Below are 72,089 nucleotides of genomic sequence, written 5' to 3'. Positions count from 1 at the left end.
TGCTCTTGCTCCTCAAATGCTCTCGCCTGGTTTATTCTGGGTCATCCTTGACATCAGACATGGGAATCAGATGGGCCACCAGTCTGAGGCAGGGTTTGATGTTGGCCCAGAAGTGATCAGCCAGGATTTGGCATTGGCACCAGCACCGTCGACCACTGACATCACTGTCAGCATAGATGGTTTGGGGCAGAGAGCAGTCACTTATCTCCATGAGGAGCAAGTTGGGAGTGACTGAGTCTGGTCAGGCAGGAGGATGATGAAGGGGAGTGCTACTGCTGCCGCATGGAGCACCAAGGGCAGTTGAAGGAACGAAGTATGTTTTGCCATCTGTCGTTACTCTATGATGATCTGACCCCCCTGTCACTGGAGGATAAGGTGGGGTTGGCTTGTAAACTCTGTAAATGACCCTCAAGGTTAGTACCTCTTCTCTGTGGACAGTTTGATGTTTGTAGCCAAGGGTGTCTGGCTAACAACTCAGGCCCAGAGTTGGTTATTGTGGATGGTGGTCTGGGAGAGCCATAGATCACTGCTCTTTGACCTCCCTTCTGGAGGAAGGTGTTCCCCAGAGGTAATGTTACTGGCCAATTCAACCCCACGGCCAAGAGGCAGCTTTGCAGCCTCTCCACCAACAAATTTGCTTTAGTCCCCAAGGGTAGCCTTTGGAGACCATTGTCAACATAGAAGGTTGGCTCGACTGACTCCTTAACATCCGTGTTGCCATCATGGTGGTCCTGAGAATGTTTCTGGAGGGCATAGATGGCACAGCAGGGACTACACATCGTTACGAAGGGTAAGACCTGCCATTCATAGGTGCTCGGCACTGATTTTCAGGCAAAATTAAGATCCACAACATTTATTCCACAGGACTAAACTAGGTCCAAAACTAGGACTGTGGCAGTGCTGATTTGCGCTTGTGACCGAGTGCTCGCCCTTCATTGTTTTACCTTTCTATTGAATACGCTATTGTCCGGTTGAAATATGATCGATTACTTAGACAATTGACAACCTGAGGATTAATTATAAACATCGTTTGACATGTTTCGACGAACTTTACTGGTACTATTAGGATGTATTCATCTGCATGTTTTGACCGCCTTTGAGCCAGTGGATTTCTGAACAAAACGCGCCAACAAACAGAGTTTTTGGGATATGAGGGACTTTATCGAACAAAACAAACATTTATTGTGTAGCTGGGACTCTGAAGAGATTCATACGGTCGCAAAAGGTGTTTAATTTTATCGCTATTTCTGACTTTTGTAATTCCTTTACTTGGTTGTAAAATGTTTGTATGCTTTTGTAAGCGGGGCGCTGTCCTTAGATAATCGCATCGTATGCTTTCGCCGTAAAGCCTTTTTTGAGATCTGACAAAGTTATCTGGATTAACAAGACATTGATTTTTAAGCCGATGCATAACACTTGTATTTTTTATGAATGTTTATTATGACTATTTCTGTATTTTGAATTTGGCGCTCTGCATTTTCACCAGATGTTGTCGTGGTGGGTCACTAGCGGAACGCCTGCGCCAGAAAGGTGAAAAGACCAAAGTCTCTGAAAAGCCTAATCTTAGCGTGTCTAACATCATGTCTAATTCTACCCTTCAGAAAAGGCATGGCTTAGGGGTAGTCCCACGAGGGAGGTAAATAGATCCTCGGAGACAGTCCTGGGCCGTTTCATGGAATGCAATGGGGGAGGGCCCTCTAACTCAGCTGGTGCAGGGCAGCTGGGCCCCATCCTTATACGCTGAGTGCAGTGCCAGAGGTTGGACACGGCTGAAGCTGAAGCTGGTGGCTCGCCTACTGAGGCGAACAAATTTGGCATGCCGGCCACAACTGTTATTGGCAGCTCACTGGCTGCGGCTGAGGCTGTTGACTCTTTCACCACTGCTGAAAGTGCTAACTCCCATGGTGGAGCATGTGGGGAACCCTGGGCGAGGATCATCAGGGATCTGGAGGCAGCTACAGACATCAGGCCCACCAGGTCAGGAAATGGTCGTTCCCCGATGTCAGGGAGCTGAGGGCCTAGCAGGGCAGGGGACTTGGAACCCACTACTAAATCTGAGGACTGCAAGCAAGGTATAGTGGGAGGCCGCAAATCTAGCCAAGCAGGGAACGTATATAGCCAAGTCCTAGAATAGGTGACTGGTTGCAGCCTGAGGGCTGTGAACTGTCTAAATGCACACCAAGAGTAGTCTAGCGGGACGGGAGACCCAGGGCCTAGAACTAGGGCAGGTGGTTTGGCATGTAGCACTGAGAGAGCTGACTGGCTTGCCGACAGAGGCTGGAGGCTGCCGACCAACTGAGGGCAGATGTTGCAAACCTAGTGGGACAGAGAACCTATAGCTTGGTAGGGCAGTGGACTGAGGGCCGACTAGAGCTGGTCACAGTGAGAACACTCTGAACCTGACAGGGAGAACAACTCTGAACCTGACAGGGAGAACAACTCTGAACCTGACAGGGAGAACGACTCTGAACCTGACAGGGAGAATGACTCTGAACCTGACAGGAGAACGACTCTGAACCTGACAGGGAGAACGACTCTGAACCTGACAGGGAGAATGATTCTGAACCTGACGGGGAGAATGACTCTGGACCTGCAAGGGACATTGATGCTAGACTTGTAGAATAGTAGAGCACTGTCACTAGTGCAACTGGTACCTTTGAACCTAGGACTGCAAAAGCCTGATGGCCCAAATGGGCAAGGGACAAGGGACGACTAACTCCTGAGACAACAGACATTGTCCAGCTGGAGACCAATGACCTAGTTTAGATAGAGATCAATGACCTAGTGCAGCTGGAGACCAAAGACCGAGTGCAGCTGGAGACCAATGCCCTAGTGTAGCTGTAGACCAATGACATAGTGTAGCTGGACACCAATGACCTACTGAAGCTTTTAAGTAGCTGTTGGATGACTATGCCTGGAGACTGCGAGCCTAGTACAACAAATTTTGGGACTAGTAAGGCAAGATGCTGTAACCCTGTTGGGATTGGCAACTGCCTAACATCTAAGGTAGATGTTCTGCAATCTGGGCAGGGCAGGAGACTGCAGACCTGCAAATGGAGAAGCTAACTTATGGCCTAGCATGGCAGGGGGCTCAAAGCCTGTTGGGATAGGGAACTGCCAAACAACTAAGGTAAGGGGCTGCGATCTGAGCTGGGTAGGAGACTGCAGACCTGCAAACGAGGCAGCTAATTTATGGCCTAGCATGGCAGGATACACTAGACCTACTTGAGGGTCAGAACATACTTTGCCTACTTGGATGGCATGGGACTATATGCCTGACTCTACCGGGAAGGAAGGGAACCAGGAAGGAGGGGAACTCTCACCCATCAAGGAAGGAAGCGAACTCAGACCCTACAGGGAAGGAAGGGATCCGTAAACCTACCCAGAAGTGACAGAACTCTAAACCTAACATGGATGCAGGATACACTGGACCTACTTGAGGGGCAGGACACTCAAAGCCTGGTCACATTACACCTTCCAGGAATGTCCGAAACTGTAACTCTAATCTGGAGCGGGAGTCTCCTTAACTCTGGCTAGTTGAGGAGCTGGCTGAGAAGGGTGCAGACCTTGGTGTTGAGGACTGGGCTCTCTGGATTTCATATACTTTGTAGCTAGGATGCTCTGGGGAGCAGAAGTGGACCTGACGCTCCTGTACTCTGGCCGGGGGGGCCTGGAGGGACGTCCATCGGGAGAGTGGCTGGATCACCTCGGAGGGAGGTGGCACTGCCGATGTTCTGGCAGACACGACTTAGACTCCAGCCGGGGGGGCCTGCAGCGACGAAGATCTGTTAAATTACTGGGCCATCGGGATGTAGTGGGGGTCCCAATGGTCACGTGGAGATGGTGAGCACTCAGGCTGGGAGGTCCTGGAGTAGCGTCTCTTGGGAGTAGCCCTGCCGACTCGGGGAGTACCAGTGATGGTGCTCTTATGATAGTGAATTTTGCTCCAGTCGGGGAGGCCTAGAGCTGTGGTGGTCAGGAGAGTAGCGGCGGTATCAGAGCTCCAGCGGCGGTGACTCAGGCTCATCTCTTGCTGCTCATGATGTTGGAACTCATATTCCTTCTTCAGCTCCCAACAGGTGAGGGTCTGGTCACTCCCTGAGCACTGAGGAGGCCTGAAGCAGAGCTGGTAGACCCTTAGATGAGAGAGGTGTGTAGGCAACTCATCTTCCTCAGGTGAATGATGGCTTCTTGTGGCGGTGTGGGCTGAGTTGGGTGGTGACAGCAGCCTCAAAACAACAAACTGCAAATGCATCCAGCAAGTTTGTAGAGTCACGAGCTTGATGTAGTCATTGCGTGCTAGCAATATGGGACAAAATAGTGACCTTTTGAATACTTTATTTGTAAGAATCTTTAAAAGGTGTCAATAATTTTTACCCTTACCTTTTTGGGAGAAATCAAAATTCACTGAGCAATTGCATGAGTATAAAATAATATAATTACAAAAAAATTGTAATTACTTATTTTATACAGTCATTATTTATCTGTGTCAATGCTGTCAATCCCTTCAGGCCCCACTGTATCTACTACTGTAAATATGTATGAACATAAAATATATATTCATTGATTTCTTGTTTTGATTATGTGTGTAGAGACATTCTACTGCACTGTTGGATCTAGTAACACAATCATTTTGCTGCACATCCCATAACACCTGCAGATCTGTGTATGTGACCAATAAACTTGATTCCATTTTTGTATATTTTTTATCTAGTTTGTTGTTTTTCTGTCAGATTCCAGAGGGTTCTTCTAGCACTATAATCTCATATACTTTATTGTCCATTTACATGGAAATTAATTTAGAGACATAAGCATACAAATACACAAACACAACACAGTAGATTACATGTTGTACGGAAAACTGTAATTCTAGTATACAAGTCACACATTTACATATTCACATATTATTCAAAACATGCAGGGCTCTGTCATAAGGACACTTATATCACTCTACCAATTAAAGGTGTTACACACAACACATCTAATACATTGTGAACTTTTTAAAATGTTTTCATACAGGGTGGGTCACCATTGAGACCAAGGTCTCATTTATAAGGAAGCCTTGTGAACATGAACATACAATATATACAAGATTAATCAAAGCAAACTCTTAATCTGGTGCCAGGTAGCCTAGCTGTTTAAATGTTGGGCCAGTAAAAGAGAGGTAGCAGTGTTTCAAATCCCAGAGCCGACTAGGTGAAAAATCTGGCGAAGTGCCCTTGAGCAAGGCTGTCATGTATTGTCATATTATGTCTTGTTCCTGTTCTTTCTCTTCACTCCGTCTCCCTCTGCTGGTCATATTAGGTTACCTTCTCTTCCTCTCTTTCCCCCAGCTGCTCCTCATCTTCTCTAACTACCTCGTTCACCCTTTTCCCACCTGTTCCCTTTTTTCCCTCTGATTAGGTCTCTATTTCTCTCTCTGTTCCTGCTTCTGTCTTTGTCAGATTCTCGTTTGAGTTTCTCATGCCAGAACCAAACTATCGTCTCGTTTGCTTCACCCTTGTCCTGTCCTGTCCTGTCCTGTCGGACTCTGCCTGTTCATCTGATGCTACGTGTGATCAGGTACCTCTGTCCTCTACGACCCGCGCCTACCCAGAGAGACCAGCAGTCTGTCGCCGCTAACCCAGCTATTCTCCTCTGCTGCTAGAAGGGGACTCTAACCCAGCTATTCTCCTCTGCTGCTAGAAGGGGAACTCTTCTGTGATATTCAGAAGGACTTTATGTTTCATTTGTCGCCCTCTCTGCGGGTTGTTTATTTTGCCATCATATACATTTGAAGAGGATCTATGTCTTACCTGTGTTTTGACATTAAAGGACTCTGTTTTTGTTAAACCGCTTTTGGGTCCTCACTCACGTGCATAACAAAGGCACTTGACCCTAATTGTTCTTGTAAGTCGCTCTGGATAAGAGCCACTACTAAATGACAGACAAAAAATACATATTTCACCTCTGAATGATTCTTAGAGAGCATATTACATCAGCAAAACTCAACCTGTGCTCTGTGACTGATGTCATATGGACTATACTGTCTCTACTGTGTAACTCCTTAATGGTGTTAGTTTGACTTGGTTAAGTTTCTGACAACAGAGGGTCCTGTTATCACCTGTATGCAAGGTTCTGGAACAATGATGTCCAAAACTCCAAGGAATTCTACTAATTAAAGGTGTTGGCGACACACACATTCCTCCAGGGCCCTAATAAGGCCCCAATACAGCATAAACATTCAAACCTGTAGTGAACCTAAGTACAGCTCTATTGTCTTTTGTGTGAGTACAACTTCCATTAGGCCTCAGCCTCAGTTACAACCCTCACCCCTAAACTAGTCTTCCCTGCACAGGTTAAGAACCCCACCTCTGAATTGAGACTCTGTCACAGGTGGGATCTGAACTGTGGTATCCTGAGTGGAAAACCAACATCTTAACCAATAGTCCAAGAGAAAAGCCCTTCCTGGACTGAGTGTGACACTGATTTTAAAGTACCAGTCAGGGCTACCTCATCATGAGAGCATGAGTCTAACTCACCTCTGCTACACATTTTCCATCTAAGTCATTTAGCAGATAGGGGGGTGGCATTAATCAAGAGACTCATTAAGAGGTAGGTTTTCAGACTTAACCTACCCCTAACCTCACTCAAGTCTCAATCCTACACCCTTTCTATAGTGTTTTTGAAAGATAACAAGACATTTTCACAAGTACAGAACTGAAATTAAATGTTTTATACATGGCCTCTCTGAGTTGGCACATCCTGATTTCATGGGGCATGGTCCAGGATCAACACATATATAATATGATCCAGGGTCAATATAGACATATCTAACATGCCAAAAGACAGGTGTGACCTCTGACCTGGCAGCAGTGATGTAGTGAGAGTAGTGGTAGTGAGAGTAGTGGTAGTGTTCATGACCAATATGTTGAGGTTGAAGTGTCTGCTGTGGTCTCCTGCTCTGGTGTGTTTCCATCGTTCAGCCAGGTGATAACAGGAAGAGGGATGTCACAGGTTAGAGACACAGGGTTGTTCACCACCACAATCACATGTTCTGGGACCTGGTTCTGACCACAGATAATGGGGAAACTGGAGGGACAAAACACACATACTGTGTATTAAAACACACACACACACATACACACACACACACACACACACACACACACACACACACACACACACACACACACCTACATGTTGTAGTATTCTGAGGTTGTTGTTTACATATACCTCCAGGCTCTTCTCCTTGGCTGCGTTGCTGACGTCTGTGTAGATGGCTGTGTTAACTTCTTTAGAGCACGTACGTGATGCAGCCCGGGGTGGTGCTGCATCACTGACCCTGGGTTGTGGCTAATAGTGTGGAGTGGCCTAGATTTTAGCAATTATGCCTTTAAAGGGAAATTACACTCAAAAACTATCTTTAGTTTTTTTTTTTTCTAGTCCACTGTTGATACAGTCCCAAAATGATTTGAGTGTCTCATGTCAACTTTTCAAGATATTTGACTTTCAAGAATCAAAGTCTCACCGACCACATCATCATACAGTTTGATGATTCCTTTTGCATCATACAATATTTTGCCGTTTAGGCCTGACTTGCAGTCGGCGTTCCAATTCATCCCAAAGGTTTTCGATGTGGTCGAGGTCAGGGCTCTGTGCAGGCCAGTCAGGTTCTTCCACACCTATCTCGACAAACCTATTGCTGAATGGACCTCACTTTGTGCACAGGAGCATTTTCATGCTGTTACAGGAAATGGCTTTCCCTAAACTGTTGAAACAAAGTCTAGAATGTCATTGTATGCTGTAGTGTTAAGATTTCCCTTCACTGGATCTAAGGGGTCATGCTCAAACCATGAAAAACAGCCCCAGATCATTTTCCTTCCTCCACCAAACTATACAGTTGCCACTACCTATTGGGGCAGGAAGCGTTCTCATGGCATCAGCCAGGTTTCCTCCAAACGTGAAGCTTGGCATTCAGAGCAAGAGTTCAATCTTGGTATCATCAGACCAGAGAATCTTGTTTCTCATGGTCTAAGAGTACTTAAGGTGCCTTTTGGCAAACTCCAAAGCTGTCATGTGCCAAATCCAGATTTGTTACTCCAGAGAATTCATTTTCCACTGCTCCAAAGTCCAATGGTGGCGTGCTTTACACCACACGAGCCAAAACTAGGCATTGTGCATGGTGATTTTAGGCCTGTGTGGTGCTGCACGACAATGGAAACCCTTTCATGAAGCTCCTGACGAACAGTTCTTTTGCTGACGTTGCTTCCAGAGGCAGTCTGGAACTCGGTAGTGAGTGTTGCAGCCGAGGACAGAGGATTCCTGCCTTCCCAGTTCTGTGAGCTTGTGTGGCCTACCACTTCGTGGCTGTGACATTGTTGCTCCTAGATGTTTCCATTGAACAATAACAGCACTTACAGTTGAACGGGGTAGCTCTAGCAGGGCAGAAATTTGACGAACTGACTTGTTGGAAAGGTGGCATCCTATGACGTTGCCACGTTGAAAGTCACTTCTCTCTTCAGTAAGCCCATTCTACTGCCAATGTTTGTCTATGGAGATCGCATGGCTGTGTGATCGAGTTCATACAACTATCAGCAACGGGTGTGGATGAAATAGCCAGATCCACTCATTTGAAGGGGTGTCCCTATACTTTTGTATGTCTTTGACCAACATATATATATTTGTATTCCCAATCATGTGAAGTCCATAGGCCTAATGAATTAGTTTCAATTGACTGATTTTCATATGACTGTAACTCTGTATGTCACGCCCTGACCATAGAGAGCTGTTTATTCTCTGTTGGTTGGGGCGTGATAGTGACTAGGGTGGGCCATCTAGGTGATTAATGGTTTATGTTGGCCTGGTATGGTTCCCAATCAGAGACAGCTGTTTATCGTTGTCTCTGAAGGGGGATAATATTTAGGCAGCCATTTCCTCATTTGTGATTTGTGGGATCTTGTCTATGGATAGTTGCATGTTAGAACTATTATTAGTTTCGTTTGTGTTTTATTGTTTTGTTTGGTGAGTTTCGATTTATTAAAATACGTGGAACTCTACGCACGATGCGCCTTGGTCCAATCATTATGACGATCATGACACTGTAACCTTCTGTTTTATATTTTTGTTCAGTATAGAATCAGTCAAGTTATCCCTCTGTCACAGATTGTGAATTATACTGCCTTACTCCGGCCACTGTACATACTGAAAGTAATGCCTGTCCTCTGTTTTTTTCTGCAGGAAAATGTCTAAAACATGAAGCTCTTTACTCCAGCACTTTGGATATGAGTTCAAATGTTTTATATGAGGCGACATTTTAGAAATGTCACCTTTCATTTGAGGGTATTTTCATACATACATTGCATTTGGAAAGTGTTCATACCCCTTGACTTTTTCCACATTTTGTTTTGTTACTGCCTATTTGACAATGAATTAACTTATTTTTATTTCTCATCAATCTACACACATTACCCCATAAACCGTTTTCTTTTTGTCAATTTGCAAAGGTATTACAAATAAAAACAGAAATAATTACATAAGTATTCAGACCCTTTGGTATGAGACACCAAATTGAGCTAAGGTGCATCCTGTTTCCGTTGATGATCCTTGATGTTTCTACGAGACAGGATTGTGTCGAGGCACAGATCTGCGGAAAACCACAAAGACTCTTCCTATAGCTGGCCGCCCGGCCAAACTGAGCAATTGGGGGAGAAGGGCCTTGATCAGGGAGGTGACTAAGAACCTGATGCTCACTCTGAGAGAGCTCCAGAGTTCGTCTTTGGAGATGGGAGAACTTTCCAGAAGGACAACCATCTCTGCAGCAGTCCACCAACCAGGTCATTATTGTAGAGTGGCCAGACGGAAGCAACACCACAATAAAAGGAACATGACAGCCTTGGAGTTTGCCAAAGGGCACCTTAAGTACTCGTACACCATGAGAAACAAGATACTCTGGTCTGATGATACCAAGATTGAACTCTTTGCTCTGAATGCCAAGTGTCACGTTTGGAGGAAACCTGGCACCATCCCTGTGGTGAATTATGGTGTTGGAAGAATCATGCTGTGGGGATGTTTTTCAGTGACAAGGACTGGGAGACTAGTCAGGACTGAGGGAAAGATGAATGGAGCAAATTAAAGAGAGATCTTTGATTAAACCTGCTCCAGAGCGCTCAGGACCTCAGACTGGGGCGATAGTTCACCTAACATCAGGACAATGACCCTAAGCACACAGCCAAGACAACACAAGAGTGGCTTCGGGACAGGTCCCTGAATGTCCTTAACTTGCCCTGCCAGAGCTCGGGCTTAAAGCCGATAGAACATCTACGGAGAATCCTGAAAATTGCTGTGCAGCGACGATGCCCATTCAAACTGAATGAGGTTGGGAGGATCTGCAGAGCAAAATGGGATAAACACCCCTAATACAGGTGTGCCAAGCATGTAGCGTCATACCCTGTAATCGCTGCCAAAGGTGCCTCGACAAGGTACTGAGTAAAGGATCTGAATACTTATGTAAATTACAGTTTTAAATGTTTTATAAATTTGCCAAAAAAATAAAACCTGTTTTGTCTTCGTCAGGTTAGAAGTTGATGTTACTCTTCAATAACACAGACCACAAAACAAATCAAGAGGAGGAAATAGGTTTATTCAAAGAGGACAAATCATAGATGTTATGCTGAGAGGTAGATGTTCATTCTCCCATGTCCTCAGTGATTCTCTCCACAGAACAAAGAGAGGATGTTGTTTTATAACCCAACCCTAACCTGTGGTTGACCAATTAGAATGTCTTGCAATAAAACTGGGCCAATAGCCACATAACAGGTATCCTGTTTCAGGCTCAACGCCAAGACAAAATCCTTCCATGTCTCTGACCCAATGATCATTAATTCCCTGTTACAGAAAAACACTATTTCCATTGATCGTTGATTTCCTCTTGACCGTTAGTCCTCTGCGTTGGGTATTATCTTAAAACATTCTTACAGTCATTATGGTGTATTGTGAGTAGATTGATTAAGGATAAGGATAAGGATAAGGATTAAGGATAATTCAACATTTTTTAGAATAGGGCTTTAAGTAAATGTAAGAACATTTGGACTCTGAATAATTTCTGAATGCACTGTATCTGTTTTACAGTTTAGAAACAACTTATGTATCCACTCCTGACCCCTCCTGTCTCAGCCTCCGGTATTTATGCTGCAGTAGTTTATGTGTTGGGAGGCTAGGGTCAGTCTGTTAAACCTGGAGTATTTCTCCTGTCTTATCTGGTGTCCTGTGTGAATTTAAGTATGCTCTCTCTAATGCTATCTTTCTTTCTCTCTCTCTGAGGACCTGAGCCCTATAACCAGGCCTCAGGACTACCTGGCATGATGACTCCTTGCTGTCCCCAGTCCACCTGCCGTGCTGCTGCTCCAGTTTCAACTGTTCTGCCTGCGGCTATGGAACCCTGACCTGTTGACTGGACGTGCTACCTGTCCCAGACCTGCTGTTTTCAACACTCCAGAAACAGCAGGAGCGGTAGAGATACTCTCGATGATCGGCTATGAAAAGCCAACTGATATTTACTCTTGAGGTGCTAACTTGTTGCACCCTCGACAACTACAGTGATTATTATTATTTGACCATGCTGGTCATTTATGAACATTTGAACATCATGGCCATGTACTGTTATAATCTCCACCCGGCCCAGCCAGAAGAGGACTGGCCACCCCTCATAGCCTGGTTCCTCTCTAGGTTTCTTCCTATGTTTTGGCATTTCTAGGGAGTTTTTCCTAGCCACCGTGCTTCTACACCTGCATTGCTTGCTGTTTGGGGTTTTAGGCTGGGTTTCTGTACAGCACTTTGTGGCATCAGCTGATGTAAGAAGGGCTTTATAAATAAATACATTTCATTTGAACAAACAAGACGAACTGGCACAGACAGACAGGAAACACAGGTATAAATACACAGGGGATAATGAGGAAGAAGGGTGACACCTGGAGGGGGTGGACACAATCACAAAGACAGGTGAAACAGATCAGGGTGTGACACAAACAGGCTCAATGTCAGTAGAGAGACAAAGTGGAGTCGCAATTCAGCGGCTCAGACACGGGATTTATTAATAATTCATTTCAGATCGACATTTTTATGGTCTATGGAATGCCACTATTTTGATTGTATTTGCTATTAGCATGTACACCATAAACTTATACTGTCTCATCAACTATCCTACTGTCATCTTTCCTACACACTGACCAGCTGACATGTGGTGGGCCATCATGTGTCCTGAGCTTGTGGCTTATGGTCCAAAATGAGTCTTACACAGTTTCCAATGTAAAATAGCCTTTGAGTGACCAAAACATCACCCATGATATATTTTCCACATTAAAATGCTCAATTAAGTAACTGTACCTTTTCTATCATCTCGGACTATCAGTAAGGCTGAAGGACAGGCTAGGTGGGCACAGGCACATCCAATCCTGTCATACATTAGATCATGTTTTCACAAATTATTTGTTTATCTAACCGTTTGTTAGTGTGTGTGTGTGTATGTGCACAGAGAGGCTCCTGGGAGGGGAGTGTCAGTAGCTCAGGGATAAATATAGAGGCAGAGCTCAGAGTTTGTCAGAAGGCGGACCTGACAAGGTCACACACAGAACCAAGCAGGAGCAGCAGGACCTCAGCATTTGTTACAAATGGAGAAATATGAAGATGTTCAATACTGTTTTCAGGACAGAAACTCTTCTTGCAGAAAGGCTTTGCTATCGACATCTACCTACATAACACTGTACATCTTCTTCTCATTGATTTCAGCAGTTACCGTATTTTTGAACCTACTGGTGATCATCTCCATCTCTCACTTCAAGCAGCTCCACACTCCAACAAACCTGCTCATCCTCTCTCTGGCTGTGTCAGATCTACTGGTGGGACTGATTGTGATACCAGTAATGACTGTAGCAATAATGGAACCATGCTGGGGTTTTGGGAAATATTTCTGTGTGTTTCCGATCTACATTGCTTGTTTATGTACTTCTTTATCTCTGGGCAATTTGGTCTTGATATCTATTGACCGCTATGTTGCTGTGTGTGATCCCTTATTGTACCACTCTAAAATAACAATAACAAGAATCATGTGTTGTATTTCCATTACCTGGTGTTATTGTATCATATACCGTGCTGCTAATATCAATTATTTTGTAAATGTACAGGTACCAAGTAGGTGTTTGAAAGAATGTACTACTGTTGAAGGGTCAATCTGGGTTAATTTCACTGATCTTGTAATTACAATGGTTGTCCCATGCTCTATTATTATAACACTTTACATGAAAATCTTTGTGGTGGCCAGATCACAGGCCAGAAAGGTATTTTCAAAAGAGGCTGCTAGTGTCTCTGGTGTTAAAACTTTACAGGCAAATAAGTCTGAGAGAAAAGCATCAAAAACTCTAGCTATTGTCATTTTCAACTATCTCATTTGTTGGATTCCATCTCTATTTGTTTTCTATTTTTTTTCTTTTTTAAGAGATTATTTATTATCATATTTCATCAGTTTTCTGTCATTTGTTAATTCCTTAATTAATCCAATCATTTATGCTTTCTTTTATCCATGGTTTAAAGTGACAGCTAAACTTATTTTAACTTTGAAGATAAGAGGTTCATAGTTCCTATAATATGATTCCCTAGTTCGGCAAACATCGGTTTGATATGGTTTTGTTCTACAATTGTTGTAATTATTTCATGTAACAATATATCGACATTTCTCATCTCAGTGTTGTCATGATAGATACATGTGGTGTTGATACAGAATGATTTGTCTGGATTGTATTGGAATGACTTGGAGAAGGCATAAGAAGGAGCATAAACTTGTTTTATTAAAATACGTTGTAGTCATTGTGGATTGTGTGTCCAAATACCTAAGGCTGTGGTTGTTCTGTGTTACATAATGATAAATAGTAAGTATTCTATAAGTGCATTCCCAGGACATAATGAGTTGTTCTATTTGTTGTTAAACATCTCCCTCTAGTGGCTCAATTGTGTCTTCATCAAGTGTAGAAAAATTGAAATGTACAATATGCTATAGATAACGTCCAGGTCTAAATAACTTCTGTATTGTGTAAGTAGTTGATGGTAAAATGTAAGAACATGCAATTATGGTTAACACTTTATAATAACATTCAGTAATAAACCATTTGTAAGGAATGTACAGTCTGCTCACCTTTTAATATTAAGCCCCCTTTGTGTAATGTTATTCAGCTAGGTGTTCTCACATTTGTAAATAACTACTACAGTATATAGATTAATTATTCAACATAACAGTGCAGGAGACCACAGCAGACACTTCGAACTCAACATACTGGGTATGAACAGTACCACTACTCTCACGCCATCACTGCTGCCAGGTCAGGGGTCACACCAGAGCAGAACTCTGAGATGCTGTTTACGCTGAATGAATATATAGAGTGGGTGTCACACAAAATAATTTATAATGGATTAGTATATAGTTTATTCATTTGTTTCTTGGCAGTGATGGATTGCAGTGACACAGTAGAAATAAAATAACATGTTATTGGTCAAAAACATTTGTTTATTTGATGTTATTGCGGGTGTTACGAAATGTTTATGCACCTAGTTCCGACAGTGCAGCAATATCTAACAATCTCACAACAAATACCTAATACACACAAATCTAAGTAAACAACTGGAATTAAGAATATATGAATATATGGATGAGCAATGTCAGAGTGACACAGACTAAGAGCAGTTCATAGACTATTTACAGGGTAATTAAACCAATATCTAAATACATAATTCAACTGAACATTACATTTAAAGGGTTACTACATTTAATACATTTACAAGTGAAGGTGTCCAAATACTTATGACTTCTTTAAATGGGGAGAATAGATACATAAGGTGTTTTCATTTCTAAATGGGAAAACAGATATATATGGAAATTCCCTAAAATGAAAAAGTTGCATTCAGAGTTTTACACCCACTGTGCAAATACTGGTTGAATCAACGTTGTTTATTTTTCAACCAACATGGTGTAGACATTGAATTAACGTCTGTGCCCAGTTGGCAGGGACTGCTTTCAGTATGTGCGTTGGCCATAGGATGGTACTGTAGTATACAATCTGTGTCTGAGAAGGATGCCTTGACTCATTCTATATGAAAGATTATTATTTATGTTCTATTAAAACAACATATATCTGATATTTACGTGTTAGCTGAAATGGTCTCTGACAAACTGAGAAGAGACCATCTGTCTGAATAATACCAAAGCCTTTCTTTACAGGAACCTCCCTGAATACAGAGTATTCAGAAAATATTCATAACACTTCACTTATTCCACATGTTATCGTCTTACAGCCTGAATTCAAAATGTATGAAAACACTTTTTTTTCTCATCATCTACATGCAACACCTCATAATGACAAAGTGAAAACAATGTGAAAGCACATTAAATACAGAAATATCTCATTTACATAAGGGTCCTATTTTATATCACAAGCATCTTATAAATGTTTCATAAAGACTTCATAAAGCCTTTATAAACACTACATCAATGTGTCACAAATCATCTATAACCAGTGTCATCCTCTATAAAGGGTTCACTGTATGTATGAAAATACCTTAAAATAAAAGCTGACATTCTATAACATCAACTCAAATGAAAAAAGTGAAAATGGGACCCTTATGTAAATTACATATTTCTGTATTTAATTTGCAATACATTTGCAAAAATGTCTAAAAACAAGTTTTCACGTACATGTGGCTTAACTGTGTGACATGAGCATTAATGTCAAATGTGACATAACCGACTATGTCAAATATGACATAAACCTGTGCTTTATAAAGGGTGTCATAACCAATGCTTAATAAAGGATTTAAGAATCATATTTCATGGAGGCATCACAAAGCATGTATTACCTTCAATGCCAGGATAGATGGTTTGATTGCCGGGACCACCCATACGTAAAAATTATTTGCACGAGTGACTTTAAGTCACTTTCGATAAAAGCATCTGCTAAATTGTATGTATTATATTACTCTAAAACATTTCTAGGATGACCCAACCTCTTTCCCTCTTGGGGGCATAGACAATATTGGGACCTGACCTCAACTTTCTCCAAAACTCTGTGCAGCAGGAAGACACAAACTTTCAGTTTTATTGCCTAATTCTGTTAAAATTGTATGCAAAATTGTATGTCTGATTTACCCTGTTTTTAAAACACCTTTTTATTTATTTATTTATAGAAAAACAACTACATTTGATTATCTGTGTTCACAACAATGCTTAAACCACTTCAGGGGATGACTTTTCAGTTCTGGTATAAATCTGAGAAATGTTTGTTTTTTAGTGTAGTTAGTAGTTAGTGTAGTGTAGTTAACCTTTAATCCAGTGTGCATGCCCTGCACACTGAATGTTTGGTTAGCATTGCTTCTGTAGTACAGTAAGCCACATGTGATGAGTTGCAAATCAAATGCCTACTTGTGGTGCCACTGAACAGCAAAGAACGAGTAAGTTAAACTTTATTTGTTGTAATTTAAATTAATTTGTAATAGTTAAATGTTGAGTTAGATTTCATAGCTGCCTCAATCGTTTTTTGAAATTATTTCGAAGGCTCTGAGGCACTGGTTGGAGGGGTCCAAACACCCTTTCCTGGTGTGGACGGATCACCGCAACCTGGAGTACATCAGGGGAGCGAAGAGGCTAAACCCGAGACAGGCCAGATGGGCTCTATTCTTCGCCAGGTTCCAATTCACGCTTTCATATAGGCCAGGCTCGAAGAACAAGAAGGCGGACGCCCTGCCTCGACTCTATGACGCAGAGGAGAGGCAGGGAGAGGAGACCCCCATCATCCCTCCATCCCGTATAATCATGCCAGTGGTGTGGGACATGGGCGTCGACATACGGCAGGTCCTGCTTATGGAAACAGCACCTGCACATTGCCTGGAGGACTGCGACAACGTGTCCACGGGTGTGCGGGACCGACTCCTTACCTGGGCACACACGGTGCCTGTGTTGTTGGGTCATCGTGGGATAGGCCATACCATCGCCTTCCTAACTGAGATGTACTGGTGGTCCACCTTGGCTAGAGACGTCCGGGTTTACGTCTCTTCCTGCTCCATCTGTCCCCAGTGTAAGACACCCAGACACCTCCCTTATGGAAAGTGCCTTCCCCTGCCGGTTCCACAATGAAACTGGTCTCACCGCTTGGTGGACTTTGTCACTGACCGTCCCCCCTCCCTGGGGAACACCACCATTCTCGTCATTGTGGACCGGTTTCCCAAAGCTTGTTGCCTCCTTCCTCTGCCTGAGCTCCCGTCGGCCATGCAAACCACAGAGGCTCTTTTTACTCACGATCTTCCGGCACTACTGGATCCCAGAGGACATTGTGTCAGACCATGGCCCTCAGTTGACCTCACACGTATGGAAGGCGTTCATGGAACGCCTGGGGGTCACGGTCAGTCTCACCTCCGGGTACCGTCCTCAAGCAAATGGGCAGGTGGAGAGGGTCAATCAGGAAGTGGGCATGTTCCTGAGGTGTTACTCAGGACCGGCCAGGGGAGTGGTTCAGATTTTCTACCTTGAGCTGAGTATGCGCAGAATTCCCTTCGTCACTTGTCCACTAACCTCAATCCTTTCTGATGCCTGTTGGGGTATCAGCCGGCCCTGGCACCTTGGCATCCAAGGCAGACCGAGGCCACTGCAGTGGACGAGTGGTTTTGACATGCTGAGGAGATCTGGAACGCTGCATACACTCATCTCCAGCGGGCCGTGTGTCGGCACAAGGAACAGGCCGACCGCCATCGCAGTGAGGCGCCTGTTTTCTCGCCTGGTGACCGGGTCTGGCTCTCCACCGGTACTGCTGCTCATTCCGTTCACCAGTTCCGGTGATCTACATCACCAGCTTTCTAGGCTTCACTGAAATGGATCATTACCACCAACCCCGGACTGTCTTGTCTCATTACTCACACCTGGTTCCCATTCCCCCTGATAAGTACAGTATGTGTACATTTGTGCCCTCTGTTCCACATTGTCCTTGTCGATTATTGTTCCATTTCTGTTGGTCTTGTGAGGACCTGTGCTCTGTTGTATCGGCTTGCATGTTGCCGTGTTAGTGTGCACTTGTTATTATGAGTCTAGTCTTGTGTATTGCTATTACGGGTCTCGACCGTGTATTTATTCGATTTTTACACCTCGCTCTTTGTTTGGGTTACAACACTGTGTTTAATATACAGTTGAAGTTGGATGTTTACATACATTTAGGTTGGAGTCATTAAAACTCGGTTTTCAACCACTCCAGAAATGTCTTGTTAACTTGTTTTAACAAGTTGTTTAGGACATCTACTTTGTGCATGACACAAGTCATTTTTTCAACAATTGTTGACAGATTATTTCACTTATAATTCACATTATCACAATTCCAGTGGGTCATAAATTTACATACACTAAGTTGACTGAGCCTTTAAACAGCTTGGATAATTCCAGAAAATTATATCATGGATTTTAAAGCTTCTGATGGGCTAATTGACATCATCTGAGGTGTACCTGTGGATGTATTTCAAGGTCTACCTTCAAACTCAGTGCCTCTTTGCTTGACATCATGGGAAAATAAAAAGAAATCATCCAAGACCTCAGAAAAATAATTGTAGACCACGTTCATCTGTACAAACAATAGTATGCAAGTATAAACACCATGGGACCACGCAGCAATCATACCGCTCAGGAAGGAGATGCGTTCTGTCTCCTAGAGATGAACATACTTTGGTGGCAAAAGTGCAAATCAATCCCAGAACAACAGTAATTGACAAATTCTCACGTTTCATCCGTTTCCTGCCACTTCTATTCCTCAATAAATCCAATAATTTATGCTTTCTTTTATCCATGGTTCAAAGTGACAGCTAATCCCATTTTAACTCTGAAGATGCTATAATTTTATTCCCTGGTTTCACAAACATAGGTTTGACATCGTTATAATATACAATTGTTGTAATTGCTTCTTTCACGTAACAATACACTGACATGACTTATCTCATTGTTCTCGTCAAAGATACATGTGGTGTTGATACAGAATAATTTGGATGGATTGGATTTGAATGATTTGGAGAAGGCATAAGAAGGCATAAACTTGTTTTATAAAAGACATTGTAGTCATTGTGGATTGTGTACTCCAAATACCTAAGTCTGTGGTTGTTCCGTGATACTTAATGATAAATAGTAAGTATTCTGATAGTACATTCTGAGGACGTCATGAGTCATTCTATACGTTGTTTAGCATCTCCCTCTAGTGGCTCAATAGTGACACAACTTCTTCATCAAGTGTAGTAAAGTTCAAATGTACAATACTGCATGATATAAGATAACGTCCAGGTCTAAATAAATTCTGTATTGTATAAGTAGTTGATGGTAAAATGCAAGAATTTGCAATTATGGGTAACACTTTATAAATTCAGTAATAACCCATTTGTGAGTAATTTCCAGTTTGCTCACCATGTATTAATCATTACTCCACCTTTAATTAAATGTTAATAAACTAGGTATTCTCAAATGTTTAAATAACTACAATATGTGTTAATGTTTAAGCACAACAGCGCAGGAGACCACAGCAGACACTACCACCACTCTCACTACATCACTGCTGCCAGGTCATGGGTCACACAATAGCAGCTCTCTCAGAGGTTGTGTAGTCAGAATGAATATAGAGATTGGTAACACTTTATAATAACACTTTGTAACAAAGGATTTATAATGGATAAGTAAATAGTTTATTCATCATTCATGTATCATTACTCCCACATTTGTTTTAGAAAGCTAGTTTCACACATTTTATAGTCTGCAATATTGATTCATAAGATAATTCATAAGATGTTAATGAATCAACTTTTAAACCATTTACTGATCATTAGTAAAGTCGTTTTGCAGTCCCTAATATAAAGGGAGGACTATTCCATCTTTCTTAATACTTTATAAATGACCCGTGTGCAAAACAGTGACCAGTGTAATTTATCACAAAAAAATGGACATGCCATTTGTAGACATTCCAATACTACCTGATTCTACTTAAGGTCTCAAAATAATCTAGAACATATCAATGGTTAAACAATAAGCACACAGCACAGAGGATGTTAAAGGAAATATATTGAACATTTTATTCCAAAACAGTCACACTTGTAGTAGTGTGCTGAACGAAGTAATTCTTTTTTGTTGGCAGTGACTACCAAAAGTAAAGTGTGGATTGCAGTCACTCATTAGAGCAGTTTATAGACTGCTTACAGGGTAATGGAACCAATATGTAAATACTTCATTTCATTAAACATTAAGTTTAAGGGGTTACAACCTTTAACCATACTTCTTCAAGTTGAGGTAGGCTTTGTCTCAGTTACATCATGGGGACAAATACTATTTGTCAGACATTTGAACAACCACACTGCTCTCTGACCCAATTATCCCTTGATGTTGTTTTCCATTTCTGTGGTGTTGTTTTCTCAGAAGAAAATGTGACTGAGAAAATGTGATTTCTAGTTCAGTTGTATCAATCAATGGTTTCAAAATCATCTCAAATTATTAAGGAAAGTTAACAATTTACTCTGAATATTTTCACCACCCTCCCTTTGTACTTAAAAAATGTATCCAAAATAATGTGTACGACCACAAATAACAATAACTGTAGCGACCCTAAAAATATGGGTATAGACTTTGCCACTTCAGGATGCTTTTGTGGCACAGACGATGCCACTCAGGGCTACGGGCCAGAAGTTTGAGGGTTCCACTAAGAACCAGCTCACTCTCTCTGTCTGTTTCATGAGGCCTACACTACGATCAGAGCTGGCCAGAGACAATGATCAGCTAGGGGGATATCAGATTTCCAACATTTTGATGTCAATTTCATAACATCTATGCAACGCGTTTTCCACCAACAGGTGTCTCTGCCAATGCACCCCACAACCAATTTACAAACCATACCGACTTCAGGTATTTCAATATCATGACAATCGTGACAAATTTAAAGACTATGCTCTTTCTCCACAAATGCTCTCGCCTGGTTTATTCTGGGTCATCCTTGACATCAGACATGGGAATCAGATGGGCCACCAGTCTGAGGCAGGGTTTGATGTTGGCCCAGAAGTGATCAGCCAGGATTTGGCATTGGCACCAGCACCGTCGACCACTGACATCACTGTGGTGCTGAGAATGTTTCTGGAGGGCATATATGGCACAGCAGGGCCTACACATCATTACGAAGGGTAAGACCTGCCATTCATAGGTGCTCGGCACTGCTTTTCAGTCTAAATTAGGATCCACAACATTTATTCCACGGGACAAAACTAGGTCCAGAGTGTGACTATGGCAGTGAGTAGTTCCGGAGACATGTTGGACAAAACCCACTGAGTCGATGATGACTCCGAAATACTTTTGGAGTTGGTCTGGGGATTATTCCATGTGAACATTAAAGTCACCAAAAATTTGAATATTATCTGCCATGACTAAAAGGTCCGATAGGAATTCAGGGAACTCAGCGAGGAACGCTATATATGTAAACAGTAGCTATAAAAAGTGATTGAGTAGGCTGCATAGAGTTCATGACTAGAACATCAAAAGACTACATTTTTTTGTAAATTGAAATTTACCATCATAAATGTTAGCAACACCTCCGCTCTTGCGGGATGTGCGGGGGATATGGTCACTAGTGTAACCAGAAGGTGAGGCCTCATTTAACACAGTAAATTCGTCAGGCTAAAGCCATGTTTCAGTCAGGCCAATCACATCAATATTATGATCAGTGATAAGTTATTTGACTATAACTGCCTTGGAAGTGAGGGATCGAACATAAAGTCGCCCTATTTTGAGATGTAAGGTATCACAATCTCTTTCAATAATGGCAGGAATGGAGGAGGTCTTTATTCCAGAGAGATTGTTCACACATTGATAAACACATTTTATGGTATGTAAAAATGTTTTAGAAGATCATTCAAAAGATGTTTAATGAATGGACGTATAAATCGTTAACTGATCATTAGTAAAGTCATTTTGCAGAATCTAAAGGGAGGACTATTCACACTTTCTAATACTTTATAAATGTTTTGAACAGTGACCAGTTTAATTTATCACAAAATGATGGATATGCCATTGGTAGACATTCCAATACTACCTGATTCTACTTAAGGTCTCAAAATAATCTAGAACAAACCAATGGTAAACGATAAGAACATGTCAATGGTTAAACGATAAGCACACAACACAGAGGATGTTAAAGGAAATATATTGAACATTTTATTCCAATACAGTCACACTTGTAGTAGTGTGCTGAAGGATGTAATGTGTTTTGTCTGAAAATGATAACATTCTGGTTAGTTGGCAGTGACTACCAAAAACAAAAGTGTGGATTGCAGTCACTCATTAGAGCAGACTTTGTCTCAGTTACATCATGGGGACAAATACTATTTGTCAGACATCAGAACAACCACACTGTAATCTGACCCAATTATCCCTTGTTGTTGTTTCCCATTTCCGAGGTGTTGTTTTCTCAGAAGAAAATGTGACTGAGAAAATGTGATTTCTAGTTCAGTTGTATCAATCAATGATCTCAAAAGCACCTCAAGTAATTAGGGTCAGTTCACAATTTCTCAATCACAATTATCCAAAATAATGTGTACGACCACAAACAACAATAACTCTAGCGACCCTAAAAATGTGGAAATCGACTTTGCCACTTCAGGCTGCTTTTGTGGTGCATACGACGTCATGTAGGGCTACGGGCCAGAAGGGCCAGAGGGTTCGCCGACCACTAAGAACCAGCTCACTCTCCCTGTCTGTATCATGAGGCCTACACTACGGTCAGAGTTGGATCCAGACAATGATCAGCTAGGGCGATATCACATTTCCAACATTTTCCAGCAACAGGTTTCTCTGCCAATGCACCCCACAACCAATAAACAAAGCATTCCGACTTCAGGTGTTTCAATATCATGACATTCGTGACAATTTCAAAGACTATGCTCTTGCTCCACAAATGATCTCGCCTGGTTTAATTGGGTCATCTTTGACATCAGACAAGGGAATCAGATAGGCCACCAGTCTGAGGTAGGGTTTGATGTTGGCCCAGAAGTGATCAGCCAGGATTTGGCTATGGCACCAGCACTGTCGACCACTGACATCACTGTCAGCATAGATGGTTTGGGGCAGAGAGCAGTCACTTATCTCCATGAGGAGCAAGTTGTGAGCGACTGAGTCAAACAAATTTGGCATGCCGGCCACAACTGTTATTGGCAGCTCACTGGCTGCGGCTGAGGCTGTTGACTCTTTCACCACTGCTGAAAGTGCTAACTCCCATGGTGGAGCATGTGGGGAACCCTGGGCGAGGATCATCAGGGATCTGGAGGCAGCTACAGACATCAGGCCCACCAGGTCAGGAAATGGTCGTTCCCCGATGTCAGGGAGCTGAGGGCCTAGCAGGGCAGGGGACTTGGAACCCACTACTAAATCTGAGGACTGCAAAAAAGGTATAGTGGGAGGCCGCAAATCTAGCCAAGCAGGGAACGTATATAGCCAAGTCCTAGAATAGGTGACTGGTTGCAGCCTGAGGGCTGTGAACTGTCTAAATGCACACCAAGAGTAGTCTAGCGGGACGGGAGACCCAGGGCCTAGAACTAGGGCAGGTGGTTTGGCATGTAGCACTGAGGGAGCTGACTGGCTTGCCGACAGAGGCTGGAGGCTGCCGACCAACTGAGGGCAGATGTTGCAAACCTAGTGGGACAGAGAACCTATAGCTTGGTAGGGCAGTGGACTGAGGGCCGACTAGAGCTGGTCACAGTGAGAACACTCTGAACCTGACAGGGAGAACAACTCTGAACCTGACAGGGAGAACAACTCTGAACCTGACAGGGAGAACGACTCTGAACCTGACAGGGAGAATGACTCTGAACCTGACAGGAGAACGACTCTGAACCTGACAGGGAGAACGACTCTGAACCTGACAGGGAGAATGATTCTGAACCTGACGGGGAGAATGACTCTGGACCTGCAAGGGACATTGATGCTAGACTTGTAGAATAGTAGAGCACTGTCCCTACTAGTGCAACTGGTACCTTTGAACCTACCGGGGCAAAAGCCTGATGGCCCAAATGGGCAAGGGACAAGGGACGACTAACTCCTGAGACAACAGACATTGTCCAGCTGGAGACCAATGACCTAGTTTAGATATAGATCAATGACCTAGTGCAGCTGGAGCCCAAAGACCGAGTGTAGCTGGAGACCAATGACATAGTGTAGCTGGACACCAATGACCTACTGAAGCTTTTAAGTAGCTGTTGGATGACTATGCCTGGAGACTGCGAGCCTAGTACAACAAATTTTGGGACTAGTAAGGCAAGATGCTGTAACCCTGTAGGGATTGGCAACTGCCTAACATCTAAGGTAGATGTTCTGCAATCTGGGCAGGGCAGGAGACTGCAGACCTGCAAATGGAGAAGCTAACTTATGGCCTAGCATGGCAGGGGGCTCAAAGCCTGTTGGGATAGGGAACTGCCAAACAACTAAGGTAAGGGGCTGCGATCTGAGCTGGGTAGGAGACTGCAGACCTGCAAACGAGGCAGCTAATTTATGGCCTAGCATGGCAGGATACACTAGACCTACTTGAGGGTCAGAACATACTTTGCCTACTTGGATGGCATGGGACTATATGCCTGACTCTACCGGGAAGGAAGGGAACCAGGAAGGAGGGGAACTCTCACCCATCAAGGAAGGAAGCGAACTCTGACCCTACAGGGAAGGAAGGGATCCGTAAACCTACCCAGAAGTGACAGAACTCTAAACCTAACATGGATGCAGGATACACTGGACCTACTTGAGGGGCAGGACACTCAAAGCCTGGTCACATTACACCTTCCAGGAATGTCCGAAACTGTAACTCTAATCTGGAGCGGGAGTCTCCTTAACTCTGGCTAGTTGAGGAGCTGGCTGAGAAGGGTGCAGACCTTGGTGTTGAGGACTGGGCTCTCTGGATTTCATATACTTTGTAGCTAGGATGCTCTGGGGAGCAGAAGTGGACCTGACGCTCCTGTACTCTGGCCGGGGGGGCCTGGAGGGACGTCCGTCGGGAGAGTGGCTGGATCACCTCGGAGGGAGGTGGCACTGCCGATGTTCTGGCAGACACGACTTAGACTCCAGCCGGGGGGGCCTGCAGCGACGAAGATCTGTTAAATTACTGGGCCATCGGGATGTAGTGGGGGTCCCAATGGTCACGTGGAGATGGTGAGCACTCAGGCTGGGAGGTCCTGGAGTAGCGTCTCTTGGGAGTAGCCTGGCCGACTCGGGGAGTACCAGTGATGGTGCTCTTATGATAGTGAATTTCGATCCAGTCGGGGAGGCCTAGAGCTGTGGTGGTCAGGAGAGTAGCGGCGGTATCAGAGCTCCAGCGGCGGTGACTCAGGCTCATCTCTTGCTGCTCATGATGTTGGAACTCATATTCCTTCTTCAGCTCCCAACAGGTGAGGGTCTGGTCACTCCCTGAGCACTGAGGAGGCCTGAAGCAGAGCTGGTAGTCCCTTAGATGAGAGAGGTGTGTAGGCAACTCATCTTCCTCAGGTGAATGATGGCTTCTTGTGGCGGTGTGGGCTGAGTTGGGTGGTGACAGCAGCCTCAAAACAACAAACTGCAAATGCATCCAGCAAGTTTGTAGAGTCACGAGCTTGATGTAGTCATTGCGTGCTAGTAATATGGGACAAAATAGTGACCTTTTGACTACTTTATTTGTAAGAATCTTTAAAAGGTGTCAATAATTTTTACCCTTACCTTTTTGGGAGAAATCAAAATTCACTGAGCAATTGCATGAGTATAAAATAATATAATTACAAAAAAATGAATTACTTATTTTATACAGTCATTATTTATCTGTGTCAATGCTGTCAATCCCTTCAGGCCCCACTGTATCTACTACTGTAAATATGTATGAACATAAAATATATATTCATTGATTTCTTGTTTTGATTATGTGTGTAGAGACATTCTACTGCACTGTTGGATCTAGTAACACAATCATTTTGCTGCACATCCCATAACACCTGCAGATCTGTGTATGTGACCAATAAACTTGATTCCATTTTTGTATATTTTTTATCTAGTTTGTTGTTTTTCTGTCAGATTCCAGAGGGTTCTTCTAGCACTATAATCTCATATACTTTATTGTCCATTTACATGGAAATTAATTTAGAGACATAAGCATACAAATACACAAACACAACACAGTAGATTACATGTTGTACGGAAAACTGTAATGCTAGTACACAAGTCACACATTTACATATTCACATATTATTCAAAACATGCAGGGCTCTGTCATAAGGACACTTATATCACTCTACCAATTAAAGGTGTTACACACAACACATCTAATACATTGTGAACTTTTTAAAATGTATTCATACAGGGTGGGTCACCATTGAGACCAAGGTCTCATTTATAAGGAAGCCTTGTGAACATGAACATACAATATATACAAGATTAATCAAAGCAAACTCTTAATCTGGTGCCAGGTAGCCTAGCTGTTTAAATGTTGGGCCAGTAAGAGAGAGGTCAGTGTTTCAAATCCCAGAGCCGACTAGGTGAAAAATCTGGCGAAGTGCCCTTGAGCAAGGCTGTCATGTATTGTCATATTATGTCTTGTTCCTGTTCTTTCTCTTCACTCCGTCTCCCTCTGCTGGTCGTATTAGATTACCTTCTCTTCCTCTCTTTCCCCCAGCTGCTCCTCATCTTCTCTAACTACCTCGTTCACCCTTTTCCCACCTGTTCCCTTTTTTCCCTCTGATTAGGTCTCTATTTCTCTCTCTGTTCCTGCTTCTGTCTTTGTCAGATTCTCGTTTGAGTTTCACATGCCAGAACCAAACTATCGTCTCGTTTGCTTCACCCTTGTCCTGTCCTGTCGGAATCTAACTGTTCATCTGATGCTACGTGTGATCAGGTACTTCTGTCCTCTACGACCCGCGCCTACCCAGAGAGACCAGCAGTCTGTCGCCGCTAACCCAGCTATTCTCCTCTGCTGCTAGAAGGGGACTCTAACCCAGCTATTCTCCTCTGCTGCTAGAAGGGGAACTCTTCTGTGATATTCAGAAGGACTTTATGTTTCATTTGTCGCCCTCTCTGCGGGTTGTTTATTTTGCCATCATATACATTTGAAGAGGATCTATGTCTTACCTGTGTTTTGACATTAAAGGACTCTGTTTTTGTTAAACCGCTTTTGGGTCCTCACTCACGTGCATAACAGAAGAATCTGACCAAGAATGGACCCAGCGACTTCGGATCCTCTCCACTCAGCCGTCGAGATCCAGGGAGCGATGCTAGGCAGACACGAGCAGGAATTGTCTGCTGCTCGACATGCCTTTGAGACCCTGGCCGCCCAAGTCTCCAACCTCACAGAACAGATTCACCATCTCCGCCTCGATCCACCGGCCACTTCCAGGGCTTTCGAATCTCCGGAGCCCAGAATCAATAACCCGCCGTGTTACTCTGGGGAGCCCACTGAATGCCGCTCGTTCCTCACCCAGTGTGATATTGTGTTTTCTCTCCAGCCCAACACTTACTCCAGGAGCACAGCTCGTATCGCCTACGTCATATCTCTCCTTACTGGACGGGCTCGTGAGTGGGGCACGGCAATCTGGGAGGCGAGGGCTGAGTGTACTAACCAGTATCAGGACTTTAAGGAGGAGATGATACGGGTTTTTGATCGTTCTGTTTTTGGGGAGGAAGCTTCCAGGGTCCTGTCTTCCCTATGTCAAGGAAATCGATCCATAACAGATTGCTCTATTGAGTTTCGCACTCTTGCTGCCTCCAGTGACTGGAACGAGCCGGCTTTGCTCGCTCATTTTCTGGAGGGTCTCCGCGGAGGTAAAGGATGAGATTCTCTCCCGGGAGGTTCCTTCCAGCGTGGATTCCTTGATTGAACTCGCTATTCGCATAGAGCGACGGGTTGATCTTCGTCACGTTCTCCGTTGCCCCCCTCTCCGCATCACTACCATCTTCCTCCGCCGGCTCGGGTGCTGAGCCTATGCAGCTGGGGGGTATCCGCATCTCGACTAAGGAGAGGGAACGGAGAATCACCAACCGCCTCTGTCTCTATTGCGGTTCCGCTGGTCATTTTGTCACTTCATGTCCAGTAAAAGCCAGAGCTCATCAGTAAGCGGAGGGCTACTGGTGAGCGCTACTACTCCTGTCTCTCCTTCAAGATCCTGCACTACCTTGTCGGTCCATCTACGCTGGACCGGTTCGTCAGCTTCCTGCAGTGCCTTGATAGACTCTGGGGCGGAGGGCTGTTTTATGGACGAGACCTGGGCTCGGGAACATGACATTCCTCTCAGACAGTTAAGGGAGCCCACCGCCTTGTTCACTTTGGATGGTAGTCCTCTCCCCAGGATTCAGCGTGAGACGCTACCTTTAACCCTCACTGTCTCTGGTAATCATAGCGAAACCCTTTCTTTTTAAATTTTTCGTTCACCTTTTACACCTGTTGTTTTGGGCCATCCCTGGCTAGTTTGTCATAATCCTTCTATTAATTGGTCTAGTAATTCTATCCTCTCCTGGAACGTCTCTTGTCATGTGAAATGTTTAATGTCTGCTATCCCTCCTGTTTCCTCTGTCTCTTCTTCACAGGAGGAGCCTGGTGATTTGACAGGGGTGCCGGAGGAATATCACGATCTGCGCACGGTGTTCAGTCGGTCCAGGGCCACCTCTCTTCCTCCACACCGGTCGTATGATTGTAGTATTGATCTCCTTCCGGGAACCACTCCCCCCCGGGGTAGACTATACTCTCTGTCGGCTCCCGAACGTAAGGCTCTCGAAGATTATTTGTCTGTAGCTCTTGACGCCGGTACCATAGTCCCCTCCTCCTCTCCCGCCGGAGCGGGGTTTTTTTTTGTTAAGAAGAAGGACGGGTCCCTGCGCCCCTGCATAGATTATCGAGGGCTGAATGACATAACAGTGAAGAATCGTTATCCGCTTCCTCTTATGTCTTCAGCCTTTGAGATCCTGCAGGGAGCCAGGTTTTTCACTAAGTTGGACCTTCGTAACGCTTACCATCTCGTGCGCATCAGGGAGGGGGACGAGTGGAAGACGGCGTTTAACACTCCGTTAGGGCACTTTGAATACCGGGTTCTTCCTTTCGGCCTCGCTAACGCTCCAGCTGTCTTTCAGGCATTAGTCAATGACGTCCTGAGAGACATGCTGAACATCTTTGTTTTCGTTTACCTTGACGATATCCTGATTTTTTCACCGTCACTCCAGATTCATGTTCAGCACGTTCGACGTGTCCTCCAGCGCCTTTTAGAGAATTGTCTTTTTGTGAAGGCTGAGAAGTGCACTTTTCATGCCTCCTCCGTCACATTTCTCGGTTCTGTTATTTCCGCTGAAGGCATTAAGATGGATCCCGCTAAGGTCCAAGCTGTCATTGATTGGCCCGTCCCTAAGTCGTGCGTCGAGCTGCAGCGCTTTCTCGGCTTCGCGAATTTCTATCGTCGTTTCATCCGTAATTTCGGTCAGGTGGCAGCTCCTCTCACAGCCCTTACTTCTGTCAAGACGTGCTTTAAGTGGTCCGTTTCCGCCCAGGGAGCTTTTGATCTCCTCAAGAATCGTTTTACATCCGCACCTATCCTTGTTACACCTGACGTCTCTAGACAGTTCGTTGTCGAGGTTGACGCGTCAGAGGTGGGCGTGGGAGCCATTCTTTCTCAGCGCTCCCTCTCTGACGACAAGGTCCACCCTTGCGCGTATTTTTCTCATCGCCTGTCGCCGTCGGAACGTAACTATGATGTGGGAAACCGCGAACTGCTCGCCATCCGCTTAGCCCTAGGCGAATGGCGACAGTGGTTGGAGGGGGCGACCGTTCCTTTTGTCGTTTGGACTGACCATAGGAACCTTGAGTACATCCGTTCTGCCAAACGACTTAATGCGCGTCAGGCTCGTTGGGCGCTGTTTTTTGCTCGTTTCGAGTTCGTAATTTCTTATCGTCCGGGCTCTAAGAACACCAAGCCTGATGCTTTATCTCGTCTCTTCAGTTCTTCAGTAGCCTCCACTGACCCCGAGGGGATTCTCCCTGAGGGGCGTGTTGTCGGGTTGACTGTCTGGGGAATTGAGAGGCAGGTAAAGCAAGCACTCACTCACAATCCGTCGCCGCGCGCTTGTCCTAGGAATCTTCTTTTCGTTCCCGTTCCTACTCGTCTGGCCGTTCTTCAGTGGGCTCACTCTGCCAAGTTAGCCGGCCACCCCGGCGTTCGGGGTACGCTTGCTTCCATTCGCCAGCGTTTTTGGTGGCCCACTCGGGAGCATGACACGCGTCGTTTTGTGGCTGCTTGTTCGGTCTGCGCGCAGACTAAGTCCGGTAACTCCCCTCCTGCCGGCCGTCTCAGACCGCTTCCCATTCCCTCTCGACCGTGGTCTCACATCGCCTTAGATTTTATCACCGGACTGCCTTCGTCAGCGGGGAAGACTGTTATTCTTACGGTTGTCGATAGGTTCTCTAAGGCGGCTCATTTTATTCCCCTCGCTAAGCTCCCTTCTGCTAAAGAAACGGCACAAATCATCATCGAGAATGTTTTCAGAATTCATGGCCTTCCGTCAGACGTCGTTTCGGACAGGGGTCCGCAATTCACGTCTCAATTTTGGAGGGAGTTTTGCCGTTTGATTGGGGCTTCCGTCAGTCTCTCTTCCGGCTTTCACCCCCAGTCTAACGGTCAAGCAGAACGGGCCAATCAGACTATTGGTCGCATCTTACGCAGTCTTTCTTTTCGTAACCCTGCGTCTTGGTCAGAACAGCTCCCCTGGGCAGAATACGCCCACAACTCGCTTCCTTCGTCTGCGACCGGGCTATCTCCTTTTCAGAGTAGCCTCGGGTACCAGCCTCCGCTGTTCTCGTCTCAGTTCGCCGAGTCCAGCGTCCCCTCCGCTCAGGCTTTTGTCCAACGTTGCGAGCGCACCTGGAAGAGGGTCAGGTCTGCACTTTGCCGTTATAGGGCGCAGACTGTGAGAGCCGCTAATAAGCGTAGAACTAAGAGTCCTAGATATTGTCGCGGTCAGAGAGTTTGGCTCTCCACTCAGAACCTTCCCCTTAAGACAGCTTCTCGCAAGTTGACCCCGCGGTTCATTGGTCCGTTCCGTATTTCTCAGATCATTAATCCTGTCGCAGTGCGACTTCTTCTTCCGCGATATCTTCGTCGCGTCCACCCGGTCTTCCATGTCTCCTGTGTTAAGCCCGTTCTTCGCGCCCCCGCTCGTCTTCCCCCCCCCCCCATCCTTGTCGAGGGCGCACCTATCTACAGGGTCCGTAAGATTTTGGACATGCGTCCTCGGGGCCGTGGTCATCAGTACCTAGTGGATTGTGAGGGGTACGGTCCTGAGGAAAGGAGTTGGGTTCCCTCTCGGGACGTGCTGGACCGTTCGCTGATCGATGATTTCCTCCGTTGCCGCCAGGTTTCCTCCTCGAGTGCGCCAGGAGGCGCTCGGTGAGTGGGGGGGTACTGTCATGTATTGTCATATTATGTCTTGTTCCTGTTCTTTCTCTTCACTCCGTCTCCCTCTGCTGGTCGTATTAGGTTACCTTCTCTTCCTCTCTTTCCCCCAGCTGCTCCTCATCTTCTCTAACTACCTCGTTCACCCTTTTCCCACCTGTTCCCTTTTTTCCCTCTGATTAGGTCTCTATTTCTCTCTCTGTTCCTGCTTCTGTCTTTGTCAGATTCTCGTTTGAGTTTCTCATGCCAGAACCAAACTATCGTCTCGTTTGCTTCACCCTTGTCCTGTCCTGTCGGAATCTGCCTGTTCATCTGATGCTACGTGTGATCAGGTACCTCTGTCCTCTACGACCCGCGCCTACCCAGAGAGACCAGCAGTCTGTCGCCGCTAACCCAGCTATTCTCCTCTGCTGCTAGAAGGGGACTCTAACCCAGCTATTCTCCTCTGCTGCTAGAAGGGGAACTCTTCTATGATATTCAGAAGGACTTTATGTTTCATTTGTCGCCCTCTCTGCGGGTTGTTTATTTTGCCATCATATACATTTGAAGAGGATCTATGTCTTACCTGTGTTTTGACATTAAAGGACTCTGTTTTTGTTAAACCGCTTTTGGGTCCTCACTCACGTGCATAACAAAGGCACTTGACCCTAATTGTTCTTGGAAGTCGCTCTGGATAAGAGCCACTACTAAATGACAGACAAAAAATACATATTTCACCTCTGAATGATTCTTAGAGAGCATATTACATCAGCAAAACTCAACCTGTGCTCTGTGACTGATGTCATATGGACTATACTGTCTCTACTGTGTAACTCCTTAATGGTGTTAGTTTGACTTGGTTAAGTTTCTGACAACAGAGGGTCCTGTTATCACCTGTATGCAAGGTTCTGGAACAATGATGTCCAAAACTCCAAGGAATTCTACTAATTAAAGGTGTTGGCGACACACAAATTCCTCCAGGGCCCTAATAAGGCCCCAATACAGCATAAACATTCAAACCTGTAGTGAACCTAAGTACAGCTCTATTGTCTTTTGTGTGAGTACAACTTCCATTAGGCCTCAGCCTCAGTTACAACCCTCACCCCTAAACTAGTCTTCCCTGCACAGGTTAAGAACCCCACCTCTGAATTGAGACTGTCACAGGTGGGATCTGAACTGTGGTATCCTGAGTGGAAAACCAACATCTTAACCAATAGTCCAAGAGAAAAGCCCTTCCTGGACTGAGTGTGACACTGATTTTAAAGTACCAGTCAGGGCTACCTCATCATGAGAGCATGAGTCTAACTCACCTCTGCTACACATTTTCCATCTAAGTCATTTAGCAGATAGGGGGGTGGCATTAATCAAGAGACTCATTAAGAGGTAGGTTTTCAGACTTAACCTCCCCCTAACCTCACTCAAGACTCAATCCTACACCCTTTCTATAGTGTTTTTGAAAGATAACAAGACATTTTCACAAGTACAGAACTGAAATTAAATGTTTTATACATGGCCTCTCTGAGTTGGCACATCCTGATTTCATGGGGCATGGTCCAGGATCAACACATATATAATATGATCCAGGGTCAATATAGACATATCTAACATGCCAAAAGACAGGTGTGACCTCTGACCTGGCAGCAGTGATGTAGTGAGAGTAGTGGTAGTGAGAGTAGTGGTAGTGTTCATGACCAATATGTTGAGGTTGAAGTGTCTGCTGTGGTCTCCTGCTCTGGTGTGTTTCCATCGTTCAGCCAGGTGATAACAGGAAGAGGGATGTCACAGGTTAGAGACACAGGGTTGTTCACCACCACAATCACATGTTCTGGGACCTGGTTCTGACCACAGATAATGGGGAAACTGGAGGGACAAAACACACATACTGTGTATTAAAACACACACACACACACACACACACACACACACACACACACACACCTACATGTTGTAGTATTCTGAGGTTGTTGTTTACATATACCTCCAGGCTCTTCTCCTTGGCTGCGTTGCTGACGTCTGTGTAGATGGCTGTGTTAACTTCTTTAGAGCACGTACGTGATGCAGCCCGGGGTAGTGCTGCATCACTGACCCTGGGTTGTGGCTAATAGTGTGGAGTGGCCTAGATTTTAGCAATTATGCCTTTAAAGGGAAATTACACTCAAAAACTATCTTTAGTTTTTTTTTTTTCTAGTCCACTGTTGATACAGTCCCAAAATGATTTGAGTGTCTCATGTCAACTTTTCAAGATATTTGACTTTCAAGAATCAAAGTCTCACCGGCCACATCATCATACAGTTTGATGATTCCTTTTGCAACATACAATATTTTGCCGATTAGGCCTGACTTGCAGTCGGCGTTCCAATTCATCCCAAAGGTTTTCGATGTGGTCGAGGTCAGGGCTCTGTGCAGGCCAGGTTCTTCCACACCTATCTCGACAAACCTATTGCTGAATGGACCTCACTTTGTGCACAGGAGCATTTTCATGCTGTTACAGGAAATGGCTTTCCCTAAACTGTTGAAACAAAGTCTAGAATGTCATTGTATGCTGTAGTGTTAAGATTTCCCTTCACTGGATCTAAGGGGTCATGCTCAAACCATGAAAAACAGCCCCAGATCATTTTCCTTCCTCCACCAAACTATACAGTTGCCACTACCTATTGGGGCAGGAAGCGTTCTCATGGCATCAGCCAGGTTTCCTCCACGTGAAGCTTGGCATTCAGAGCAAGAGTTCAATCTTGGTATCATCAGACCAGAGAATCTTGTTTCTCATGGTCTAAGAGTACTTAAGGCGCCTTTTGGCAAACTCCAAAGCTGTCATGTGCCAAATCCAGATTTGTTACTCCAGAGAATTCATTTTCCACTGCTCCAAAGTCCAATGGTGGCATGCTTACACCACACGAGCCAAAACTAGGCATTGTGCATGGTGATTTTAGGCCTGTGTGGTGCTGCACGACAATGGAAACCCTTTCATGAAGCTCCTGACGAACAGTTCTTTTGCTGACGTTGCTTCCAGAGGCAGTCTGGAACTCGGTAGTGAGTGTTGCAGCCGAGGACAGAGGATTCCTGCCTTCCCAGTTCTGTGAGCTTGTGTGGCCAACCACTTCGTGGCTGTGACATTGTTGCTCCTAGATGTTTCCATTGAACAATAACAGCACTTACAGTTGAACGGGGTAGCTCTAGCAGGGCAGAAATTTGACGAACTGACTTGTTGGAAAGGTGGCATCCTATGATGTTGCCACGTTGAAAGTCACTTCTCTCTTCAGTAAGCCCATTCTACTGCCAATGTTTGTCTATGGAGATCGCATGGCTGTGTGATCGAGTTCATACAACTATCAGCAACGGGTGTGGATGAAATAGCCAGATCCACTAATTTGAAGGGGTGTCCCTATACTTTTGTATGTCTTTGACCAACATATATATATTTGTATTCCCAATCATGTGAAGTCCATAGGCCTAATGAATTAGTTTCAATTGACTGATTTTCATATGACTGTAACTCTGTATGTCACGCCCTGACCATAGAGAGCTGTTTATTCTCTGTTGGTTGGGGCGTGATAGTGACTAGGGTGGGCCATCTAGGTGATTAATGGTTTATGTTGGCCTGGTATGGTTCCCAATCAGAGACAGCTGTTTATCGTTGTCTCTGAAGGGGGATAATATTTAGGCAGCCATTTCCTAATTTGTGATTTGTGGGATCTTGTCTATGGATAGTTGCATGTTAGAACTATTATTAGTTTCGTTTGTGTTTTATTGTTTTGTTTGGTGAGTTTCGATTTATTAAAATACGTGGAACTCTACGCACGATGCGCCTTGGTCCAATCATTATGACGATCATGACACTGTAACCTTCTGTTTTATATTTTTGTTCAGTATAGAATCAGTCAAGTTATCCCTCTGTCACAGATTGTGAATTATACTGCCTTACTCCGGCCACTGTACATACTGAAAGTAATGCCTGTCCTCTGTTTTTTTCTGCAGGAAAATGTCTAAAACATGAAGCTCTTTACTCCAGCACTTTGGATATGAGTTCAAATGTTTTATATGAGGCGACATTTTAGAAATGTCACCTTTCATTTGAGGGTATTTTTATACATACATTGCATTTGGAAAGTATTCATACCCCTTGAATTTTTCCACATTTTGTTACATTACAGCCTTATTCGAAAATGTATTCAATTATTTTTATTTCTCATCAATCTACACACAATACCCCATAAACCGTTATTTTTTGTAAATTTGCAAAGGTATTAAATATAAAACCAGAAATACTTACATAAGTATTCAGACCCTTTGCTATGAGACACGAAATTGAACTAAAGTGCATCCTGTTTCCATTGATGATCCTTGATATTTCTACAACTTGATTGGAGTCCACATGTGGTATATTCAATTGATTGGACATGAGTTGACAGTTGACAGTCTATGTCAGAGCAGAAATCAAGCCATGAAGTCGAAGGAATTGTCCGTAGTGCTCTGAGACAGGATTGTGTCGAGGCACAGATCTGCGGAAAACCACAAAGACTCTTCCTATAGCTGGCCGCCCGGCCAAACTGAGCAATTGGGGGAGAAGGGCCTTGATCAGGGAGGTGACTAAGAACCTGATGCTCACTCTGAGAGAGCTCCAGAGTTCCTCTTTGGAGATCCGAGAACTTTCCAGAAGGACAACCATCTCTGCAGCACTCCACCAACCAGGTCTTTATTGTAGAGTGGCCAGACGGAAGCCACACCACAATAAAAGGAAATGACAGCCTTGGAGTTTGCCAAAGGGCACCTTAAGTACTAGTACACCATGAGAAACAAGATTCTCTGGTCTGATGATACCAAGGTTGAACTCTTTGCTCTGAATGCCAAGTGTCACGTTTTGAGGAAACCTGGCACCGTCCCTGTGGTGAAGCATGGTGGTGGAGGAATCATACTGTGGGGATGTTTTTCAGTGGCAGGGACTGGGAGACTAGTCAGGACTGAGGGAAAGATGAATGGAGCAAATTAAAGAGAGATATTTGATTAAACCTGCTCCAGAGCCCTCAGGACCTCAGACTGGGGCGATAGTTCACCTAATATCAGGACAATGACCTAAGCACATAGCCAAGACAACTCAAGAGTGGCTTCGGGACAGGTCCTTGAATGTCCTTAACTTGCTCTGCCAGAGCTCGGCCTTAAAGCCGATGGAACATCTATGGAGAATCCTGAAAATAGCTCTGCAGTGACGCTGCCCATTCAACCTGAATGAGCTTGGGAGGATCTGCAGAGCAAAATGGGATAAACACCCCTGATACAGGTGTGCCAAGCATGTAGCGAAATACCCTGTAATCGCTGCCAAAGGTGCTTCAACAAGGTACTGAGTAAAGGGTCTGAATATTTATGTAAATTTCAGTTTTAAATGTTTTATAAATTTGCCAAAAACATAAAACCAGTTTTTTCTTCGTCAGGTTAGAAGTTGATGTTACTCTTCAATAACACAGACCACAAAACAAATCAAGAGGAGGAAATAGGTTTATTCAAAGAGGACAAATCATAGATGTTATGCTGAGAGGTAGATGTTCATTCTCCCATGTCCTCAGTGATTCTCTCCACAGAACAAAGAGAGGATGTTGTTTTATAACCCAACCCTAACCTGTGGTTGACCAATTAGAATGTCTTGCAATAAAACTGGGCCAATAGCCACATAACAGGTATCCTGTTTCAGGCTCAACGCCAAGACAAAATCCTTCCATGTCTCTGACCCAATGATCATTAATTCCCTGTTACAGAAAAACACTATTTCCATTGATCGTTGATTTCCTCTTGACCGTTAGTCCTCTGCGTTGGGTATTATCTTAAAACATTCTTACAGTCATTATGGTGTATTGTGAGTAGATTGATTAAGGATAAGGATAAGGATAAGGATTAAGGATAATTCAACATTTTTTAGAATAGGGCTTTAAGTAAATGTAACAACATTTGGACTCTGAATAATTTCTGAATGCACTGTATCTGTTTTACAGTTTAGAAACAACTTATGTATCCACTCCTGACCCCTCCTGTCTCAGCCTCCAGTATTTATGCTGCAGTAGTTTATGTGTTGGGAGGCTAGGGTCAGTCTGTTATATCTGGAGTATTTCTCCTGTCTTAACTAGTGTCCTGTGTGAATTTAAGTATGCTCTCGCTAATTATCTATTTCTCTCTTTCTTTCTTTCTCTCACTCTTCCTCTCTTTCTCTCTCTCTGAGGACCTGAGCCATATAACCATGCCTCAGGACTACCTGGCATGATGACTCCTTGCTGTCCCCAGTCCACCAGCCGTGCTGCTGCTCCAGTTTCAACTGTTCTGCCTGCGGCTACGGAACCCTGACCTGTTGACTGGACGTGCTACCTGTCCCAGACCTGCTGTTTTCAACTCTCTAGAGACAGCAGGAGTAGTGACAGAGACAACTGCATTGTCGGAACTAGAAGCACAAGCATTTCGCTACACTCGCACTAACATCTGCTAACCATGTGTATGTGACAAATAAAATTTGATTTGATTTGATTTGATTTAGATACTCTCGATGACCGGCTATGAAAAGCCAACTGACATTTACTCCTGAGGTGCTGACTTGTTGCACCCTCGACAACTACAGTGATTATTATTATTTGACCATGCTGGTCCTTTATGAACATTTGAACATCTTGGCCATGCATGTTCTGTTATAATCTCCACCCGGCAAAGCCAGAAGAGGACTGGCCACCCCTCATAGCCTGGTTCCTCTCTAGGTTTCTTCCTAGGTTTTGGCCTTTCTAGGGAGTTTTTCCTAGCCACCGTGGTTCAACACCTGTTTGCTTGCTGTTTGGGGTTTTAGGCTGGGTTTCTGTACAGAACTTTGTGGCATCAGCTGATGTAAGAAGGACTATATAATTAAATACATTTGATTTGAACAAACAAGATGAACTGGCACAGACAGACAGGAAACACAGGTATAAATACACAGAGGATAATGAGGAAGAAGGGCGACACCCAGAGGGGGGTGGACACAATCACAAAGACAGGTGAAACAGATCAGGGTGTGACACAAACAGGCAAAATGTCAGTATAGAGACAAAGTGGAGTCGCAATTCAGCGGCTCAGACACAGGATTTATTAATAAATCAGTACATATCGAAATGTTTATAGTCTGTGGAATGTTCCTATGGAATGCCACTATTTTGATTGCATTTGCTATTAGCATCTCATCAACTTTCCTATTGTCAACTTTCCTACACAATGACCATGCCATCATGTGTCCTTGGGTTGTGGATTATGGTCCAAACTGAGCTCTGACATCGCCCAAAACAGTTAGTCTTACACAGTTTCCAATGTAAAATAGACTTTGAGAGACCAAAACATCACGCATGCTATATTTTCCCCATTAAAATACTCAGTTGAGTAAATGTACCTTTTCTCTCATCTCTAATGATCAGTCAGGCTGAAGGACAGGCTAAGAGGGCACAGCAACAGCCAATCCTGTCACACATTACATCATGCTTTCACAAATGATTTGTTTATCCAACCATTTGTTAATTTGTGTGTTCACTTGTGTATGTTTCGTTGGTGGTTGTGGTGGTGGTGTGTGTGTGTGTGTGTGTGTGTGTGTGTGTGCAGAGAGACTCCAGGGAGGGGAGTTTCTGTCAGTAACTCGGGGATAAATAGAGAGGCAGAGCTCAGAGTTTGTCAGAAGGCGGACCTGACAGGGTCACACACAGGACCAAGCAGGAGCAGGACCTCAGCATTTTAACTTTTTATTACAAATGGAGAAAAAGGAAGATGTTCAATACTGTTTTCAAGACAGAAACTCTTCTTGCATAAAGGCTTTGCTATCGACATCTATCTACATAACACTGTACATCTTCTTCTCATTGTTTTCAGCAGTTACAGTATTTTTGAACCTACTGGTGATCATCTCCATCTCTCACTTCAAGCAGCTCCACACTACAACCAACCTGCTCATCCTCTCTCTGGCTGCGTCAGATCTCCTGGTGGGATTGATTGTGATACCAGTAACGACTGTCGCAATAATGGAATCATGCTGGGGTTTTGGGGAATATTTCTGTGTGTTTCATGGCTACTTTGCTTCTTTGTGTACTTCTTTATCTCTGGGCAATTTGGTCTTGATATCTATTGACCGCTATGTTGCTGTGTGTGATCCCTTATTGTACCACTCTAAAATAACAATAACAAGAATCACGTGTTGTATATCCATTACCTGGTGTTGTTGTATCATATACCGTGCTGCTAATATACAGTTTTTTGTACGTGTACAGGTACCAAGTAGGTGTTTGAAAGAATGTACTACTGTTGAAGGGTCAGTCTGGGTTAATATCACTGACATTGTTATTACAATGGTTGTCCCGTGCTCTGTTATTATAACACTTTACATGAAAATCTTTGTGGTGGCCAGATTACAGGCCAGAAAGGTATTTTCAAAAGAGGCTGCCAGTGAGTCTGGTGTTAAAACTGTACAGACAAATAAGTCTGAGAGAAAAGCAGCAAAAACTCTAGCTATTGTTGTTTTCAACTATCTAATTTGTTGGATTCCATCTCTATTTATTTTCGTATTTTCTTCTATTTTAAGCGATAAATTTATATCATATTTCATCCATTTTATGGGACTTGTTAATTCCTTAATTAATCCAATAATTTATGCTTTCCTTTATCCATGGTTCAAAGTGACAGCAAAACTTATTTTATCTCTCAATTTAAAGCGTTCATAGTTCATGTTTTTATTCCCTAGTTTGACAAACATAAGTTTGATATAGTTTTGTTATACAATTGTTGCAAGTATTTATTTCATGTAACAATACACTGACATGACTTAGTGTTGATGTCATGGGTACATGTGGTTTTGATACAGAATTATTTGGCTGGATTGGATTGGAATGACTTGGAGAAGGCATAAGAAGGAATAAGCTTATTTAATAAAATATATTGTAGTCATTTAGGGTTGTATACTCCAAATACCAAAGTCTGTGGTTGTTCCATGTGATTTAATGCTAAATAGTTTGTAAGTATTCTAAAAGTACATTTTGAGAACGTCATGAGTCATTATGTAGGTTTAACATCTCCCTCTAGTGGCTCAATTGGGACACAACGCCTTCAACACGTGTAGTAAAATGTAAATGTACAATATGCATGATGTCAGATAACATCCAAGTCTATCTCAATGGTGTATTGTGGAAGTAGTTGATGGTCAAATTTAAGAATATGCAAATATGGGTAACACTTTATAATAACATTCAGTAATAAAACATGTGTAAGGAATGTACAGTTTGTTCACCATTTATTAATCATTACTCCCAAATTTGTTAAATGTTACTCAGGTAGGTATTCTATTCTCAAATATGTGTAAAATACTAGTATATGCATTATGGATTATGCACAACAGTGCAGGAGACCACAGCAGACACTTCAACTTCAACGTACTGGGTATGAACAGTACCACGACTCTCACTACTACTAATCTCACTAGAGCACTCTCACTACATCACTGCCGCCAGGTCAGGGGTCACACCAGAGCAACTCTCTCAGATGCTGTGGAGTCTGAATTAATATAGAGATTGGCAACACTTTATAATAACACTATGTAATAAATCATTTATCATGTTTATTCTGACTCCATATCATTAATGTCTCAATACTCTCACATTTGTTTTAGTAAGCTAGCAATTCACACATTGATAAACAACTTTTATGGTATGTAAAAATGTTTTATAAGATCATTCAAAAGATGTTTAATGAATGAACATATAAACCATTTACTGATCGTTAGTAAAGTCGTTTTGCAGAATCTAAAGGGAGGACTATTCATACTTTCTAATACTTTATAAATGTTTGAACAGTGACCAGTTTAATTTATCACAAAAAGATGGACATGCTATTGGTAGACATTCCAATTCTACCTGATTCTACTTAAGGTCTCAAAATGATCTAGAACATACCAATGGTAAACGATAAGCACACAACACAGAGGACGTTAAAGGAAATATATTGAACATTTTATTCCAAAAACACACTGTCCTAATAGTGTGCTGAAGGAAGTAACGTGTTTGTCTGAAAATGATAACATTCTTGTTTGTTGGCCCTGAGAACCTAAACCAAAGTGTGGATTGCAGACACTCATTAGAGAAGTTCATAGACTGTTTACAGGGTAAGGGAACCAATATCTAAATACATAATTTAACTGAACATTACATTTAAAGGGTTACAACCTTTAATACAATACAAGTGAAGGTGTTATATACAATTCATATACAAAATGCTGGAGTGAAGAGGCCAGTTGAAAAACAGTTTTTCTGTTTTACTGTAATTGTCTCTGGCCCCCTCCCAGTTAGCTCTACTATCACGTCCTGAACTAAGTTCCTTTTTTAGTTCTCTATTTTGATTTGGTCAGGGCGTGTGTTGGGGTGGGCATTCTATGTTTTGTTCTAATATCTAAATACATAATTTAACTGAACATTACATTTAAAGGGTTACAACCTTTAATTAATACACTACAAGTGAAGGTGTTATATATATATATTCTGTGTTTTGTATTTCTGTGTTTGGCCTGGTATGGTTCTCAATCAGAGGCAGCTGTCTATCGTTGTCTCTGATTGAGAACCATACTTAGGTAGCCTGTTCCCACCTGTGTTTGTGGGTAGTTGTTTCCTGTTTTGTGTTGTGTCAACTGAAAGGACTGTTTCGATTTTCGTTGTTTCACTTTTGTTATTTTGGATTCAGTGTTCAGTTGTAATAAATTTAACATGGACACGTACCACACTGCACTTTGGTTCGATCTTTCATATTCCTGTTCCTCAGATAAAGAAGATCGTAACATCTACAGCAGTCTCACAACTCAATCGCTGGTTGAAAACAGTTTTCTGCCCCTCCCAAAAGATAGAATTTGTAGATAATTGGCCCTCTTTCTGGGACTCATTCACAAACAGGAACAAGTCTGGCCTGTTGAGGAGTGATGGACTCCATCCTAGCTGGAGGGGTGCTCTCATCTTATCTACGAACATAGACTGGGCTCTAACTCCCCTAGTTCCACAATGAGATAGGGTGCAGGCCAGGCAGCAGGCTGTTAGCCAGCCTGCCAGCTTAGTGGAGTCTGCCACAAGCACAGTCAGTGTAGTCAGCTCAGCTATCAACATTGAGACCGTGTCTGTGCCTCGACATTGGTTGGGCAAAACTAAACATGGAGGTGTTCGCCTTAACAATCTCACTGGAATAAAGACCTCCTCCATTCCTGACATTATTGAAAGAGATTGTGAATCCTCACATCTCAAAATAGTGCGACTTAATGTTAGATCCCTCACTTCCAAGGCAGTTATAGTCAATGAACTTATCACTGATCATAATATTGATGTGATTGGCCTGACTGAAACATGGCTTAAGCTTGACGAATTTATTGTGTTAAATGAGACCTCACCTCCTGGTTACACTAGTGACCATATCCCCTGCGCGTCCCGCAAGAGCGGAGGTGTTGCTAACATTTATGATGGTAAATTTCAATTTACAAAAAAATATATATTCTAGTCATGAACTCTATGCAGCCTACTCAATCACTTTTTATAGCTACTGTTTACATATAGTTCCTCGCTGAGTTCCCTGAATTCCTATCGGACCTTGTAGTCATGCAGATAATATTCTAATTTTTGGTGACTTTAATGTTCACATGGAAAAATCACCAGACCAACTCCAAAAGTCTTTCGGAGTCATCATCGACTCAGTGGGATTTGTCCAACATGTCTCCGGAACTACTCACTGCCATAGTCACACTCTGGACCTAGTTTTGTCCCGTGGAATAAATGTTGTGGATCTTAATCTAGACTGAAAAGAAGTGCCGAGCACCTATCAATGGCAGGTCTTACCCTTCGTAACGATGTGTAGGCCCTGCTGTGCCATCTATGCCCTCCAGAAACATTCTCAGGACCACCATGATGGCAACACAGATGTTCAGCAGTCAGTCGAGCACACCTTCTATGTTGACAATGGTCTCCAAATTCTACCCATGGGGATCGAAGCAAAGTCCCTGGTGGACAGGCTGCAAAGCTGCCTCTTGGCCGGGGGGTTCAATGGGCCAGTAACATTACCTCTGGGGAACACCTTCCTCCAGAAGAGAGGTCAAAGAGCAGTGAGATATGGCTCTCCCAGACCACCATCCACAATAACCAGTTCTGGGCCTGAGCTGTTATCCAGACACCCTCGACTGCAAACATCGACCTGTCCAGAGAGAAGAGGAACCAACCTTCAGGGTCATTTACAGAGTTTACAAGCCAACTTCACCTTATCCTCCAGTGAATGGGGGTCAGATCCTCATAGTGTTACGATAGATGGCAAAACCTTCCTCCTTCCTTCAACTGCCCTTGGTACTCCATGGGGCAGCAGTACCAGTCCCCTTCATCATCCTCCTGCCTGACCAGACTCAGTCACTCCCAACTTGCTTCTCATGGGGGGTTAAGCGACAGATCTCTGCCCCAAACTATCTATGCTGACAGTGATGTCAGTGGTCGACGGTGCTGGTGCCATAGCCAAATCCTGGCTGATCACTTCTGGGCCAACATCAAACCCTACCTCAGACTGGTGGCCCATCTGATTCCCTTGTCTGATGTCAAGGATGACCCAGAATAAACCAGGCGAGAGCATTTGTGGAACAAGAGCATAGTCTTTACATTTTTCACTATGGTCATGATATTGAAATACCTGAAGTCGGTATGGTTTGTAAATTGGTTGTGGGGTGCATTGGCAGAGACACCTGTTGATGGAAAACGCGTTGCATAGATGTTATGAAATTGGCATCAAAATGTTGGAAATATGATATCCCCTAGCTGATCATTGTCTGTAGCCAACTCTGACCGTAGTGTAGGCCTCATGATACAGACAGGGAGAGTGAGCTGGTTCTTAGTGGTCGGCGAACCCTCAACCTTCTGGCCCGTAGCCCTGCATGGTGTCGTATGCACCACAAAAGCATCCTGAGGTGGCAAAGTCGATATCCACATTTTTAGGGTCGCTACAGTTATTGGTATTTGTGGTCGTACACATTATTTTGTATACATGTTTTAAAGTACAAAGGGAGGGCCTTGAAAATATTCAGAGTAAATTGTGAATCAAATCAAATCAAATTTATTTATATAGCCCTTCGTACATCAGCTGATATCTCAAAGTGCTGTACAGAAACCCAGCCTAAAACCCCAAACAGCAAGCAATGCAGGTGTAGAAGCACGGTGGCTAGGAAAAACTCCCTAGAAAGGCCAAAACCTAGGAAGAAACCTAGAGAGGAACCAGGCTATGTGGGGTGGCCAGTCCTCTTCTGGCTGTGCCGGGTGGAGATTATAACAGAACATGGCCAAGATGTTCAAATGTTCATAAATGACCAGCGTGGTCGAATAATAATAAGGCAGAACAGTTGAAACTGGAGTAGCAGCACGATCAGGTGGACTGGGGACAGCAAGGAGTCATCATGTCAGGTAGTCCTGGGGCATGGTCCTAGGGCTCAGGTCAGATGAAACTGGAGCAGCAGCACGGCCAGGTGGACTGGGGACAGCAAGGAGTCATCATGTCAGGTAGTCCTGGGGCATGGTCCTAGGGATCAGGTCCTCGAGAGAGAAAGAAAGAGAGAAGGAGAGAATTAGAGAACGCACACTTAGATTCACACAGGACACCGAATAGGACAGGAGAAGTACTCCAGATATAACAAACTGACCCTAGCCCCCCGACACATAAACTACTGCAGCATAAATACTGGAGGCTGAGACAGGATGGGTCAGGAGACACCGTGGCCCCATCCGAGGACACCCCCGGACAGGGCCAAACAGGAAGGATATAACCCCACCCACTTTTCCAAAGCACAGCCCCCACACCACTAGAGGGATATCTTCAACCACCAACTTACCATCCTGAGACAAGGCTGAGTATAGCCCACAAAGACCTCCGCCACGGCACAACCCAAGGGGGGGGGGCGCCAACCCAGACAGGATGACTACATCAGTGAATCAACCCACTCAGGTGACGCACCCCCTCCAGGGACGGCATGAGAGAGCCCCAGTAAGCCAGTGACTCAGCCCCTGTAATAGGGTTAGAGGCAGAGAATCCCAGTGGAAAGAGGGGAACCGCAGGGCGGTTCGTTGCTACAGAGCCTTTCCATTCACCTTCCCAATCCTGGGCCAGACTACACTCAATCATATGACCCACTGAAGAGATGAGTCTTCAGTAAAGACTTAAAGGTTGAGACCGAGTTTGCGTCTCTGACATGGGTAGGCAGCCCGTTCCACAAAAATGGAGCTCTATAGGAGAAAGCCCTGCCTCCAACTGTTTGCTTCGAAATTCTAGGGACAATTAGGAGGCCTGCGTCTTGTACGTGTAGGTATGTACTGCAGGACCAAATCAGAGAGATAGGTAGGAGCAAGCCCATGTAATGCTTTGTAGGTTAGCAGTAAAAAAAAACTGTCCCTAATAACTTGAGGTGCTTTTGAGATCATGTATTGATACAACTGAACTAGAAATCACATTTCTCAGTCACATTTTCTTCTGAGAAAACAACACCTCAGAAAAGGAAAACAACATCAAGGGATAATTGGGTCAGATTACAGTGTGGTTGTTCTGATGTCTGACAAATGGTATTTGTCCCCATGATGTAACTGAGACACAGTCTACCTCAACTTGAAGACGTATGGTTATAGGTTGCAACCCCTTAACTACTTACACAATACACCATTGAGATAGACTTGGACGTTATCTGATATCATGCAGCACTGTACATTTCAACTTTACTACACTTGTTGAAGACGTTGTGCCTCAATTGAGCCACTAGAGGGAGATGTTTAACAACATATAGAAAGACTCATGACGTCCTCAAAATGTACTTTTAGAATACTTACTATTAATAAGTAAATAACACGGAACAACCACAGACGTTCTCCAAGTCAAGGGTTTTTCTTTTCTGATGTGATATTTTATTTGATTTAAACAAAAAAGACTTAGACATGTAATTATCCTTTTCATTTAGTTAAATCAATCATCTCCAAAGCACTTATAAAATAATCTTTCACACAAAAATGACAACTCTTTCAGAATAAATCATGATTTGCAGAGCAGAAACTTGCAGAGCAGAAACTTGACGAACCCACTTGTTGGAAAGGTGGCATCCTATGAAGGTGCCACATTGATAGTCACTTAGCTCTTCAGTAAGACCATTCTACTGCCAATGTTTGTCTATGGAGATTGCAAGGCGGTGGGCTCAATTTTATACACCTGTCAGCAACGGGTGTGGCTGTAATAACCAGTTCAACTAATTTGAAGGGGTGTCCCCATACTTTTTTATATACAGTATATCGGGGACCAACAGTTGCATATCTGTATTCCCAATCATGTGAAATCCATTGATTAGGGCCTGACACATTTATTTCAATTGACTGATTTCCTTATATGACTGTAAATCAGTAAAATATTGAGGTAAAATATTGAATTCTACTGCCTTCCTCTGACTACTGCAAATACTGAAGTAATCCCTGTCCTCTAATTCACTCTGCACTGTCCATATCAAAAGTGCTTTACTCCAGCACTTTGGATATGAGAGTTTATTTAACATGAGGCGACCTTATCGAATGTCAGATTTTATTTGAGGGTATTTTCATTCATACAGTGCATTCGTAAAGTATTCAGAACCCCTGGCTTTTTACACATGTTGTAACATTACAGCCTTATTCTAAAATGTTTTAAATATTTTTTTCTCTCATCAATCTACACACGAACCCCCCAAAATAGTTTTTTAGAAATGTTTGCAAATGTATTAAAAATAAAAACAGAAATACCTTATCTACATAAGTATTCAGACCCTTTGTTATACAACACGAAATTGAGCTAAATAGCATCCTGTTTCCATTGTTCATCCTGGAGATGTTTCTACAACTTGATTGGAGTCCACCTGTGGTAGATTCACTTGATTGGACATAATTTGGGCTCCCCAGTGGAGGAGCAGTCTAAGGCACCGCATCTCAGTGCTAGACGTGTCACCACAGACACCCTGGTTCAAATCCACCTGTAATACAACTGGTCATTATTGGAAGTCCAATAGGACGGCACACAATTGGCCCAGCATCCTCTGGCTTTGGCCGGTGTAGGCTGTCATTGTAAAAAATAATTTGTTCTTAACTGACTTACCTAGTTAAATACAATTACTTTTTGGAAAGGCACACACCTGTCTATATAAGGTCCCGCAGTTGACAGTGCATGTCAGAGCAGAATCCAAGCCATGAGGTCGAAGGAATTGTCCGTAGAGCTCCGAGACAGGAAAGAGTCGAGGCACAGATCTGTGGAAGGGTAACAAAACTTTTCTTCAGCATTGAAAACCCCAAGAACACAGTGGCCTCCATTCTTAAATGGAAGAAGTTTGGAACCACAAAAGCTGTCAGGCCTTTATTGTAGAGTGGCCAGACTGAAGCCACACCACTGTAAAAGGCACATAACGGCCTTGGAGTTTGCCAAATGGCACATAAAGGACTCTTTTGGCACCTAAATGGCACCTAAAGGAAACCAAAAATGAACTCTTTGGCCTGAATGCCAAGCATTGCGTTGGGAGGAAACCTGACACCATCCCTACGGTGAAGCATACTGGTGGCAACATCATGCTGTCGGGATGTTTATCAGTGGAAGTGACTGAGAGACTAGTCAGGATGAAGGGAAAGATGAACAGAGCAAAGTAAAGAGAAATACTTGATGAAAACCTGTTCCAGAGCACTCAGGACCTCAGACGGGGTCAAAGGTTCACCTTCCAACAGTCCAATGACCCTAAGCACACAGCCAAGACAATGCAGGAGTGGCTTCGGGACAAGTCTCTGAATGTGCTTGAATGGCCCAGCAAGAGCCCGGACTAGAACCTGACCGAACGTCTGTGGAGAGACCTGAAAATAGCTGTGCAGCGACGCTCCCCATCCAATCTGACAGAGCTTGAGAGGATCTGCAGATAACAATGGGAGAAATTCCCCAAATACAGGTGTGCCAAGCTTGTAGCATCATTCCCTGTATTAGCTGGCTAAGATGCTTCAGCAAGGTACAGAGTAAAGGGTCTGAATACTTAGGGCTCTACAGAGGGTGGTGCGGTCTGTCCAACGCATCACCGGGGGCACCCTGCCTGTCCTCCAGGACACCTACAGTACCCGATGTCACAGGAAAGCAAAAAATATCATCAAGGACGTCAACCACCCGAGCCACGGCCTGTTCACCCCACTATCATCCGTATGGCGAGGTCAATACAAGTGCATCAAAGCTGGGACCGAGAGACCGAAAAACAGCTTCTATCTCAAAGCCATCAGACTGTTAATTAACCATCACTAGCCGACTATCACCATGTTACTCAACCTTGCACCTTAGAGGATGCTGCCCTGTGTACATAGACATGGAATCCCTTGTCACTTTCATAATGTTTACATACTGCTGTACTCATCTCATATGTATTCTAGTGTATTTTCTGTCAATACCACTCAGACATTACTTGTCCAAATATTTATATATTTCTTAATTCCCTTCTTTTACTTTTAGATTTGTGTGTATTGTTGTGAATTGTTAGATACTACTGCACTGCTAGGTAGAAAAGTATTCCACTACACCCACAATAACATTGCTAAACATGTGTATGTGACCAATAAAATGTGATTTGATTTGATTTTGTAGTGAATTAAAGGTAATACCCCTTGAAACGTAATGTTCAGTTAAGATATGTATTTAGATATCGGTTCCATTACCCTGTAAGCAGTCTATAAACTGCTCTAAGTCTGTGCCGCTCTGACATTGCTCATCCATATATTCATATATTCTTAATTCCAGTCTTTTACTTAGATTTGTGTGTATTAGGTATTTGTTGTGCAATTGTTAGATATTAGATGATTGTGACAAATGAAATGTGATTTGATTTCTAATGAGTGACTGCAATCCACACTTTAGTTTTGGTGGTCACTGCCAACAAACAAGAATGTTATAATTTTCAGACAAAACACAATACTTCCTTCAGCACACTACTACAACAGTTTGACTGTTCTGGAATAAAATGTTCAATATATTTCCTATAACATCCTCTGTGTTGTGTCCATTGATATTTTCTAGGTCATTTTGAGAACTTAATTAAACTGGTCACTGTTCAAAACATGTATACAGTATTAAGAAAGTATGAATAGTCCTCACTTTAGATTAGGGACTGAAAACTACTTTACTAATGATTAGTAAATAGTTTATACGGTAATTTATTAAACATCTTATGAGAGATCATATAAATCATTATTACATACTATAACAGTTGTTTATCAATGTGTGAATAACTAGCTTATTAAAAATAATGTGGGAGTAATGAGACATTAATGATATGTAGTCAAAATAAACAGTAAACATTCATTATTACAAAGTCTTACCAATCTCTATATTCATTCAGACTAAACAGCATCTGACAGAGCTGCTCTGGTGTGACCCCTGACCTGGCAGCAGTGATGTAGTGAGAGTAGTCGTAGTGAGAGTAGTGGTAGTGAGAGTAGTGGTAGTGAGAGTAGTGATAGTGTTCATAACCAGTATGTTGAGGATGAAGTGTCTACTGTGGTCTCCTGCACTGTTGTGCTTATTCATTATGGCATATACTAATGATCAATAAATGGTTTATAAGTTCATTCATTAAAGATATTATGAAATATCTTATGAATCATTATTACAGTCTATAAAAGTTGTTAATAAATGTGTGAATAACCAGCTAACTAAAACAAATGTGGGAGTAATGATACATGAATGATGAATAAACCATTTCATAATCCATTATACGTTCTTCATTACAAAATGTTATTATAAAGTTTTACCAATCTATATATTCATTCTGACTCCACAGCATGTGAGAGAGCTAATCTGGCTTGACCCCTGACCTGGCAGCAGTGATGTAGTGAGAGAAGTGGTACTGTTCATAACCAGTATGTTGAGTTTGAAGTGTCTGCTGTGGTCTCCAGCACTGTTGTGCATAATTATTAATGCATATACTAGTATTTTACATATTTGAGAATAGAATACCTACCTGAGTAACATTTAACAAGTTTGGGAGTAATGATTAATAAATAGTGAGCAAACTGTTTATTCCTTACACATGTTTTATTACTGAATGCTATTATAAAGTTTTACCCATATTTGCATATTCTTAAATTTGACCATCAACTACTTCCACAATACACCATTGAGATAGACTTGGATGTTATCTGATATCATGCATATTGTACATTTACATTTTACTACACTTGTTGAAGGCGCTGTGTCCCAATTGAGCCACTAGAGAGAGATGTTCAACAACATATAGAATGACTCATGACGTCCTCAAAATGTACTTTTAGAATACTTACAAACTATTTATCATTAAATAACATGGAGCAACCACATACTTTGTTATTTGGAGTATACAACCCTAAATGACTAAAATGTATTTTATTAAATAAGCTTATTCCTTCTTATGCCTTCTCCAAGTCATTCCAATCCAATCCAGCCAAATAATTCTGTATTAACACCACATGTACCCATGACATCAACACTAAGTCATGTCAGTGTATTTTTACATATAATAAATACTTGCAACAATTGTATAACAAAACTATATCAAACTTATGTTTGTCAAACTAGGGAATAAAAACTTGAACTATGAACGCTTTAAATTGAGAGATAAAATAAGTTTTGCTGTCACTTTGAACCATGGATAAAGGAAAGCATAAATGATTGGATTAATTAAGGAATTAACAAGTCCCAGAAAATGGATGAAATATGATATAAAATGATTACTTAAAATAGAAAAAAATACGAAAATAAATAGAGATGGAATCCAACAAATTAGATAGTTGAAAACAACAATAGCTAGAGTTTTTGCTGCTTTTCTCTCAGACTTATTTGCCTGTACAGTTTTAACACCAGACACACTGGGAGTCTCTTTTGAAAATACCTTTCTGGCCTGTGAACTGGCCACCACAAAGATTTTCAAATAAAGTGTTATAATAACAGAGCACGGGACAAACATTGTAATTACAATGTCAGTGAAATTAACCCAGGATGTTAATTGTTAGTGCAGCTATATCTAACAAGTAATATCTGTCAGAACTAGATGCATAAGCATTTCGCAACACCAGCAATAACATCTGTTAAACACATGTTTTTAACCAATAAAATTGTATTTTATTTGATACTAATGAGTGCAATCAGTCACTTTGTCACGTTCTGACCATAGTTCTTGTGTGTTTTCCTTGTTTTAGTGTTGGTCAGGACGTGAGCTGGGTGGGCATTCTATGTTGTGTGTCTGGTTTGTCTATTTCCATGTTTGGCCTGATATGGTTCTCAATCAGAGGCAGGTGTTAGTCATTGTCTCTGATTGGGAACCATATTTAGGTAGCCTGTTTTGTGTTGGGTTTTGTGGATGGTTGTTTCCTGTCTTTGTGTTTTATGCACCAGTTAGGACTGTTTCGGTTTTCACGGTTATTGTTTTGTATCCTGTTCATGTTTGAGTTACCTTATTAAATTAACATGAACTGTAACCATACTGCGTTTTGGTCGGCCTCTCCTTCCCAGGAAGAAAGCCTTTACACACTTCCTAGAAACAAGAATGTTATCATTTTCAGACAAACATATTACTTCCATCAGCACGCTATTACAACAGTGTGACTGTTTTGAAATAAAATGATCAATATATTTTGTTTAACATTCTCTGTGTTTTGTGCTTATTGTTTAACCATTGATATGTTCTAGGTCATTTTGAGAACTTAAGGAGCATCAGGTACTGCTGGAATATCTACCAATAGCATGTCCATCTTTATGTGATAAATTACACTGGTCACTGTTCAGAACATTTATAAAGTATTAAGAAAGTATGAATAGTCTTCACTTTAGATTAGGGACTGCAATACAACTTTCCTAATGATTAGTAAATGGTTTATAAGAACATGTATTAAACAACTGATGACTTATCTCCTGAATCATGATTACATAATATACAAGTTGTTTAAAAATGTGTGAATAACTAGCTTACAAAAATTAATATGGGAGTATTGATAAATTAATTATGAATAAACTATTTACTAATCCATTAGAAACTATTTAGTGTGTTAACCAATATCTATAAATGTGAGAATACCTAGCTAAGTAACATTTCACAAATGTTGCCTGAATATCAAATGGTGAGCAAACTGGAAATGCCTTACAAATTTATTTCTGAATGTTATTATAAAGTGTTACCAAGAATTTATTAAGACCTGGACGTTATCTGATATCATGCAGTATTGTACATTTCAACTTTACTACACTTGATGAAGACGTTGTGTCACAATTGAGCCACTAGAGGGAGATGTTAAACAACATACAGAATGACTCAAAGTCCTCAAAATGTACTATTAGAACACTTACATACTATTTGTCATTAAGTAACACGGAACAATGACACACTTAGGCATTTGGAGTACACTATCCACAATGTATCAATCATGACAACACTGAGATAAGTAATGTCGGTGTATTGTTACATGAAATAATTCCCCAATTGTAGAACAAAACTATATCAAACAAACGTTTGCCGAACTAGTGAATCATATTATAGGAACTATAAATGTCTTATCTTCAAAGTTAAAATAAGTTTAGCTGTCACTTTGAACCATGGATAAAAGAAAGCATAAATTATTGGATTAATTAAGGAATTAAAAAGTGCCAGATAACTGGTGAAATATGATATGAAATGATCACCTATAACAGAAAAAACAAAGTAAATAAATAGAGATGGAATCCAAGAAAGGAGATAGTTGAAAACAACTATAGCTAGAGTTTTTGCTGCTTTTCTCTCAGACTTATTTGCTTGCACAGTTTTAACACCAGACACACTGGCAGCCTCTTTTGAAAATACCTTTCTGGCCTGTGATCTGGCCACCACAAAGATTTTCATATAAAGTGTTATAATAATAGAGCATGGGACAACCATTATAAATACAATGTAAATTATATTAACCCATGTTATTCCTTCAACAATAACACATTCTGTCAAACACCTACTGGGTGTCTGTACATTTACAAAGTTTTTTATAATAACACCATCATATATGCTACAACAACACCAGGTGATGGATATACAACAGATAGTTCCTGTTATTGTTATTTTAGAGTGGTACAATAAGGGATCACACACAGCAACATAGCGGTCAATAGATATCAAGACCAAATTGCCAAGCGATAAAGAAGTACATAAAAAAGTAATGTAGAAATGAAACACACAGAAATATTCCCCAAAACCCCAGCATGGTTCCATTATTGCTACAGTCATTACTGGTATCACAAGCAGTCCCACCAGGAGATCTGACACAGCCAGAGAGAGGATGAGCAGGTTGGTTGGAGTGTGAAGCTGCTTGAAGTGAGAGATGGAGATGATCACCAGTACATTCAAAAATACTGTAACTGCTGAAATCAATGAGAAGAAGATGTACAGTGTTATGTAGATAGATGTCGATAGCAAAGCCTTTCTGCAAGAAGAGTTTCTGTCCTGAAAACAGTATTGAACATCTTCATGTTTCTCCATTTGTAATAAAAAGTTATAATGCTGAGGTCCTGCTCCTGCTTGGTCCTGTGTGTGACCCTGTCAGGTCCGCCTTCTGACAAACTCTGAGCTCTGCCTCTCTATTTATCCCTGAGTTACTGACAGACACTCCCCTCCCCAGCTTCTCTCTGCGAACACACACACACACACACACACACACACACACACACACACACAAGCACACACACACACACACACACACACACACACACACACACACACACACACACACACACACACACACACACACACACACACACACACACACACACGTGCTCATGTGAGCAAAGAATTGAACAAACGCTTGGATAAACAAATCATTTGTGAAAGCATGATGTAATGTATGACAGGATTGGATGTTTCTGTGCCCAATTAGCCTGTCCTTCAACCTTACTGATGGTTAGAGATGAAAGAAAGGGAACATTTACTCAACCTAGCATTTTAATAGGGAAACATGTTATGAGTTATGTTTTGGTCACTCTATTTTTCAATGGACATATGATAAATGTGCAGACTAACTGGTTTAGGTGTCAGTGCTCAGTTTGGACCATATTCCACAACCTCAGGAGAGATGACGGCACACCACATGTCAGCTGGTCAGTGTTTAGGGGGCACGGTCTGACACAATGTCCTCTGGGATCCCGTAGTGCCCAAAGATTGTGAGTTAAAAGAGCCTCCGCGGTTTGCATGGCCGACAGATGCCAAGGCAGTGGAAGGAGGCGACAAGCTTTGGGAAACATGTCCACAATGATGAGAATGGTGGTGTTCCACTGGGAGGGGGGAAGGTCAATGACAAAGTCCACCGATTAATGTGTACACCGAGGAACTTAAAACTTTCCACCTTCTCCACTACTGTCCAGAAACGCGTGTAGGCCCCGCCGCCTCTACATTGACTTCAAGGACATGGGCTGGCCGGACTAGAACGTCATTTCTCAAGGTAGTAACCCTTTAAACATAACGTTCAGTTAAATTATGTATTTAGATATTTGTTCCATTACCCTGTAAGCAGTCTGTGAACTGCTCTAATGAGTGACAACTATCCACATTTTGGTTTTTTGTAGTCAAGGCCAGCAAACACGAACGTTATCATATTCAGACAAAACATGTTACTTCTTCAGCACACTACCACAACATGTCCATCTTTTTGTGATAAATTACACTGGTCACTCAAAACACTTATAACATATAAATAGTCCTCACTTTAGATTTAAGACTGCAAAAATACTTTACAAATTATTTGTACATGGTTTGTAAGGACATTTATTAAACATCCCCTGAATGATCTTAGAAAACATTAATACATACCATAAAAGTTGTTTATAAATGTTTGAATAATTCGCTTACTAAAACAAATCTGGGAGTAATGTTAAATGAACGATTAATAAAATATTGACTAATCCATTATAAATGGCTTATTATAAAGTCTTACTAATCTCTATATTCATTCAGACTCAACAGCATCTGACAGAGCTGGTGTGACCCCTGACCTGGCAGCAGTGATGCAGTGAGAGTAGTGGTAGTGAGAGTAGTGATAGTGAGAGTAGTGGTAGTGAGAGTAGTGGTAGTGAGAGTAGTGGTAGTGTCCATAACCAGAATATTGAGGTTGAACTGTCTGCTGTGGTCTCCTGCACTGTTCGTTTTAATCATTATTGCATAGAGTAGTTCTTTTTAAATGTGAGAATTACTAGCTGACTAACATTTAACAATTGTGGGGGTAATGATTAACAAATTGTTAACAAACTGTAAATGCCTTACAAATGATTTATTACTGAATGCTATTACTATGTTTTACCCCTAATTGCATATTCTTACATTTTACCCTCAACTACTACAATACACCATTTAGTGAGAACTGGACGTTATCTCATATCATGCAGTATTGTGCATTTCAACTTCACTGCACTTGTTAATAAAGGCAATGTGTCCTAATTAAGCCACTATAGGGTGATGTTTAACAACATACAGAATGATACATGACTTCCTGTACTTTTATAATAATTACATAGTATTTATCATGAAATAACATGGAACAACCACAGTCTTTTGTATTTGGAATATACAAAAACAAGCTTACTCCTTTTGTTGCCTACTCCAAATCATTCCAATCCAATCCAATCCAGTCAAATCATTCCGTATCAACACCACCTGTACCCATGATGAAAACACTGAGATAAGTAATGTCAGTTTATTGTTACATGAAAGAAGCAATTACAACAATTGTATTATAAAACTATATTAAATCTGTTTCTCAAACTGGGAAATATAAACATAGGAATGATGAACGCCTTAAGATCAGAGTTAAGACATGTTTAGCTGTCACTTTGAACCATACATAAAAGAAAACATAAATGGTTGGATTGATAAAATAATTAGTTAGTGGCAGAAGACCAATGAGAAATTGTCACTTAAAAACTACAAAAGAACGAGAGTAGAAAATAGAAATGGAATCCAACGAATTAGATAGTTGAAAACAACAATAGATAGCGTTTTTGATGGACACTTAACATTATGGACACTTAACACGGTGCATTTTGGTCCTCACCTCCGTCCACCTACGACTATGTAGGTAATTGTAATAAAAAATACATTTTGTCATGTGTGACCATTGGTTCAAATCAAATCAAAATTTGATGCGAATAAAGATATGAATAATGAGAACATACTGTACACGTAATGTTAGCTACCAAGCCAACCAGGTAATGTTAGCTACCAAGCCAGCCAGCTAATGTTAGCTACCAAGCCAGCCAGCTAATGTTAGCTACCAAGCCAGCCAGGTAATGTTAGCTAGCTAACTTAATCTGATTGTCATAAGGCTCCATGACTTTGTCCACATAGGGCATCTGAACACAGAACATATACTTTGATGAATTTCGTTACATTTTGGGTGTTTTCATTAACTTTTGTACACGTGTGTGTGGGTGAGACTACAATTAGTGTATAAAATTGAGATCCGGCAAATGCACATTCATTGAATGGACACACTTCTTCTCCCAGAACATCACATGCATGTGTGTTTGAGCACCCACACACGCACACACACGCACACACACGCACACACACGCACACACACGCACACACACGCACACACATGCGCACACACACACGCACACACACTTCACTCCCCTTCTTGGCTTCCATGGCAACCCCCACGGGAACCTTTCCTCCTCAGGAACCACACCTGTTGGCATTCTCCCAAACAATAGTTTCAATAATAAATAGAACTTTGCTGATAAAAAGTTCTAACACAACCATAGGTGATAATATATGTATTATAATGGATTTATAATCAGCTATAATGGGGCGGTCATTTTGGACCTAGAACGCAGAACAAATGAACAAGAAACAAACACAACAGGAGGGTTAAACTTGACATGAAACCACTCTCTGTCAAAATTAGAAAGGTGTAATATATGAAAAAGTAGCAAGCTAGACTATCTTTCCCGTGGTCTGAAATCGGAGTAGATAGACGTACTAGCTGGTAAATTCACTCTGGCTATCAACAGTTGTTGCGATGACATTCTATTGAAACAAATTGTTGCATAGAATATATATGGAGTCTTTTGTTAAGACATGTAGCTAGCTAGCTTAACAATGAGCCATAATACCAACTCATGACGTTACTACTCTGCATGAATCTGCACGATCAGATGTTAACAACCAACCAGGTTCAATGTTAGCTAGCTAACATTAGGCAATAACTAGTTAAGCAAATGGGTCTGAGATATGAATAACAAGACAGTACACGTAATGTTAGCTAGCGAGCCAGCCAGCTAACGTTAGCTAGCTAACACTACACTTTAACTTGAAATGAAACCACTTTGTGTAAACATTTGAAAGGTGAAATATCTGAAATTGTAGCTAGCTAGACTATCTTACCCATTTACGTCATTGATGGACACATCTCCTGTCGGATGCCATTGTTGCCCTTAGTTTGAAGATGTAATCCAGAGACAAGTGTTTTCTCCATCTCAATAGCTATCATACTCAAATTCCACTGACCCCAGAAAGTGGAGAGCTTACACATAATGTTAGCGAGCCAGCCAGCCAGATAACCTTAGCTAGCTAACAGTACACTTTAACTTGACAATTGGCTTATGCAGTTTTACTACGCGATAACAAAAAATAAAAGCCGCCTTAGGGATATTAACTAGACATACAGACCAGCTCAAATTGACAGTAGTGTGCTATATGGCAGACAAACCCAAACTCATCTCTCGGCATGTCCAGCCCACTCATTATCTCAGCCAATCATGGCGAGCAGGAAGGTTGTGGCCTTTTTCTGTGGCTAAACCAAGTAGCCACATGAAAGTTCACATGTTCGAGAACGCAATTGGTAAAAAAGTTTACGTTCAAACGGCTCTCCTGTGACCCGCGACATAGTGACCCGCGACATATGCCTAGTTTACTGAAACATGTCACATATATTAACTCCAAATGTAGTCTGAACATTGTAATATGGCATAGCTGGTATGACTATCTTGATATTAATGAACTGCCTGGTAGAGTTCAGTTATTTCCAAAATGAACATAAAGTTGAAAATAAACTATTGGAAATTCCCATTTGAGTTGTTAGTAATAGGAATTTAAGATTAAATCATTTTTTCAACATGTTTTTCAAGAAGAGACAGTTAAAGGTATAAAGAGCCATGATCGTAAGGTTCTAATTGAAACATTCATGGTGCCATATAGAACCCTTTCATAAGGTTTTATAAAGGTTCTTGGAACTGGTGACAGGTTGCCACTTATTAAACCAATGAACTATTTTGCATAGGTGGAGCTCCAAACTGAGGTTTTGTTTCTGAAAAATGTACAACAACAAGCTAGCTATCATAAGAAAGGAAACTATTGGTGATTGTTAGATGCCACTCAAACACAAACTCTCATACTGAATTTCTTTAGACTTCCAATAGTCAAGACAATGAAATAAGATTCGGAAGGATGACCTCATAAAACTACAGGAAACATCAAGGCATATGTCATTTTGCCAGTGCATAAGAAAATTGACTGTCGGACAGTTGAAAAGATGGCATATCTTTATGCAGTATGCGCTCACGGCATACCATAGGAACATTCCATAGACTTGTACAAATGTTCATCTGAACTGAATTATGAAATCATTATTCAAGTTGAGGGAGACAGTTACATCATTGGGACACATAATGTTTGCCGGACATCACCTTGCACAGTATTCTGACCCAATCATATTGTTTGTATAGTTTGTTATTGTCTCAGATTCCAGAGGGACCTGTTAGCACTAACATGCAAGGCTCTGTAATAATGACACATCACTCTACCAATTAAAGGTGTCGAACAAGAACACACACACAAACACACACACACACACACACACACACGCACACACACACACATTCATCTAGTACACTGTGATTTCATATTACATCAGCAAAACTCAATCTTTGTTCTGTTAGTGACTTCAAAAACTCTAAGGAATTCTACCAATTAAAGGTGTTGGAGACACACTAAGGATTTCCTCTAGGGCCCTAATAAGGCCCCAATACAGCATAAACATTCAAAGTGAACCTAAGTACAGCTCTATTGTCATTTTTGTGAGTACAACTTCCATTAAGGCCTCAGCCTCAATACAACCCTCACCCCTAAACTAGTCTTCCCTGCACAGGTCAAGAATCCCACCTCTGAATCATGACTCTGTCACAGGTGGGATCTGAACCCCGGTATCCTGTGTGGAAAATCAACATCTTAACCAATTGTCCAAGAAGGATGTTACTATTGGACCGAGGGTGACACTGATTATGGCAGGGCTACCTCATCACAAGAACTACCTCACCTCTGCTAAACATTTTATTCAATTAGCAGAATGGGGGGCATTACTTATTAAAAGTCTAAGCCTTTGGAGGTTGGGGGGGTTGTTTTAAGAGACACAAGTCCAATTATCATCCAAAAACTGTTTGATTTGGCCTTTACTGCTATAGCCCATAGAATCACATTGAATTACACATTCATGAATGGCAAAAAAGACAGTCAAATAATAAATCATAAGGAATAAGGTTTTGAAGTGTCTGTCCTATATTAGAAAGCACAGGAAATATATATTTCTATATGTATATCAATATATATATATATATATATTTTATTTTTTGTACACTTTTTGGGGGTAGGCACCAAACCACTATACTTTCATTCATTTTTTAAAGCGGTTACCTTCAGATGAGTCCAGTGACTCTTGTGGGGGTTGTAGAGCAAAACAGAGAACGCCATGGTGTTCATGAGAATCTTCCCTTTTCACATTAGCTTGTAGTCCAAATGGTTCGGACTCTACAAACAGAAGTTGTCACATCGAAGGTACCGACTTCAGATGAGTGGTCATGTTATTTGTGGTCATATTAGTTTGTAGAACAAACCGTTCGGATGCTGACTTCCAAGTTGTTCACTCAAAGTAGACATTAGTTTGAGTTTCAAGATGTTACAACCTTCATACTGTAACCCTAACTGGTAAAACTTGATAATAACACACATGTTATGAAGCATTTATGATGGATTAGTAAATTGTTTATTTACCTGAGCTACAGGCAGTTAGATTTGGGTGTCATTTTAGGTGGAAATTGAAAAAAGAGTTTGATCCTTAATCCTTAAGAGGTAAATAAATATGTTAATAACCAGCTTAATAGTTATAATGTATTAATACATGTGTGAATAACTAGCTGACTAGTTATCACTTATTAATAAAGTACTTCCTGTACTCCCTGTTCACCCATGACTGTGGCCATGCACGCCTCCAACTCAATCATCAAGTTTGCAGACGACACTACAGTGGTAGGCTTGAACAAAAACGACGAGACGGCCTACAGGGAGGAGGTGAGGGCCCACGGAGTGTGGTGTCAGGAAAATAACCTCACACTCAATGTCAATAAAACAAAGGAGATGAGGAAACAGCAGAGGGAGCAGCCCCCTATCCACATCGACGGGACAGTAGTGGAGGAGGTGGAAAGTTTTAAGTTCCTCAGCGTACACATCACGGACAAACTGAAATGGTCCACCCACACAGACAGCGTGCTGAAACTTTTACAGATGCACAATCGAGAGCTTCCCGTCGGGCTGTATCACCGCCTGGTATCGTAACTGCTCCGCCCACAACCGTAAGGCTCTCCAGAGAGTAGTGAGGTCTGCACAACGCATCACCGGGGGCAAACTACCTGCCCTCCAGGACACCTACACACCCTGATGTCAAGGAAGGCCAAAAAGGTAATCAAGGACATCAACCACCCGAGCCACTGCCTGTTCCCCTCACTGTCATCCAGAAGGCAAGGTCAGTACAGGTGCATCAAAGCTGGGACCGAGAGACTGAAAAACAGCTTCTATCTCAAGGCCATTGGACTGTTAAACAGCCATCACTAACATTGAGTGGCTGCTGCCAACATACTGACTCATCTCTAGCCACTTTAATAATGAAAGAATTGATGTAATAAATGTATCACTAGCGACTTTAAACAATTCCGCTTTAAAGAATGTTTACATGCCCTACATTACTCATCTCATATGTATATATATAGATATATATGTATATCTTCCATCTACTGCATCTTGCCTATTGTCGTGGAAGATTCAGAATTTGTTGGTAACATATGTAAGATGTTTTATATTCATCACATGTGTGTAAGTTACTTCTCATCAGAATGGTATTTTTGTATAATACTGTGGCGAGGTTGCAGTTATCTGTTCTATGTCAAGATCAAGTTGCATGGGCCGCAGAGAGGGGAGAGGTCAAAGTGTCATCATGTGTAAACATATCTTTTGCTCCACAATGTCTGTGTGCCAGTCAGTGTGTCTGTGTGATCTTGTCCAGGATTGGTTGTATTTAGAATTGGTTGTATCTAAATGACAATTTGATATATGCCTGTTGATATGAAGGATTGGTTTATGGTTCTGAGGTTGAGAGACAAGACAAAGCTGAACAATGAATTATGCCGATGCTGTCTTATCCTGTGTATCTTTGCTATAAAGGATCCCATTTTGCCGTTGTGTGGGGACTCTCAACTTTTCATTAGAGATACTGAACTGTTGAAAGTCAAAAGGCTATTGCAATTTGGAAGGGGCTCTCAGAGAATTCATGGTTAGACACTGAATCGATCTGAGAGTCACAGGGTTGTGATAGAGCTCATATAATTAAAGATGGACTTTGATAACTAACTCTGACTTGTGTGTGTGGTTTGCTCCCATGATTTGGTAAATAGAGGAAATTTCCACGATACTATCCCTTTCGGCCATCGCTCATTCATATATTTTTATGTACATATTCTTTACACTTGTTTGTATAAGGTAGTTGTTGTGAAGTTGTTAGGAAAGATAACTTGTTAGATATAACTGCATGGTCGGAACTAGATGCACAAGCATTTCCCTACACTCACATTAACATCTACTAATCATGTGTATGTGACAAATATCATTTGATTTGATGTGAATAACTATTTTACTAACAGTTACAAATCAAATCAAATTGTATTGGTCACATACACATGGTTAGCAGATGTTAATGCAAGTGTAGCGAAATATTTGGGCTTCTAGTTCCAACAGTGCAGAAATATCTAACAAGTAATTAACAATTCCCCAACAACTACCTAATACACACAAATCTAAAGGGGTTAATGAGAATATGTACATAGAAGTATAAGGATGAGCAATGGCCGAGCGACGTAGGCAAGCTGCAGTAAATTTGATAAAATACAGAAATATACATGTGATATAAGTAATGTAAGATATGTAAACATTATTAAAATGGTATAATTTAAATTGGCATTGTTTAAAGTGACTAGTGATTGGGTCTCAATACAGTATTGTCATGACGTGGCCCTTCTGGGTATAGATCATGGCTTCCCCATTCCCCCTGTGTCATGGCTACAATAAGTAGTGAGTGTAGGAGTCAGGCACAGAGAGCAGGGTAGTTCAAAAGATTTGGATCTTTAATATTCCAAAAAAACAGAGAGACGGTCACGTCACATACACAAGGGCGCGTAAAGTCCCAGTCCAAACAAACACGAAACTGATCGGAAAAAAGAAACCACAAGAATAACCAAACACCATAAACAGAAAAACAAGCCCGCAAGAAAGCAGGAGGGCCTACTGGGTTTAGTGCCGCCCGAACAGGGAGAGGCACCATCTTCGGCGGGATTCGCGGCAGTACCCCCCCCCCCCGCTCGAGGGCGACCCGGAGGCCGAGGCGCAGGGCGATCCGGGTGGAGGTGGTGGAAGTCCTTCAATAGGGAAGGATCCAAAATGTCCGCCACCGGTACCTAGCACCTCTCCTCTGGACCGTACCCCTCCCAGTCCACGAGGTAATGCAGGCCCCTCATCCGGCGTCTCGAGTCCTGAATAGCTCGTACCGTGTGCGGGACCTCCGGCACCTCACCTTCTTGTAGGGGACCAGCTACACCCGGCCTGAGGAAAGACACATGAAACGAGGGGTTAATGCGATAGTAAGAGGGAAGTTGCAATCTATAACACACCTCGTTTATCCTCCTCAGGACTTTAAATGTCCCCACACACTGCGGCCCCAGCTTCCGGCAAGACAGGCGGAGGGGCAGGTTTCGGGTTGAGAGCCAGACCCTGTCCCCTGGTGCGAACACAGGGGCCTCACTGCGGTGGCGGTCAGCACTCTTCTCCTGCCATCCACCGGCCTGCTTAAGAGAGTCCTGGACTGCCCGCCAGGTCTCCCTAGAGCGCTGTAGCCACTCCTCCACTGCAGGAGATTCGGTCTGACTCTGATGCCACAGAGCCAGGACCGGCTGGTAGCCCAGCACGCATTAGAATGGCGACATGTTCGTGGAGGAGTGACGGAGTGAGTTCTGGGCCAACTCCGCCCATGGGACGTACCTCGCCCATTCTCCTGGCCGGTCCTGGCAATACGACCGCAGAAACCTACCCACTTCCTGGTTCACTCTTTCCACCTACCCATTACTCTCAGGGTGATAACCAGAGGTCAGGCTGACCGAGACCCCCAGACGCTCCATAAACGCCCTCCAAACACGGGACATGAACTGGGGACCTCGATCAGATACAATGTCCTCCGGCACCCCGTAGTGCCGAAAGAGACGGGACAGATTGTCGGCCTTAGTTTTGAGGAAACCTGGTCAATAAGAGATGGTAAATCTAAATCAGGTAAAGAACATGGCCCACCTAGCCTGATGCGGATTCAGTCTCCTCGCCGCCTGGATATACTCCAGATTGCAGTGGTCAGTCCAGATGAGGAAAGGGTGTTTAGCCCCCTCAAGCCAGTGTCTCCACACCTTCAGGGCTTTTACCATAGCTAACAACTCCCGGTCCCCCACATCATAGTTCAGCTCCGCCTGACCCAGCTTCTAAGAAAAGAAAGCGCAGGGGCGGTGCTTCGGTGGCGTGCCCGAGCGCTGTGGCAGCACGGCTCCAACCCCAGCCTCGGACGCATCCACCTCCACTGTGAATGCTAACTAACGAAGGGTCCGGATGCGCCAACACGGGCGCGTCAGTAAACAGCGCCTACAACTGGTTGAAAGCTCCATCTGCTTCAGCCGACCACTGTAAACGCACCGGTCCCCCATTCAGCAGTGAGGTAATAGGCACCTTCACTTGGCCAAAACCCCGGATAAACCTCCGGTAGTAATGGACAAACCCTAAAAACCGCTGCACCTCCTTTACCGTGTCGGAGTTGGCCAATTACGCACAGCGTTAACGCGGTCACACTCCATCACCACCCCCGAGGTGGAAGTGCGATAACCCAGGAAGGAAACGGCTCATTTGAAGAACACACATTTCTCAGCCTTGATGTATAGGTCATGCTCCAGCAGTCGCCCAAGTACCTTGCGCCCCAGGGAGACATGCGCTGTGTGTGTGTGGCAGAATAGATCAAGATGTCATCAATGTATACCACCACACCCTGCCCGTGCAGATCCCTGAGAATCTCATCTACAAAGGATTGAAAGATGGCTGGAGCATTCTTTAACCCATACGGCATGACGAGGTACTCATAGTGGCCTGATGTGGTACTAAACGCTGTTTTCCACTCGTCTCCCTCCCGAATACCCACCAGATTATGCGCGCTCCTGAGGTCCAGTTTCGTGAAAAATCGTGCTGCGTGGAATGATTCCACCGCTGTAGCGATGAGAGATAGAGGTAACTAAATCCCACTGTGATCGAATTTAGACCTTGATAATCAATGCATGGATGCTTTTATTTCACAAAAAAGAAACTTGAGGAGACAGGTGACATGGAGGTCCGAATGTACCCCTGTCTCAGAGATTCTGTGACATATGTCGCCATAGCCAACCTCTCCTCTTGAGACAATGGGTACACGTGGCTCCTGGGTAGTGCAGCGTTCTCCTGGAGGTTTATCACGCAATCCCCCTGTCGATGGGAAATGATGTAAATATATCACTAGCCACTTTAAACAATGCTACCTTATATAAATGTTACTTACCCTACATTATTCATCTCATACGCATACGTATATACTGTACTCTATATCATCGACGGTATCCTTATGTAATACATGTATCACTAGCCACTTTATACTATACTATGCCACTTTGTTTACATACTCATCTCATTTGTACATACTGTACCCGATACCATCTACTGTATCTTGCCTATGCTGCTCTGTACCATCACTCATTCATATATCCTTATGTACATATTCTTTATCCCCTTACACTGTGTACAAGACAGTAGTTTTGGAATTGTTAGTTAGATTACTTGTTATTACTGCATTGTCGGAACTAGAAGCACAAGCATTTCGCTACACTCGCATTAACATCTGCTAACCATGTGTATGTGACAAATAAAATTTGATTTGATGATTTGATTTGATTCGATGGGGTGGTAATTTGGTCGCCTTCTTTTTACAAAAAGCGATAGCCAAATCGGCATAATCTGGGGGAATGCGCACAGTCGAAACCTGGTCTGAACTCTCCACGAGGTGGCACAGATGGAAACTCCTATACACCTACCTGAACACTCCTCTGACCACCCCTGAAGAGCCCCCTGTCTCCAGGAAATGAGGGCATTGTGAATAGCCAGCCAGGGAATCCCCAACACCACTGGAAACGCAGGTGAATCAATAAGGCAGAAACTCATCCGATCCCTATGATCACCCTGCGTTACCATGTCAAGCGTAATCGTGGCCTCACTGACCAGCCCTGACCCTAACGGTCGGCTATCCAAGGAGTGCATAGGGAAAGGGTGGTCTATCTGCACCAACTGAATACGCAACTTACGGGCGAGTCCGCGATCCATAAAACTCCCAGCTGCGCCTGATTCGACTAGCGCCTTATGCTGAAGAGAGGGAAAACCTCAGGGGAAAAAATAAATAAAAACATGTGACCAACAGGGAGCTCTGGGTGAGTTTGGTGGCTACTCACCTGGGGTGGCCGAGAAGTGTTCCGCCTGCCACCTCGACTCCCCGACGGACTCCTCCAGCACCGGTCCGAAGTGTGTCCTCTCCGGCCGCAGTAGGTGCAGGAGGAGCCTACTCCTTCGGTCCCCCTAGATGCAGCTCCTCTCAACTCCATTGGAGTTGGAGCGGCAGGGCTGAGAGGTGGAACTGACAGGACCCCTCTGAACACCCGCGGGCAGCTAGCAGGGTGTCCAGTCGGATCGACATGTCTATAAGCTCGTCGAGGGAGAGTGTGGTGTCCCGACAAGCTAGCTCCCTGCGGACGTCCTCCCGGAGGCTGCATCGGTAGTGGTCCATCAGGGCCCTGTCATTCCACCCCGCACCAGCAGCCAAGGTCCGGAATTCCAAGGCGAAGTCCTGCATGCTCCTTGTCTCCTGTCTGAGGTGGAACAGTCGCTCACTCCGGGTAGTGGTCCCGAGCCGAGTCTGGTCCATTCCAGACAGCGTTGGCCCATTCCAGGGCTCTACCCATCAAACAGGAGACGAGGAGGCTCACACTCTCCTCACCCGAGGGAGACGGACAAACGTTAGCCAGGTAGAGCTCAAGCTGGAGCAAAAACCCTGGCAACCAGCCGCCGTTCCATCGTACTCCCTCGGGGGCGCGAGACGCAACGCGCCGGAACCAGACGATGACTTTGGAGGAGTGGGTTGTGTCGACTGTGGGGGAGCTGGGGTGGATGTCGGGAGACCACTCATCTCCCATCGCTCCATCCTCACCATCATCAGGTCCATCGCCGAACCGATCCGATGGAGGACGGCTGTGTGATGGAGGACACGCTCCTCCATCGATGGAAGAGGGGTGGTCGCTGCTCCTGCTGACTCCATATTGGTGCAGGCTTCTGTCACGGCTACAATAAGTAGTGAGTGCATGAGTCAGGCACAGAGAGCAGGGTAGTTCAAAAGATTTGGATCTTTAATATTCCAAAAAAACAGAGAGACGGTCTCGCCACACACACAAGGGCACGTAAAGTCCCAGTCCAAACAAGCAGGACGAAACTGATCGGAAAAAAGAAACCACAAGAATAATCAACCACCATAAACAGAAAAACAAGCCTGCACAAAAGCCGGCGGGCCTACTGGGTTTAAATAGCCCACAACCAAACCTAAACACAAAACAGGTGCAACAAATCAGACACAACTAAATGAAACAGAAAAGGGGATCGGTGGCAGTTAGTAGGCCAACAACGACGACCGCCGAGCGCCGCCCGAACAGGAAGAGGCACCATCTTCGGCGGGATTCGTGACACCCTGACCATGCAGAAAGAGAGACACAGAGAGAACAAAGGATTTCAAATAGCCAACTCCTAAATCCCCAAAATGAGAATATGAAACAAAATGTCCACTTGTGAGAAGGTGGGAATAGTCCGTGAACACTTAAGGGACGGGTATGACTAGTGTGTTCCATTTGGTGACCTCAGAGAGGATAGGAAACACACATAACTATATCTATGAATGTGTACATTTGTCAAATATGTGGTTTGCATCTAATTCTTGAATTACAATTAATGAATAAATATTAAACTGTCAGGCATCATAGAACCACTTTTTATACTGTTACTAGTAAATCCCCCTCCTGAGGAAATCCTCTTTAGACCAGGCATACCTCAGTGTCAGCTGAGGTGGCACCGGTTTGCATACCAAGACTAAACAAACCCACAGCGCGAGCTGTGATTGCAAATAGTTATTGAATTCCTAAACATACCATGTGGAACATTGGCTACACGGATGGAAATGGTTAGACTCTGAGACTACCAATCCCTACAGAATAAGAGCAAATCTTAGAAACTAATTACTAGTCTGCAGCTAGAAATTATGTAAAATTGGGATGTGAATATAGACAATTCTAACCACGAAAGACTTTGACCTTCAAGGAAACAGAAAGAGACTCAGATGAACTCTCCAGCAGACGGACTGACAAATCCAACAGAGATCACGACGACACATGGCGTAAATACAGTGGGGCAAAAAAGTATTTAGTCAGCCACCAATTGTGCAAGTTTTCCCACTTAAAAAGATGAGAGAGTCCTGTAATTTTCATCATAGGTAAACTTCAACTATGACAGACAAAATGAGAAAAAAAATCCAGAAAATCACATTGTAGGATTTTTAATGGATTTATTTGCAAATTATGGTGGAAAATAAGTATTTGGTCAATAAAAAAAGTTTATCTCAATACTTTGTTATATACCTTTTGTTGGCAAATATTTTCTGTAAGTCTTCACAAGGTTTTCACACACTGTTGCTGGTGTTTTGCCGAATCCTCCATGCAGATCTCCTCTAGAGCAGTGATGTTTTGGGGCTGTTGTCGGGCAACACGGACTTTCAACTCCCTCTAAAGATGTTCTATGGGGTTGAGATCTGGAGACTGGCTAGGCCCCTCCAGGACCTTGAAATGCTTCTTACGAAGCCACTACTTCGTTGCCCGGGCAGTGTGTTTGGGATCATTGTCATGCTGAAAGACCCAGCCACGTTTCATCTTCAATGCCCTTGCTGATGGAAGGAGGTTTTCACTCAAAATCTCACGATACATGGCCCCATTCATTCTTTCCTTTACACGGATCAGTCGTCCTGGTCCCTTTGCAGAAAAACAGCCCCAAAGCATGATGTTTCCACCCCCCACGAGTTGAGTTTTTACCAAAAAGTTGTATTTTGGTTTCATCTGACCATATGACATTCTCCCAATCTTCTTCTGGATTATCCAAATGCTCTCTAGCAAACTTCAGACGGGCCTGGACATGTACTAGCTTAAGTAGGGGGACACGTCTGGCACTGCAGGATTTGAGTCCCTGGCGGCGTAGTGTGTTACTGATGGTAGGCTTTGTTACTTTGGTCCCAGTTCTCTGCAGGTCATTCACTAGGTCCCCCCGTGTGTTTCTGGGATTTTTGCTCACCGTTCTTGTGATAATTTTGACCACACGGGGTGAGATCTTGCGTGGAGCCCCAGATCGAGGGAGAATATCAGTGGTCTTGTATGTCTTCCATTTCCTAATAATTGCTCCCACAGTTGATTTCTTCAAACCAAGCTGCTTACCTTTTGCAGATTCAGTCTTCCCAGCCTGGTGCAGGTCTACAATTTTGTTTCTTGTGTCCTTTGACAGCTCTTTGGTTTTGGCCGTGGTGGAGTTTGGAGTGTTACTGTTTGAGGTTGTGGACAGGTGTCTTTTATACTGATAACAAGTTCAAACAGGCACCATTAATACAGGTAACGAGTGGAGGACAGAGGAGCCTCTTAAAGAAGAAGTTACAGGTCTGTGAGAGCCAGAAATCTTGCTTGTTTGTAGGTGACCAAATACTTATTTTCCACCATAATTTGCAAATAAATTCATTAAAATCCCACAATGCGATTTTCTGGATTTTTTTTCTCATTTTGTCTGTCATAGTTGAAGTGTACCTATGATAAAATTACAGTTCTCTCTCATCTTGCACAATTGGTGGCTGACTAAATACTTTTTTGCCCCACTGTATATATTGATTGCAATTATTCCAGAATGAGTGAGAGTTTATGTGTAATGGATGAGCATTTCAATTAATATAATTATCAACTGTGTGTAGTCTATCCCTCTGGTATTTTCCCGCTCTCGCTCAGTCCACACACGCCTTCTTCCTCTCTTTGTTCAGGCAGATCTCAGTGGTCAACTTCGCAGGTCTTCTAGCCATCGCCGATCCACTTTTAATTTTCCATTGGTTTTGTCTTTGTTTCCCACACACCTGGTTTTAATTTCCAAATTACTGGTCATGTATTTAACCCTCTGTTTCCCCCATGTCTTTGTGTGTGATTGTTTATTGTTCAGGTTGGTACATTTCCGGTTGTTTTTTTCCGGGTGCTGTTTTCACCGTGTTTTGTGGCAACCGTTATATTTCGCACATTGGTATGTTTACTTTGTGCTATTTATTAAGTGCGTTGTTCACTCATCTCTGCTCTCCTGTGCCTTACTTCATGCACAAGCTACACCCACTGCCTGACAATTGGTGTATGGATGATTCATAGTAAAGGCTGGGTCCGTGCAGATAACCAACAATTGACAACATTTGGAATTAAACTAATGTGAGGTAAAGAATGTTAATTTATTAGAGGACGAATTGATCAGACGTTGTAATGTTAAGATTTTCCTTGGTGCCCTGACTTCTGAGTTAACTGCATTTACATTATTCGTTTAATCATGTAATAATAATTACAGATAATTGATTTTTAAAATAACTTTACTTTTAATGATGCCAAATACATGACAGTATATACATGTGATATGAGTAATGTAAGATATGTTACATTATTAAGTCACAGATGTGGGAGAAATGATAAATTAATGATGAATAAACAGTTAACTATCCATTACAAATGCTTTATTACAAGGTGTCATTTTAAAGTGTTACAAAATCACATTTTAAAAAACAGAGATTTGTGAAATTTAAGAAAGCTGCTATGTTCCTAGATCATGTGGAAATGCGCATATGGGCAATGCACGGTCAAAATTCAGATATGTTACTGTCCACAGTAAAAAGTCCTCCAAATTGTGCGCCTTCTCCTGTCGGACGATGATAACACTATGACCTGAGTGGGTGGGTGCAGTGTCCAGATGCGATGCGCAATATTATTGGTTGGGAATTGAAGGGGTAAGATTGGTGAGGGATAATTTGGGTAGGCTGAGCAGCGAAACTAACTTAAGGGAAACTGAAGGGACTGTGAGGGGAAGTTAGGTAGAGAGAAGCAAGAAAGCTTTTTTTAAAGCCGCAAAGTCAAGAAAGTCAAAGTCAAAGTCTCTAATGGGGGCCACATTATTTAAAAGCCCAAAGTCTCTGAAAAGCCACATGCCTCAGGGGGAAGCTTATTCTTAGCGTGCCAAATCCTACAGTGCAGAAAATGCATGGCATAGGTACCGCCCCACAAGGGAGGTACAGAGATATGCGGAGACAGTCCTGGGTCCAACCCATGGAACGCCACGCGGGTGGGGGAGGGTCCTCTAACTCAGCTGGTGCAGGGCTGCTGGGCCCCATCCTTAGTAGCTGAGTGCAACGCCAGTGGCTGGCCACAGCTGAAGCCGGTGGAATGCCTACTGCAGCGGAGAAATTTGACATTCCAGCCACAACTGTTGTTGGCAGCTTGCTGGCTGCGGCTGAGGCTGGTGAATCTTTCAAAACTGCTGAAAGCGCAGATACCCATGTTGGAACATGTGGGGACCAAAGGGCGAGGATCATCAGTGATCTGGAGCAAGGGGGCAGCTGGGCCCAAGTGATAAGGTCAGGAGGTTTCCCACGTGGGAAGGGCTGAGGGTTGTCCAAGGCAGGAGGTGGGAGTCCCCCCAGAACTAGAGACAGCAGGCCCCACGGGTCAGGGAATGGTAGTTCCACAAGATCAGGGAGCTGAGGGCCTAACAGGGCACGGGACTCGGAACCCACTACTAAATCTGAGGACTGCATGCCAGGTATAGTAGGAAGCTGTAAACCTAGCAAAGCAGAACATATTATATAGCGCTAGTACAGGTGACTGGGTGCAGGCTGAGGGCTGTGATCTGTCTAACTGCACAGCTAGAGGAGCAGATAACTCTGGGTCTAGCGCGACGGGAGACCAAGGGCCTAGATCTAGGGCAGGTGGTTTGGCATGTAGCACTGAGGGAGCTGACTCTTGCTGACTGAGGCTCGGGGCTGCCCACCAACTGAGGGCAGATGCTGCAAACCTAGTGGGGAAGAGAACCTACAGCCTGGCGGAGCAGTGGACTGAGGGCTGAC

At 43.1% G+C, this 72,089-nt stretch overlaps 3 protein-coding genes across 3 annotated transcripts; 2 read left to right on the top strand and 1 right to left on the bottom strand.

Moving 5' to 3' along the window:
• The first annotated feature begins 12,647 nt into the window (after positions 1-12,647).
• LOC139380525 (trace amine-associated receptor 13c-like) lies at positions 12,648-13,610 on the top strand. The gene has a single exon (XM_071123259.1). The coding sequence runs from the start codon at positions 12,648-12,650 to the stop codon at positions 13,608-13,610; it is 963 nt and encodes a 320-aa protein (XP_070979360.1).
• A 25,554-nt stretch (positions 13,611-39,164) lies between these two features.
• Positions 39,165-40,127, top strand: LOC139380064 (trace amine-associated receptor 13c-like). Its single transcript, XM_071122525.1, has one exon. It carries the CDS (start codon positions 39,165-39,167, stop codon positions 40,125-40,127), a length of 963 nt encoding a protein of 320 aa, XP_070978626.1.
• Positions 40,128-52,984: 12,857 nt separating this feature from the next.
• On the bottom strand, positions 52,985-53,947 carry LOC139380455 (trace amine-associated receptor 8c-like). The gene has a single exon (XM_071123134.1). It carries the CDS (start codon positions 53,945-53,947, stop codon positions 52,985-52,987), a length of 963 nt encoding a protein of 320 aa, XP_070979235.1.
• Positions 53,948-72,089: the final 18,142 nt, after the last annotated feature.

The sequence above is a fragment of the Oncorhynchus clarkii genome, chromosome 22 (genome assembly GCF_045791955.1).
Source record: "Oncorhynchus clarkii lewisi isolate Uvic-CL-2024 chromosome 22, UVic_Ocla_1.0, whole genome shotgun sequence".
Taxonomy (NCBI): domain Eukaryota; kingdom Metazoa; phylum Chordata; class Actinopteri; order Salmoniformes; family Salmonidae; genus Oncorhynchus; species Oncorhynchus clarkii.
The sequence above is the reverse complement of the archived record's forward strand: the minus strand, read 5'-3'. Positions and strand labels throughout refer to the sequence as shown.

Coding starts and splice junctions, on each gene's coding strand:
- LOC139380064 (XM_071122525.1), top strand. CDS start 39,165: ATGGAGAAAAAGGAAGATGTTCAATACTGTTTTCAAGACAGAAACTCT.
- LOC139380455 (XM_071123134.1), bottom strand. CDS start 53,947: ATGGAGAAACATGAAGATGTTCAATACTGTTTTCAGGACAGAAACTCT.
- LOC139380525 (XM_071123259.1), top strand. CDS start 12,648: ATGGAGAAATATGAAGATGTTCAATACTGTTTTCAGGACAGAAACTCT.